The sequence below is a fragment of the Rhinatrema bivittatum genome, chromosome 1 (genome assembly GCF_901001135.1).
Source record: "Rhinatrema bivittatum chromosome 1, aRhiBiv1.1, whole genome shotgun sequence".
Taxonomy (NCBI): Eukaryota; Metazoa; Chordata; class Amphibia; order Gymnophiona; family Rhinatrematidae; genus Rhinatrema; species Rhinatrema bivittatum.
This window is the reverse complement of record NC_042615.1, coordinates 479336192-479408280: the sequence shown is the minus strand read 5'-3', so window position 1 is coordinate 479408280 and position 72089 is coordinate 479336192. Positions and strand designations below refer to the sequence as shown.

At 41.6% G+C, this 72089-nt stretch overlaps 1 long non-coding RNA gene across 2 annotated transcripts; it reads left to right on the top strand.

Annotated features, from left to right (window-relative positions):
- Positions 1-32908: 32908 nt before the first annotated feature.
- On the top strand, positions 32909-49244 carry LOC115081162. Of its 2 annotated transcripts, XR_003853740.1 has the most exons (4): positions 32909-33028; positions 33114-34034; positions 34462-34645; positions 48983-49244. It is a non-coding gene; the product is annotated as an uncharacterized LOC115081162 (long non-coding RNA). The 2 variants fall into 2 exon arrangements; XR_003853739.1 differs by having other exon boundaries at positions 32911-34034.
- Positions 49245-72089: the final 22845 nt, after the last annotated feature.

Sequence of the window (72089 nt, the reverse complement as noted above, 5' to 3'; positions counted from 1 at the left end):
CTCCTTTAGAGTATAAGAATCTAAACATGTTAGGTAAATGTGCATGCATTCATTTTGCTTAGATTATTCTTAATAGTAATATTTTGTGTTTTTAAATATTATTTCATTTTTTTCTCCGTCAGCCTCTATTCCCCATCCTTGGGAGAATCTTTACTTGGGTATGTGTTGCACATTCCCATTCTGAATCACAGAGCTGAGAAGTGGAGTTATTGGTCCCTTCCCTTAGGTGGGAGTTTCTTAACCAGTTTTACAAGGACACTTCCTGAATCATTTTTCTTTGAAAATTGGTAACAAGGCAGGTGGGTACACAAAACACCTCCTGTACGTCGCACCTTCTATTTCTGCAGATAGCAGAACAGTCAATGTGGATTTTCCCTTCTCCAAGCTATCCCCATCCCTGGGATAGTCATTGGGTAAATATACCTGCCTAGGGAGATTATTTTCTTCCAGAGCAATCTAGCTAACTCCTTTGGTACCCAGCTAAATCCTGTTAAATGTTGTCCTCGATTGCATTCATGCTTAAATGACTATGCTTTCTGCACATCCTAATTATTTAAAAAAATATTAGCAAGCCATACTTCACATGTTTATAGCATTCAGTGTACCTAATACTGACATATGGATAGCTTGGAAGTCAGGGGACTGCATACACACCCCTAAAAACATCCAGGGGGGGGGGGGGGGGGTTCAGTTTTTGTTGTGTTTCCTGCTCCATCAGAACTGGTCTCGAATGCGGCAACAATGAAACGCGCCTTCGTGCGCAACTAGCAATGGTTTTAACCCTCTGTCCTGTCTAAATCTAAGACAGCACCAGCCAGGTGCGCCAGTCAGGGGTCTGCTTCCGCATCCTGAACCTGGCGCTACTGTTGTGAGATGGCTGGGCCTCCTACCTCTCCTCCTCTTCATGGGGTTGTGAACGCTGCCTCTGCGCCATCCCAAAGCCCTGGCAGAGCTGACTGAGGAATCAAACTCAGATCTCATTGTAGTGATTACAGTGTGCCTGTTCCACAAATTCGGCCTTTGGGAATGATCATTTACTGCTTCTTTGAATACAATTCATGAAAAATAAATCCTGAAAAACTCCACAAATTTCAGCTTAGATTAATGACAGCAAACCTCTTTGGACAGTGCAGGTAATGACCTGTCCAAATGATTGCTTAATTATGTCTTGTACGTATCCGTCTACAGCAAAGCAAGGTCAGTGGGAACAGCTTGATGCCTAAATATAAAATGGTGCTGAGGAAGGACTAAAATAAGGGAGAAGATCTAATGTTTTTTTCGTGTTCCATGATTTACTATCATTTTGTCTTATCTTCCTGTATTAGCAATGACGTTTGCATAGGTTTTGACTGAAGCGAGTAAATTCATTCTGGAAGATTTGTGTAAATTTAAGTTTGTCCACAGAGTGGCAGTGCTGCTCTGAGATTACAGTGAAATCTAGTTGGCACCTTGGCTCCCTATGGTTTTTTTTTTCTTATAGAAGACAATAACTGGGAAAACCCTCATATGACTGAGACGAGGAAGATTCACTTTTTATTTATTTATATTTTTAATAAATGGGACATCAAGGACTGGCCAAACTGTACATGAGAAGAGATGCAGTCTGTGAACCAAACTGCAAGCTCCTGCCCAGAACTTGCATCTCATGGAAGGACTGAAGCAATCCACTTACTCAGCCTGGATGTCTTCAACTGGCCTTCAGACCTCAACATACAGCTATAATTAATCTGCATTTTTCCTGCCATTGCTAGCCTTAGCCGCACAAAAGAATGAAAGAAGGATGAGGGATAGGGAGGGCAGGCCCAGAGTACTGCCTCTCCATAGGTATTGGATAGCACGATCATTTTTTAATATTATCAGTTAACTTCTGAAGATATAGTTAAAATTACCTTTAGCTAGGTAACTGTAATGCACCTATGTCCATACTGTGGCAATGACTATTGAGGTCATTACTACTGAATTTAAAATACACAGTTGCAGTAACATTTTATGTGATTGTGTTTTTCTTTTGACCTAAGAGTTTCCTTTTGGGCCTCCAGCTCAGTCAGAAGAAGAGCTGGGATCCTGGCACCATTAGCCTTATATACTGTGTGCAGTTCTAGTTGCCCCATGTCAAAAAGGATAAAACAGAACTAGAAAAGGTACAGAGAAGGGCAACAGAAATGATAAAGGGGGGACAGAATAGGTCCCCTGAGAAGGAAGGCTTAACAGGTAAGGGCTTTTCAACTTGGAGAAAAGGCGACAGAGGGGATAGGGTAGAGGTGTGGGATAAGTTAATAGGGGACAATTATTTACACTTTCCAATAGCACTAGGACTAGGGGACACGCCATGAAACTTACTGGCAGCAGATTTAAAACTAAGAGAGTATTTTTTTCAGTCAATGCACAATTAACCTGTGAAATGTCTTGCTAGAGGATATGGTCAAGGACATTGGGGCATTAGTAGAGCTGGGTATACAAAAGACTTTGACAAGTTTTTGGAGGACAGGTGCATTAACAACTGTTAGCCAGTTAGGCCTGGGGATCACCACCTCTTACTGCCCGGAGCTGGGAGTGAAGAGAATCTGTTGGGTACTTCTGAGTGACCTGGCTTGGCCACTGTCAGAGAGAGTAGGCTGGGCTTGATGGAACATTGTTGTGTTCTTATGAACAATTATAAAAATATTTTTCTCCATTGGTGCAATCATTTACAATTAGAAATCCTCTGACCAGTGGCACATGCAGGTGTCTTCCATTACTGGGCAATAGATCTATAAACCACAGTCAGGGCCAATGTTAAAACTCCATTTGTATATTTGGCAATATGACTTCCTCTAATCACAGGAGATTTTTTTTGGACCATTATAGCATTCAGAGCTGTGGGTAATCATTGTATAATAGTGACACCTAGTGGTTAGATTTAAAGTCCATGACTGCAGGGTTCCGGAAGGAGCCATGACTCTCGGCCAAGAACTCTCACTGCAATGAGTGGACTAAAGTAAGTTGGGACAGGATATGAAACTGGGGGGGAAGACACGGACTCCCTAGGTAGCTAGTTGTGAATGAAGACTCGTGAGGAATATGTTTTTATTGGGTTGAGGCAGCAGCTATATATTTTGCATTGGTTGGGCTGTATGACCTAAAAAACTGGGGTTGGAAGAGGAGGAAGCGGGTAGGCTGTAGAAGGACTGAATTGCAAAGGGACAAGATAGAGGGGATTATTTTATGACACCAATAGGCTGGACACCCATAGACTGGACATATGGTCTATATTATTTGTATTGTTTTGTGTACAGCGCTTTGGTTTGGCCATTTGAAATATAAAAAGGTGGTTTTTAAATGAGCAAATTAAATGTAAAGATGCCCGCCCTGGGGCTGAAGACCCAAAGGAGCAGAAGAAAACTGCTAGGTCAAATCCCCTTCTCCCCCCAGCACATAGGTTAATTTCTTTTGCATGAAATATAATCTGCAAAGCAGCCAGAAGCTGGGATCACCCAAACCCAAATTTGGTTCACACATGATTATATTGCTTGTTTCTATTCTTAAATTCATTCTCAAGTCATGGTTCTGAAAAATTAGAGGCAAAAGGGGGAAAAGCAATATCTTCAGGGCATTCCTCATCACAGAATGGGCTATCTAGCAAAACAGAATTGCAATCATTTTAAAATCCCAAATGGCTACAGACTGACTTCATGTTATAAGAAACAGACTTGAGTCCGTCCTGGATTTTCCCCAATGCATCTGAAAGTGAAGCTACAAGTTCCTAAATACAAAAAGAGGTAAATCCGAGACTGACTCAGCCTATCCCTTCTGATATAGATGGAGCTCGACAGCAGCCCTAGAGGATTGGATGACAGCAGCAGGTCAAGGAGGAGGAAGGGGAAGAGCATTTAGATGGCACATTGTGGCAGTAGAGGAAATGTTCAGATTCAGGGCCTGATTGACTAAGATTGTTTTTTCACCATAGAGAATGGGAAAAAAATCCTCAGTAAACTTAGTCTTCTACAGAAATGCATTTGTGCACAGGTGTGAAACATGCATGCCACAAACATTCAAGGCATATGTAGCCTGTCTCATTCTGGTCCTGGGCATGGGAACACACAGGGAGGGCCATCACCTCCTTGGGTCTCCACATGGGGGGAGGGAAGTTGACCTTTTTCAGGCTCTTAGGGGTAGATTTTAAAAGGGTTACACGCGTAACCCTTTTAAAACGCCCTAGCTTGATGCACTCTGTATCAGGGTACTATCAAGCTAGGGCAAGAGAATAGTGCAGAAATCTCATCTTCGCGTGACTTTCCTCACTCAAAATCACGTCAAATCTTCACTGATGTGTACTGTGCTGTTCGTACGTCTCACTGTGCATGTAAAACTGGCCCCCAAACCCTGGACACCAAAACCTCACCTTGAGTTACTAGTTGGCCCTCCTACAGTGGTATAAATAGTTGACTCCTATACGTGCTATCCTAGAAGCTCTCTTCCCTCCTCAAAAATGCCTGAAACAATTCACAATGTTTCAGGCATGTCACACAGCTTAACACCAGGAAAAAAGGTATAGTTATTTCCAGCATTAAATGTGCACTACACTATTGCATGCTGTGTTAATATCCCTCATTTTCATGGATCCCACCCAACTCCTCTCCTTTGAATACATTTTGAAAATGTGCATTCGCATCACACATTGCAATAAATATTGCATGCTTTATCATGGGCATTATGGCTCCAATGCACGTGATAACGGCCTAACGCATTTTGATGAATGTCCCTGTCAGTTTGCACTTTGCAGATTTGTTCACAAGCTTAAGCATTCCCAATTCTTGAAAAATTGTTGAGAGTTTCAATACATTTTGTGACATCAAACTCCCTTGGAGAGGGGTTTTTTTTCCCACCGATACTTGCTTTCAGGATTTATTATATAGTGTGTTCTGCTCATACAAGTGTATGCACAGAGCCAGAAAAATAAAAAAATAAAAATCACCAATGCAAAGACTAATACACAGAAAATCTTTTGTATAAATGTAATCAGTCCATGCCTAGTCTCAGTCTCACGTATATCTGCTTTCTAATTGCCATGTATGTGCTCTCATTCTCTTCTCAGTCCATGACCTAGAAAACCCCCACCTCTATCAAGCTACCTCCATACCTTCTCTCTACTAGCCTCATGCCACTGGAACAACGCCTTACTGAAATGTAAAATGTCCCATCCTGGTCAGGATTTTGTTCTCTCCAGGGAACATGTCTGTTTAAGGAGGTGTATCCTAACTTTTAAGCCTGCATGTGAGCCTCCTGAAACTTATCCAATCTCTCTCCATCATCAGTGCCATTGACTGTGCATTCCTGCCTGTTGTGGAGTTGGGGTAAGGCACTCTGGTACACGGTGCCCTATTAATGCTGACGTGTGTAAAAAAAAATATACTTCCTTCAAGACGGAAGCTGCATTTGTTTTGGAATAGGTTGCCTCTTCAAGCACAAGACCTTTGCAGTCTTTGAAAAATGTTGAAAGAAAAATGAGTTGACGTCTAGAAACCTTTGCTCCATTTCGTGTTAAGCTTCTCACCTTTTTTTTTTTTTAAACTTGGTAGCAATTAAGTGACAGTTGACTAAAATCAATACCGGTTACTTTCTGTAAGCAGCAGAAATCAGTTAGGGAGATCAGCAGCAGACTGCGTGCAGAGGTTAATGAGTTTGCAGAGTGACAAAGTCTTCCCTGCCTCGCCTTGCGAGTCTAAATCCTAATCTGAAAGCTCTGTCAAGAAGCCAATGACAAGCGATCGATCGCCATGGCTCGGCCAAAGTGGGAAGAGGGGGGTGGCACTGAAAGGGCAAGAACTGATTTCCCTTGAGAAAAGGAAGGGTGAGGCTTTGGCAGAACCTGGGAAAATCTGGAATAACGTTCCATACTAGAGCATCTGTGGGTGCTCTGTGGTTCGGTTTTCGCACGTGCAACGGAGGTCACCTTTGCCTTGACATTCAGGGCCTGACGTATGGAGGCGGTAAGAGCATCCACCAGGCAAAATAAAATCCCCATAAAAACCCAAAAGACAGCCCAGTGCTGAGACAACCTGACTATCTTAGTAGATGAGGAATTGGATTGGATTTGATTTGATTTGAGATTTGGACCCCTCTTTTCCAATGCAAAGTGCTGCTCAAAGCAGCTAACAAATTATTTTAAGCAATTACAATTCAGCAAGAGAATTGCAAATATAAGCAACTAGCAGGCCTGATTTTCAAAAGGATTTACAGGCATATAAAATCATTTGAGAATTACCCATGGGACTCTGCATGGGAAAGCAGGCATGTAACTCACTTATGGACATAGTTTTACACACTCTAAAAAGAGGCGTTCTGGAAGGCAGAGAGGACAGGGAAATCATTTACGTACGTGCACTTTTGATTTTTTTTTCTCAGAAGCGTACATGGAATTGTAATTACAAATTACAGCTGCTCCAGCGCAGGTATAAATACGTAAGCATGTAAGTCTGCCCTAGTTTTAACAGCCCTAACTTACACATGTAAGTCCGCTTTGGAAAATTGGGCTACAGTCTGCAAATCCATTCTACTTGCAGACGTTAGCTCTGTGCGCACTGTTATAAAATGATCCTCGTAAAATTCAGCAATTACAGTTCAGTTTACATAGCAGAGATATAAGTGCACCAAGCTGTCAAAACCTAAGTCAGACTCACTAAACAAAAGCTGGGGATCAATATTAAGCAATGCAACTTACAGTGCTTTATTAGCTAGAGGGAAACTTTTTTTTTTTTTTTTTTTTTTTAATAGAAAGCTTGGATTTTTGCAAACATTGCATCTGTTTAGTCTCCTAAACCTAGAAAAGCATAGCCAGCTGCAGTATGAAAAAAACCTAATCCCAGAGAAGGTTACCCTGGCAGCCCCCTAGCATTATTGGCCTTATTTCAAAGCAAAAAACTCGAGGAAAGTTTCTGTCCTTTCCATGACTTTGCTAACAGCAGAGCAGCAAGTAATGCCACAGATTTTGTTTTAGACTTGAATCATGCAGCATGGCTGCAAAAGTTTACAAACAGGCAGATGGCCAAACCTAAGCTCCTTGTTTCAGAACCAAGTCAGATCTAGATGCTGAATTAGAGCCTTCTGGTTTTATTAATCTTATACATTTTATAAGATTGTTTCCATTTGACTTTTTTTTTAAAACTCTTTTTCTATTATAAAGAAATCCACTTTTTTCTTCTCAGTCTTGCTCCCATAATAGAATAAATTTGTGGTAAACCTAAACTAAGGCCTAGATTTATCATTTTGCTATAAGTTTCATGAAAATAGTGCCTGCGATAAATAATTTTTCAAATATTTTACTGCATCACATTGCATGCTGCTTTATGAGAGAGAGAGACTCTTTATAAGGCTCTTATATAAGTAAACTATTTATACCACCATAATAGGGGCAACTAGTAACTCTGAGTGAGGATTTGGGAGACAGGTTTACATGCACAGTCACAGGTACGAACAGCACAGCAGACATCAAGATTTTATGTGATTTGGAGTGATGAAAGATACATAAAGATGAAATGTGTACATTATACTCTCAACCTAGCTTGATGGCAGCTAGGTAGAGCATCGCTTCTCAACCGGTGTGTCACCAAGCAATGGCTGGTGTGTCGTGTGCTCCCTGTCTCTCCCGCAGCTCTTTCTTCCCTGCTGCCATTGCCGTCGGGCTATCAGCATATTCAAGCCCAGTGGGAACGGAAGCAGTGCTAAAAGAAGCTGTGGCAGCAGTGGCTGGCCTTTTCTTCTTCCCGTGCCTCCCCCCCCCCCCCCCCGTGACCCGGAACAGGAAGTGATACGCGGTGCGCGGGAAGAAGAAAGAGCCGTTCCGTGTGATAAAGTTACAGCGGCGGCTGCAGCATCGGCCCCCGAGCAATTGAAGCAGCTGGTAATCGAGAAAGGAGACAGCAGCATGAGCCTCCCGCGGCCGATGGGATTCTACTTTCTTGGCTTGCGGGGGCTGGAGGAGGAGGCTGCTGCAGCTTTGTGCTCGGGGGGGAGGGGGGGGGGAGAGGAAGTGAGTGAGAGAAAGAGAGAGAAGCAGCCAGCCAGCCAGTGTGTAAGTGAGAGAATGTATTTGATCGAGAGCATGTGTGTGATTGAGAGAAACTGGTCAGAGAGCTGATGTATGTGTGTATATGTGAGAGACAATGAAAGTGACTGCTCAAGGAGATGACTGATGTGTATGTGAGAGTGTGAGACAGTCAGGGATGTGACTGATGTGTGTGTCTGTGTGTGAAAAAGAGAGAAAAAGCATGGAAGTGAGAAATCTGGGTATGTGAGAAAGCATGGGAGTAAGAAGCCTGGTGTTGGGGTGTGTGTGAAAGAAAGCATGGGAGTGAGAAGCCTGATTATGTGAGAGAGAGCATGGGAGTGGGAAGCCTGTGTGTGTGTGCATGTATGAGAGAGAGACTGGTTGGTAAGGTGACTGTGTGAGAGAAAGAGACTGGTTTGTGTGAATGTGAGAGAAAGAATGTGATTCAGGGAATGAGAAGCCTGGGCAGTGGAGAGCGAGCATGGAAATGAGAGAGAGACTGGTGTGTGTGTGTGTGTAACAGAGAGAAAGTGATTATGGGAATGAGAAGCCTGTGCATGTGAAGAGAGTGAGCATGGGAGTGAGAAACCTGGGTGTGTGTGAGACACAGCATGGGAGTGAGAAGCCTGTATATTGAAAGAGAACATGGGAGTGGGAAGCCTGTGTGTGTGTATGCATGAGAGAGATCAGGTGACTGGTGTGTGTGTTTGTGTGTGTGTGTGAGAGAAAGAAAGTGATTATGGGAATGAGAAGCCTGTGCATGTGGAGAGAACAAGCATGAGAGTGAGAGACTGGTGAGTGTGTGTGAGACAGAGAAAGTGATTATGAGAGTGAGAAGCCCATATATGTAAGTGGAACACGGGAGTGGGAAGCCTGTTGTGTGTATGGCATGAGAGAAACTGTTCAGGAAGGTGACTGGTGTGTTTGTCAAAGCCTGGGAGATGATTTGTGTGTGAGAGACAGAAACTGGTCATGGGGGCATGACTGGTATGGAGTGTGTGTGTGTGAGAGACATGGGCACTAAGGAAGAGGACCATGAGTATAGAGCTTAGCCTCTACTGCTGCTTGCTACGGCCTGCATGGAAGAGGAGTAGGAGAGCTGCTGGAGGGGGTAAGTAAAGGTGGCTTTTTAAGTTTATTTTTTCTTGATTGACTGCCATTTTAATTATTTAATATTATGTGATGGGTCTGCTTTTTTTGAAATATTTTATTGGTGTTTGGAGAATTTTTAATAGTTTTTATGAGTTTTTAATTGTTGGATGTTATTCTGTTCATAGCTGTTCTGAAACATTTATTCTGCTTATTAGTATAGTTTTACAATTATTTCTGTGTAGGGATCTATAGCTGCTTGCTAGTTCTGTTTTCCTAATAAGAGGTGTATTGGTTTTTAGGGCCTGATTTAATATTTGTAGTGTTGCCTTTTCATAGATAGGGTTGCTCCTGTTTGAGTGTATTCCATAATACAGGTGTAACTGTGTGCGGATTAGTTTATGTGCATTACTACAGATCCTGGGAGTATGTTAGGTCGGTTCTGTGTCTGTTATGGAGATGAGATATTTTACTAGCATGTAAGCGTTTTATCAGTCTTACTTGTTGTGTTTTCTCAAGAGGACATGCATTGGTGGTAAACTGCTGTCTTTTCATAAGTAGGGCTATTGAGCCTGGAAGTAGAAGGAGTTTGAGTTGCTGTTACTGAGATGACACCAGAACCAGAATATCTTTTTTGTAGGGTGAGTTGTATGGGGAATGTCATAATTCTGCTTTACATCCATTATTGTGGGTCAGGGGGGGTTCCCGTGGATGCAAACTGTACTTTTACATCTAACCCCGTGACGATCATGGGTCAGTGTGTCACGCATGTGAGAACCATCAGATGTGTCCCGACAGAAAAAAGGTTGAGAACCACTGAGGTAGAGAGTGCATCCAGCTAGGTCGAGAGTACATTATACAAATCTCATTGTTTTATACCTTTCATCACTCCAAATCACAAAACATCTTTACTGATAACTCCCTCTGGCTGTGCATGTAAAACTGCATGCCACCACAACCTCACCCCGAGTTCAAATGCCCCCTCTTACAGTGGGATAAAAAGTTGACCAATAGGTGCGCCTCCCTAGAGGCTCTCTCCTCCCCCCGCCCCCCAAACAGATAACACACAGCTATTGCAGGCATAACCCTGGGGGGAAAAAAGTTTAGTTATTTCCAGCATTAAATCCATAATAGCATGCAAAATTAAGCACCACTCATTTTGATAAAGTCCTCTCACTTGTGTAAATTTTTCAAATTTGCATATGCATCTCAGGATATGTTATTTAATTGTATGCCTTATGGCATTATTGTGGGTGTTAGGGACCTAAAGCCCTAACACGATTTGATAAATGACCCCTAAGAAAGGTCAATTTAACAAGTATATCAAGATTGTTGTTTTTTTTTTTTTTTTTTTTTTTTTTTAATAGGGACAAACTAAAAATACTTCTTTTCCTGTCATGTTCTCTTTTTATATCTCTTTCATTTCTAGGGACCTTTGTTTTCAATTTCTATTTAATTTTTCTCAGGAATCTCTTACTGTTTATTACAAGAACAAAATGTATATTTACCTGGAAAAAGGAGTCATGGATTTCTCCCATTTTTGTTCTTACTGTAAAAACGCTGTTAAATTCCTGGGAAAAATTAAATAAAAACTGAAAACAAAGGTCCTTATCCATCTTAACTATCAAACATACAGGCCTGTTTACTAAGCTGTGATAATACTAAACACTAAGGGCTGGATTTTCAAAAAGTTACATGCGTAAATGGTCTTATGCACACCGGGCCTATTTTAAAAAGGCTTGGCGACACGCGTAAAGCCCCGGGATGCGTGTAAGTCATGGGGCTTTACTAAAGGGGCGGGGAGTGAGTGGGGTGGTCCAGGGGCGGGGCCAGAGGCTCCAGGCAAAGCGGCCATTTGCTGCCGTGCCAGGGATCGCGCGCCGGCAGTTGGCCGGCACGCGCAATTTACTTCAGCCCCAGGGCTGAAGTAAGTTGTGAAATAAAAAAAAAAAAAGCAGGGAAAATAGGTAGAGGGGAAAGGATGGGGGAGATAGGGAACGGGGGAAGGCAGCGAAGGCAGCGCGACTTGGTGCGGGCTCGGCTCACGCACTCCTTTTATAATCTACCCCTAAATTTGGTAGTTAAAACAGATTAAAAATGGGTTCCAGTGATGATGCAAGACTAGGCAGAGATCATGAGCTCCCAGGAGATCACTTGTAATCTGCAAGATAAAACTGGGAAAAAAAAAACAAAACAGATCCAGCTATGAATTTAGAAGTGTGGTGTCTGCCTCGCTTATACATGAGAATTTTGTGGTTAAAAAAGCTGTGGAAACATTAACTCGACCAAAAAGAACTGGGGCTGAGAAATTGACAATGCAGGAGGAAAAGATGGTGCCTGAGACTGGATCGCTAACAGAAGGCATTTACAAGCATATGTTGAGAGATCTTACCAAAGCAGTATCAATGACCACCTACAGAAATTGCAGTTTTTAGATGAGTTAAATGAAAACTTCACTAAGGGGTAGATTAAAACATTGTGCGTGCGCACTACCCAGCACGTGCACATGGACGCGTGATTTTATGACATTGTCAGTGTTTATAACATTTGTCATTGTGTTTGGGAAAAAAAAACAAAAAACCCACAAAACTTAAGGAGCTAAACGCTGCTATTCCTGACAATAAGGAGGCACAAGAGACATTTTTGCAAAGATTATGTTTACCACAATTATCAAAGGAGAAAAAAGTACTACCAGAAGCCCCTATTACTATAGCAGAGGTTCAACAGGTTATATCTGAACTGAAACTGGCGAAAGCTCCAGGTCCAGATGGACTAGAGGGGCTGGATTCTATAAAACTTACCAGATTTGGTATCTGTCCTTTTAGCCAATAACGGACAGGACCTTTGAGGAAGGGCATAACCTAGCCTTTATTATACTGCTTCAGAAGCCAGAGAAAGATCCATGTTTTCCAATGTTCTACAGGCCAATATATCTTTTAAATCAAGATATCGAGATAATTTCAGAAGTATTGGCTAATAGATTAAGCTTAGTTATGCAGGGGCTGCTTTCTTCAGATCAAACTGAATTTACAGGGAGACTTTTGTCTTCTAATCTAATAAATACCTTCCTAGCCATGAGAATGGCTGTTGATAATCATATAGGAGGCATTTTGGTTAGCTTGGATGCAGAAAAGGCATTTGATAGGGTCATGTGGGCTTACCTGCATTTGGGTATTGCGAGCCTACAATTTTGGACCCTATTTCTTAGAATGAGTATTGATCTTTTATAACCAGCCTAAAGCACAATGTTTGGTTAATGGCTCCTTATCTTTCCCATTTGAGCTGTGCAGGGGTACACGGCAGAGATGCCCCCTATCCCTGCTGTGTACCCCTACTGTTGGAGCTTTTGACAATTACACTGCGATCTTTGGCTAGATTTGAAGGAATAAAAGTGGGCAGAAGGATGGTGTGCTTTAGTATGTTTGCCGATGACCTTTTCCTGGGAAATCCCAATTGCTGCTTGGTTGAAATATTAGACTGTTATTTGGATCTTTTTTCTGGTCTAAAAATCAATCAGCTAAATCAATAGCTCTTCCCTTACAGGCTGCCATGTGTATGGCGTGGGAAGGCCCTTTTCCACTAACGTGGGCAGACTCCTCCATGTGATATTTGGGTCTCCAGGTGGCAACTTCATTACGAGATTTATATCGGTACAATTTTACTGCTCCTCTGGCACACACCCAAACATTGCTGAGTCGATGGAGGGAATTACCCTAGACCTTACTAGGCAGATGTGCCCTAGTTAAAATGGTGATTTTGCCAAAAATGTAGTATTGTTTACAGATGTTACCGCTATGGGTAAAACAGTCAGATCACTAAATTTCATTCCATAATCACATTTTTTTTTTTTATGGCAGGGCAGGAGAGCACGCTTGAGTTATAAAATACTGTGTTTTGATAAAAACAGAGGAGGACTTGAGCTGCCAGATGTCCGTTTGTATAATGGAGCATGCTTGTTGAGATATGTTCAAGAATGGTCTGCCTGAGGCAATAAATACAGTATGATCCCGAGTCTTTAATGCGAGAAGTAACACATTCATAGAGTCCTATTTATCTTAGGCTGGGCGATACGTTACCATAGCTTTTGGATGTCTGCTGTTCGTAAAGCTTGGCACTGGTGGAGAAAAGCTCTGAAACTCAGCATAACTAGATCAACCTTTTTAGCTTACTGGGGTAATGTGTATTTCCCTGCGGGGAACTTCTTCTGCAGCATTTGTTGATTGGGAAAACAGGAGCCTTTAATGTGTGGGGCAGTTGAACAATGCTGACAACAGTGCTCTGTATACTTTTTCAAAGCTAAAGGATACTTGATAGCTCCCAGAGGGACATTTTTTCCCTCATATCTCCAAGCCTGGCACTGTAGTCTGGCAATGGGAAAGGAGGAGCAGGTGCAGTTGGCTTTTAACGATGAGGAGAATACTTTGACACACTCCCTAAATTTAACAAAATCTCTATTTGGATGGTATGCCAAAAAATGATTTGGTTGCCATCCATATAAATGCATGGAGTATTGATTTAGGGGAGATAATGGAAGACACTGACATCCTTACAGCTTTTACGTCAATATAGCAGATGTTGCTGCCTGCCAGTATGCGGGAAATTCAAGTGAAACTGGTACATAGAGTGAATATAACCAGAGTGTTGGGGGCCCGGATGAAAATATGGGATTCTAATTTGTGTCTGAAGTGCAAGGTCCAGCAGGGCACTCTTTGACCCATGTTTACTGGGTATCAGATTACAGATCTTTTGGAAACAGGTATGTGCATTCTTGAAAAACATCCTGGACTGTATAGTGGCTTGGTCAGGGGAGTTGTTATATTTGCATCTTCATGATGATCTGCTTCTCTTCCCAAAGACACTGCCAAATATGTGTTAGTGGCATTGATGCTGGCAAAAAATGTTCTTCTTAGTGTCTGGAATTCAGACGAACGGCCTAAATATCAGAGATGGAAAGAATTTATGTTGCAAACAGCTGGAATGGAACTTTTTGGGAAGCAGAATCTTAAGAATATAAGAACATGCCATGCTGGGTCAGACCAAGGGTCCATCAAGCCCAGCATCCTGTTTCCAACAGAGGCCAAACCAGGCCACAAGAACCTGGCAATTACCCAAACACTAAGAAGATACCATGCTACTGATACAGTTAATGGACTTCTCCTCCAAGAACTTAGCCAAACCTTTTTTGAACCCAGCTACACTAACTGCACTAACCACATCCTCTGGCAACAAATTCAGAGCTTAATTGGGCATTGAGTGAAAATAATTTTATCCAATTAGTCTTAAATGTGCTACTTGCTAACTTCATGGAGTGCCCGCTAATCCATTATCCGGAAGTGTAAATAACTGATTCACATCTACTCGTTCAAAACCTCTCATGATTTTAAAGACCTCTATCATATCCCCCCTCAGCCGTCTCTTCTCCAAGCTGAACAGCCCTAACCTCTTCAGCCTTTCCTCATAGGGAAGCTGTTCCATCCCCTTTATCATTTTGGTAGCCTTTCTCTGTACATTCTCCATCACAACTATATCTTTTCTGAGTGTGGCGACCAGAATTGTAGACAGTATTCAAGGTGCGGTCTCACCATGGAGCGATATAGAGCCATTATGACATTTTCCATTCTATTAACCATTCCCTTCTTATTAATTCCTAACATTGTTTGCTTTCTTGACTACTGCAGCACACTGAGCCGATGATTTAAAAGTATTATCCACTATGAAGCCTAAATCTTTTTCCTGGGTGGTAGCTCCTAATATGAAACCTAACATTGTGTAAGTACAGCAAGGGTTATTTTTCCCTATATGCAACACCTTGCACTTGTCCACATTAAATTGCATCTGCCCTTTGGATGCCCAATCTTCCAGTCTCGCAAGGTCCTCCTGAAATGTATCACAATCCGTTTGTGATTTAACTACTCTGAATAATTTTGCATCATCCGCAAATTTGATAACCTCACTCGTTGTATTCCTTTCCAGATCATTTATAAATATATTGAAAAACATTGGTCCAAGTATAGATCCCTGAGGCACTCCACTGTTTACATCTTTTCCACTGAGAACATTGACCATTTAATCCTAGTCTCTGTTTCCTGTCTTTTAACCAGTTTGTAATCCACAAAAGGACTTCGCCTCCTATCCCATGATGTTTTAGTTTTCTTAGAAGCCTCTCATGAGGGACTTTGTCAAACACCTTCAGAAAATCCAAATAGGTACCATACTGCAATCCAATAGAAAGGCACGGGAAGGCTGGCACATAGTTAATAAAGACACAATCACACATATTTGTGTAGTCTGTTAGAAAATTCATCTGATGCATGACCAGCATCTTAATCCTGTAGACCACTGCAGACAGCATATTTAGTTTTCTCCATATTGTGTCTAACATCCGTTCACATGTCTCTCTAAAGCTTGGACTCACAATCAGTCATGCCAGTGCAGACCATAGAACCTCATGTTGGGAGTAAATTTACAGAAATTCCACACATCTTAAAGTCAAATAAAGAATGCCATCTGCCTTATGTAGTAGCACTATTTAAATGCCCATTAAAAATGACAGGATAATATTGCATGCAAACACGTAACCTCATTCCCCTAACCTATCCTCCTCGGTCTCAGTCAAGACCCCTCACTTGGTCTTCCCCCCCTCTAAGGTCATCCACCCCCACCATACGTCCAACGTCAACCCTTCCACTCACTTAGTCCTCCCCCACTGCACCCCACCCCTCAGTAACTCCTGTCACCTCTAAGACTCTTCACACCCCCATAAACATCCCCACTCAGCCCCCTCAAGCCAGTGAACCCCCCCCACACACACCACGAAAACTCCCCACACTAAAAGTCACCCTACGGGGCCCCCGTTCTATAATACATACCACCCTTGAAGCCTAGCTGCCACTTCCATGTCAGACATTTAGGGATCCTGTTGGGTGCCTTTAGTAGGGAGGCTAGAATGGGGGGGGGGGGGGGGGGGGTGCTTCAGGACTTGGGGGACTCTAGAATTGCTAACAATAAAAATGTCCATGTCTATGCCCCCATTTCTCCCTCCCCCCTACAATTAATACCCCCTAACCTAATCTCTCCTGTAACCCAAGGTAACCCCCCCCCCCCCCCTCACCAGATCACTGTGGACAAAAAAAAAAGGTCTGGCCCCTCATGTTCCCCTTACCCTCCACCCTGGCACCCCTCCCAGTAAGGTGGATGTCAGCCTTGTCCGCGTTTGATGTAAATTCTAGATTTCCCCCAGTAGCTGCTTCACATGGTTCCACTGAAAAGCAATGCAGTACACAGCACCCACTGCTCTGTCCCTTACAGATCCCTCAGTTACAGTCCGATGCTTACTCAGAGCCTACATATCTGCTGGTGTCAAGCCCTTTAAAGAGAGGCAGTTACATGGTCTCTGCAAAGTCCATAAAAAACATTTTCAGAACAGAAAGGAAAAAAAAATAAGGGAAAGAGGCAGAAATAGTATCAAACAGAATGAAACTGTTACACAAGGAAGGTAGGATCCACAGAACAGGAAAGAAACAATGTAAAACAAGTAGCAGCATTTGTAGCAACAGCAGAAACCAGACTTAACTCATTCAATAACGGCAGGTGCCTTTCCATTGCATGCAACAGCCAACCACACCCAAGACAAAGAGATATGGAATTGTGATACAGCACACACAGAATCGCACGGAGAACAAACAAGCAAGCAATGAACCTGTAATTTTGCAAATCCTGAACTAGATTAGAACACAGGTCCTGCCCCATACCACCATGCCTGACAGAAACAGAGACCATATCATGGCAGACCTGCCCGAACGCAGACATTGCCATGCAATTAAACAGACATGCTAGGGGAATATATTTGTGCTCTTCTGGTCCTGTGCACCCCACTGGGGCAAAAGTGAAAGGGATGATGTTGCCCAGTTTATAGCCTTGAGGGAGGTTGCTCCGATTGCCCCAGATCAGCAATTCTGATAGATCTTCCAAGTCACTCTGGAAAACACTCAAAAGAAAATACTTAGTGCAGACGGAACCAAACTTTTGATGTTGATCTAAGCCCAACATTCCTGGGTACTCTCAACCTCCCAGAAAACTGGCACATCAACAATGTTGGCTAACGTCAGAGCTCTGAGCGCTACAGCTAATTCTCTCTCTTATATGAATAGGAAGACAGACTCGGGACATACCAGTAGTTTCCCAGTAGATGGTCTAGATAGGAAGTATAAACCTAGTGGCTGTCTTGCTGGCCGATATCACCATTTTCATGGTCAGTCAGGCAATAGCCATGTGACATCTACATTTTTATGCCTTGCTGTGTATCCATAAAGGAAGGGCTGCTGAATCAATTTCAAAAGGTCCGCATCTGTTGTGGCTAAGGTCAGGATATAGGGTCACATCCTGATTATATAATTCCCCGATCAAGAATTGCTTTTGTAAAATAGGATAGTAAGAGTTAGTGGCAATTGTCACTCTTCTCAAAACGGACGTAGTATGGCTCTTGTACCCAGTCACTCTCCTCCATGCCCCCATCACCCCTCACTTCTCCCAACTATCCAATCATCCTTTCACATACAACATTCCCCATACTCCCTCTCTCCCCTGTTCCTCTTTCTGCCCTTCTCTCTCCCCTTCCCTACCCAGAATACCTCTGACCACCTCTTTCCTACCCCTTCCTGCTCAGCAGCCCCCACACCTCCATCTCTCTCTACTTCATCTCTCTTCCCTGCCCAGCGGCCCCCAACCTCCTTTCCCCACCCCTTCCTATCCAGCAGACTCCTGACTCTCTATCTTCCCATACCTTCCTGCCCAGCAGACTCTTGAACTCCTATCTTCCCATGCCTTCCAGCCCAGTACATTTTCCCTCCTCCTGGCTCCCAGCCAGCAGAAAAGACTTCGGTCTAATCCAGAGTCTCCCTGCCTCTTTATCAGCAGTAGATGAAGGCAGGAGGCAGTAGGAGTGGATCTACAGAGCACGCACCTTTCTCCCTTATGCTCCTGCTTTTCACATTCAGACCCTGTGGGGTGAAGAGAGCATCAGCAGCTTCACTGCCAGGCCAGGCAGGGGAAGATAAGGTTGGTGTCCTGCCGGGCCCATATGAACAGGAGTTGGTGACATCGTGTACTGATCTGACTGAAGAAGGAGGGAACAACCTCCCTCTGGCCAGGAAGAGGAGAAGGAAGCAAGAGCAGCTTCCTCCCATACCTAATTTATTTATTTATTTATTTAAAGGTTTTTATAGACCGGTATTCATGGGAACATCATATCAGTTTACATGGAACAGGGTGCGTGGTAACTTGGAGGGGGTTGAGAACCAGAACGTGATTAGAATAGAATAGATTATATATATACTTGGAGATTATAGTGGATGTTGTGGGTACAAATGTGAAGGGCCTAGATATACATAAAACAATTTGGTATGATTAGGGGGGGGGGGGGGGATACATGCACTAGTACAATACTGCATACAGTACAAATGCAGATCAATAATAAAAGAGAAGTCAGCCAACTCCTGCCCAGACTGAGGAGGAAAGATCAGTCTTCTGCTGGCTCTGTGACTCACCTCTTGGGACTTCACACTAGTGTAATCCCGACACACCTGTTGAAAACCACTGGTTTAGCAGGTGTATGAACGATTGGGTTTTCCCCCACTGAATCTTATTGAGCTGGAGTAAATAGGAACCAGGGTTCAAAAACCTTCTTCTATCAGTGACCATCCTCTTGACCTTGAACAAGGCTCTTGCTCTGATTTACAACATGGTGTTCAGTGATTTGTACAGTATTTGATGATTACACAGATATGAAAAAAAAAAGATAGGAATCAATTTGCAAACGCCTCTACAACTTTAAGCAAAATGAGAATTTACAGGGTCCTTTATCAAAATGCGTTAGGGCGTTAATCGCTCACGCTAAAGCCTTAAGACACACAATAAATATCACAATGTGAAATGTGTATGCAAATTTAAAATTAGTGTTAGAGTGGGAGGAGTAAATGGAAATGAGGGCCAGTTAACGAAGCAACACAGCAATGCAAGTTTTAACACTGGAAATAACTACACCTTTTTTCTGTGCATTATGCCTGTGGTATTTATTGCAAATCCTGGTTTGGGGGAGTGGGAGAGGAGAGATGAAGAACCTCTGTGGAGGGTCACTTATGATTGAACTTTTGATACCACTGTAAGAGGGGGCATTATGAACTCGGGATGAGGTTTGGGGGGGGGGGGCAGTTTTACATGCACAGTCATACGTATAAACAAACAGCACAGTTACCATCAATGAAGATTTAATGTGATTTGGAGGGATGAAAGCTGAAAGAAGAGCAGATTGATACCAGATTGGCCCTACCTAGCTTGATGCTCTTTCTGCCTAGCTGCAATCAAGGTAGGTAGAGAATAAAATATACAAATCTTCTCTTTTACCGTGCATCCCTCAAAATTTGACAGTTTTTCTAGACCATCGCTTGGAAGTACCATCATAACAGTTTACAAATCGAACAATAAAAGTATAAAATAACAGAATTATAATTCAAATTATTATTAAGTAATACTAAAAATTCAAATTAATAATCAAATAAATAACATAAAAAGTAAAACTTAACAGCATTACATAAATATGGGAAAAAAAGTGAAAGCTTGCTGGGCAGACTAGATGGACCGTTTGGTCTTTTTCTGCCATCATTTCTATGTTTCTATATAAAGTTACTAAAAGAGCATAAAATAAAATACAGAGTAAAATCATTAATACTAAGCAAATACCAACTATTTGCTCTGAGAATCACCTTCCATTTGTTTAAAAGCCTATGGGGTGGATTTTAAAAGGGCCGCACGCATAAATCCTTCCGGATTTACGCGCGCAGGGCCCTCGCGTGCCGGCGCGCCTAAAGCCCCGGGACGTGCGTAAGTCCCGGGGCTTTCGAAACGGGGAGGGAGGGGGCGTGTCCGAGGGCGTTCCCGAAATGACGCGGTGTTTCGGGGGCAGGCCCGGGGGCGTGGTCGAGGCCTCCGCACCACGCCCCCGGGACCGGAGGACGGAGCGGGGCTGCCGGTGACGCGCGCAAAGTTACGCCTGCTGAAAGCAGGCGTAACTTTGCCGACAAAGGTAAGGGGGGGGGGGGTTTAGATAGGGCCGGGGGGAGGTGGGTTAGGGAGGGGAAGGTGGGGGGAGGGCGAAGAAAAGTTCCCTCCGAGGCCGCTCTGAAATCGGAGCGGCCTCGGAGGGAACAGGCAGGCCGCGCTGGGCTCGGCGCGCGCAGGTTGCACAAATGTGCACCCCCTTGCGCGCGCCGACCCCGGTTTTTATAAGATACGCGCGTATCTTATAAAATCTGGTGTACTGGTGGCGCGAACAAACGTACCCGCGCGCGTAGTGTTTGAAAATCCGCCCCTATATGTATAACCAATTTTTCAGGTCCTTTTTAAATTGCCTGTAATCTTGTTGTAGTCTAAGGTTTACAGGCATTGCATTCCAAATTTTTTTTTGGTCCTGCAAGTGAAATAGCCCTATCCCTGACCTATGTGAGATGTGCTGTTTTTATTGATGGAATTGGTAGTAAGCCTTTGTTTGCTGATCGTAGCGCCCTTTGAGGAGTATGTAAACGTTTGTAGTGTTAAGACAACCTGCGTGCTCATCATATATCAGTTTATGTGTAATGTACTGAGAACTTTGTACTGTATGCGGTATTCAACTGGAAGCCAATGTAATTTAGCTAATACTGGAGTGATGGGGTCCTTTTTCCTGCTGCCGGTTAATGCTCTTGCCTCTGCGTTCTGTAGAATTTGCAATGGTCTAATGGTAGAAGCTAGTAAACCCAATAATAGTGCATTACAACAATCGGCACTGGCGAATATTAAGGACTGTACAATAGTTCTAAAATCCTTGTGACTAAGTAGTGGTTTAAGGCATTTTAATGTCATTAACTTCCTGTAGCCTTCTCTTACTTTCTGTGTGACATGTTTTAGACTGAGCTCATTATCGATTATTACTCCAAGATCATGTACCTTATCGGACAGTTTAATTGTTAAATTATCGTTGATCACTATTGGTGTTCGAATAATCTGAGAGGCCTTTCTAATTGAATACAGTTTTATCTTCACTGATGGTAACTGTGCTGTTCGTACGTATAACTGTGCATGTAAAAGTGCCCCCAAAACCCACCCCACCCCCATAAACCTCACCCCGAGTTACTTGTGGCCCCTCTTATAGTGATATAAATAGTTAGGTTTTTTTGTGAGCCCCTCCAGAGGCTCTCTCATAGCTACAATAAATTACTCAGTGTGCAATGTGAAAACATATTGCAAACAATGCTATGTAAATACCTATACAATGCAGTACCAGGACAATTAGCCTAACCAAACCCCATTTTTAATCACACACACTTTTTTTTTTTTGCTATATTTATAGCAAAATGATGAATCTAGGTCTTAGTTTGCAAAAGTTGTAGCTCCAATTTGAGAATAATTAGTTAAGTTTGATCTTTAGACAGAGGAACAAATATCCAAGCAACCATAAACTGCAGGTAGTTTGAAGAACAATTTTCTTTAAAGAATTAAAGTAATTGGATCAGATTTGGTAACATTTGTGCAATTCAGTGTGCAAAATGTATTTGCCTCTGTAGCTACACAGCGCAGTATTCAATTTTGGAAGTGGTTTGCAAAAAAAAAATACATACTAGAATAAATCTCTGGGCCAGAAAACCCAGAATCATCCCAAATGGCATTAAGAACATCTTTGAATCTCCAAGAAGAAAATACTGCATTTCAACAATTTTGCAGAAGTGAGGCCAGACGGCACCAGTTTCTCTGAAGAGACTCTAGAAGGCTTCTAATTTGGGTGATAACTAATCAGTGAGTCAACCTTCTTTCGCCCCAGGAAGAGGAACTGACTTTACTACTCAGTGTTGCTTAAACAAGTGCCAGTTTGCCTTGCTTTAGCGGTTTGTTGTTTTTTTTTTTTTTGCCACGTTTTATTTAAATTGGTAAACTTCAAATGAGCTCAAGCAAAGTAGCAAAGCGCAGTTCAGCTTTGCCAGTTATTAGAGGGGGCGGGGGAACATAGTGACTTTGCTTTTTTCTGCCTGAGTCATAATTCTGGGACTTCCTGTTGTACAGGGAATAACCAACCCTCTGCTAGCTTTTAAAAAAAACCATACCTCTGTTTGCCAACCCCCCCAGTACTTGGACCCAGGGTCCCTTGCCAAAGTTTTAGGAGGTGCGTGTGAGGCAGAGCAGTCTAGGAGCAGGGCAGGCGGATCGCTCCATTTCCACCCTGGCATGCGCTCTGCCCTCGCCCCCCCTGCCTGCCGGACAGAGCAGGATGACTCAGCTCAGACATTTTCCACTCCATGCCGAGGGTTTCCGGCAGGGACGTACGGAGCACGTGCAAAAAAAAAAAAAAAAGGCCAAATGGCAAACAATACAATACAATTCTGGTCCTGGTTCCTCTCTGAACAACACGATCTGGAGAAGATTTTAGGGCCGGTAGTGCGGCAACTGCTGCTACTCTATGCCTTCGTCCCCGGATTGTGCAACCGGCCTCGGGCTGGAGGCAGGAGACTTTCTGCCCCGTTCAAGGCTGAAAGGGAAATGAGAGATCGCGTTCATGTAAGCCACACGTTTGCTCCTACAGTTGTGACAGTGCTGGGAAAAGATCTCGCCAACATATTAATGAAACCAAATGCCTTCCTTACGTTATCAATGAGCAGAGTATTCTTCCAACCCAGGACTCGTCACAGACTCTACATGTTACAGAGATTACTTTTTTTGGTAGAATGTTTAAATGAAATTAGCTTTAAACGAATTTTTCCAAAATTGCTTGAATCTTTATTTTTTTTAAATGGATCAAAAAAATTTGTTTTCCTTCAAGACTAATTACTCTTAAGATGATTTTTTTTTTTTCTTTTAAAGAGGTAATTTGGTCTTTGGCCTCAAATGTATGCCTCCCCTCCTGCTACGCTCATAAAGAAAAATTAAGTCTTGGGCTAAGCCGCTCATTTCGCGTTTAGTTTGCAGAAGATAATTCAGAGTAAATATTAGCACGGGCTCTGCAGCGCCCCCCCCCCCCCCCCCCCCCCGTTTCCTTGCCGCCCTGTGCTGTATTTTGAGGAATGTTTGCCATCGGCCGGCAGCAGGGCTGGCATCTGCGACTGCGCAGGAACGTTCAGCACTCCACCCTCAGCACGGGAGGTTAACAAAAATATAAGGCAGGCCAAACGAAAGGCATTATTTTCTATCCTGTTTTCTGTTTGTTAACCTTTTCCACACATGGAAGAAGAAACAAATAAACTCCTTTCTGTGATGTTCGCCTTTATTCAGTAAATCTAGTATGTTTCTAAAAGACAGGCATGCCTTTGATGTACTTCTTTCATATCTATAGTATGTCACCAGTCAGACTTGTCCACATAGGTCCTCCTCCCACGTACCTCCAACAGACCCACCCGCCCTGCCCTGCAAGGAACCTTACGCACCCAACCCATCAAATCTTTCAAACTATCCTCCACCATAAGCAGAGCCTTCTCTCTCGCTGGCCCCACTATATGGAACTCCTTGCCCCATGACATACGCATGGAGTCCCACACTCCCAAATTCAAAAAAAAATTGAAAACCTGGCTTTTCCAGCAAGCCTACCCCTTAACACCGCCCAATTCATAAAATCTCCCCCTAAATGATTCAGTGACCTATGATTAAGTATGCTCTACGACTAAGGAATGCCTCATGACCAACAATTTATGCCTTTTGCTTTTATGACTACTGATGCTTTGTATATAGTTGTTATTGTACATTATATTTATAGTTCTCTCTATTTATTGATCTATTAATTTGCATTGCCTACTCCCCCGGTTATTTGTATTGTTATTGGTTATATGTAAGGGCGCTGCCCAAAAGTTTTTTGTTCTTTGTGAACCGATGCGATGTGCGAACGGCTATCGGTATATAAGAGACAATCAATAAATAAATAAATAAATAAATAGGTTAATCTCTAGATTTCTACACAGTACTGCCAAATATTGCCAAAAGGAGAACGACAGAAATCATTTGAAAGTAAATCGTATCCTGTATGGGGCATATCCAAAACAAATTCCAGCGACAGAGGAAAATTCCTGAGCCCTGTGAATGTTTGAGTTTCTGGAGATATTTATCTCAAGGCCTTTTTTTCCCCTCATGCTATATAAATAAAAGATAAATAAAAGATTTGATCCTACTCGGGGAGATAATTTTGTCTTGGGGAAATTTCTTACTGCATGTACTTGTTTGTGCATGGCTCCAAATTTCGCTGGCCCCAAGGGCATTCTTTGGAAGAGCCTGCTGCTCATTTTGCATTGAAAATTAGACAAGAAAAGGAAGAGAGTCTGTTAGCTTAACCTACAGCTCAGTGCTTAAATTCAAAACTTGAGGGTAACAGGTAATCCGCCATGAAAATATATCTCAAGGAATAAGGGTTTTAGGAAATGTTCGCTACACCTACATTCCCCTGGGCAGTATGAAGCACAGCAATTGATGAAATTGCAGGGAAGAGCATAGCTGAGGGCCATTCTTGGCCTTGCTGATATTATTGACGTCAACAGAATCCCCTGGCAACCCATCAGAGGCACTAGTCAACAACAGTACGTCAGCAAGATCAGTTCAGGGTAAGCACAACATTTGTCTAGGTCATAGGGGTGTGACTTGGGGAAAAAAATGCAGTTTCAGATAAGCATGCAAAGCACTATATATTAAGATCTTTTTTATTCAAGCAAAATGTAGAACTTTAAATACACACACAGTTTTTAAAAATCCAGGATTAAAAAGCATGTGAAATAATGCACTGTTTCTTTTTTTTTTTTTATTGTGTCTGCAGTGCTGTGGAAAAGGCCAAATATCAAACAATAAAAAATTGTGGTCTTGCTCTCTAAACACAGTTCAAAGACGATTTTGGTCTAGCAGTGCGGAAACTGCTGCTGCTCATCACCTAGGCCAACAGAAGACATCACATTGAATTATGTACTTTCACAAAGGTGAATTTTAAAAGCCCGACGTGCACCAAAGCCGGGAGATATGCGAATATGTTGGGCTGATGTGCGCAGAGTGGATTTTAAAATCCGCCTGAGTACTCGCGTGTCTCGTGCTGCGCGCACAAATGAAAAGTTCCAAACAGGGGCGGGGCATGGGCGTTCCTGGATTTAAACTTTAAAATTAGCACGTAAATACTGACGCACACAGGCAGGCACCGGGGGGTCACCCACTGCGTAACTTTACTCCCTCTATGGAGGACGCGCAAGTAATAAGATAAAGACAAAAATAGATTGGTGAAGTTTTAAGGGTCGGGGCGAGCAGGGGAGAAGGGAGGCTTTTCAACTAGGAGGTTTTGGAAGTCCTACCCTTACCTGTGTGATCTGAGAACGAACTGGGAAAACTGGTATTGGCATCAGCACGCATCTTAAAATCCCCCCCCCCCCTTACATGGTAGAAGTGGCATTTGTGTGCATCCACTTAAAATTGTGCACGCATGTGTGTGCGTTCAGGCTAGTGCATATACGTGTGTATGTTACAAAATGGCCACATGTCCACACGCCTGTTTAAAAGTTAGTCAGTTTGCATTTCATTTTTGATTGCTCATCTAAAAACATATTCTTTAAGAGTAGAAGTTTCTTCCATTGTGTTCATATGCATTATGGCCAGCTGTGGACTAGAAACTTGATGCCTACAATTATTCCTTTTTTTTTTTTACCTTATCACATTTTATATTCTGCACTTCGATACACACTCAAAACACGATTACATAATAAATAGTAAACATATGAAAGAGTATGCAAATTTTTATTTTTTTTTTTTGTGACCTGGCAATTTCCTTCTGCTCTTTTGTACATACATATCAAATCGGAAGCAGGGCTGGCATCTGGCACCACGAGTTTCATTCATGACTACCCAGGGATTATTTCCTCTATTTTAGATCGCCCTTCCAATTATGTTCACTCCAGACCTTGTAGTGATGGTCTAAGGCAGCAGCCATGCACCAGTGCACCTTCCAGAACCCTGTTATCATGGGCCCCCAAATCTGGTCACCAAGGGGGTGTCTTTTCAAAATGTTAAAAATCGACCTTTTAATACCCCCGGGCAGGCATCCATGGTCGCTGGCGCGCGCACATGGATGCTCCGATTTTATAACATGTGTCTTGTAAAATATGCATGGGTTATAAAATATTATTGTAGACCTCTGCGCAGCCATGTACACATGCGAACGTGGCTGCGTGGAGTTCTTTGAAAGTTATCCTTTCAGTGTTACCTTTCAACAATACTATCAACCACAACATTTTGCAAGTTTGGAACTCACTACTGCATCTCACTAATCAAACAAAACTTGCATTATTAAATTGTATTATGAAAGGACCTTGGTAAGACCCAGGCACTTTACATTTCATGTATTTGGATCGTAGCAGTTGTAATCATTGGTCCATTTTTTAGAAAAAGTTTAAGAAAAAAAAAAAAAGCTTGAAAGTGCAACACCACTGAGTGCCTCATTTTCCACGCCGTTCACACACGATAAGGAACCTTTCGCACGCGAAAAGTCCCTTATCGCGTGCGATATCAGGATGGGGGTGGAGTCGGGGCGGAGTCGGGGTGTCACCAGGGCCGACTTTGCGCAGACGCCGTGGACAGCGAAAAGGTAGGTGCCTTTTCGCAGCAGCTTTCGCTCCCAATAGCTACACCTCCTATGGTGGCGTTATTGGGTGTGAAACTGGCAGCGATTGCACTGCGACGGTGCGATCGCTGCCGGCTAGCACAGGCCCGCCCCCCATTTCGGCCCCCCGCCCCTCATCTTCTAAAGTATCGCAGGCCTGCGATACTTTAGAAAATGAGGCCCTGAGTGACTTCTATATATCCATATTAGGGGTGGGAATTTGTTTGCAACAAAATAGGAAATAGACACACTATTTTCTATTTCATTGCATTTTGGGACCACTAAAACAAAGTTTTGTGCTGCTTTTCCTATCATTTTTGGGAGAGGGGGAGCCAAATAAAGCAGGATTTAAAAACAAACAAAAAAAAACCAAAAGCCATATCAACCCTTCCCATTTGTGAAAGTATCAACACCCCCACCATCCTCTCCCCCCACCAGGACTTACCAAAAATCCCTGGTGGTCTAGTGTGGGGCCCCAGTCAAAATGGCACTGGCTGCCCTTTGTCCCTACTATGTGACAGGGGCAACCAGTGCCATTGGACAGCCCCTGTCACATGGTATAGACAATGGGCAGCCACCAGCCTGGGAGTGGGAGGTCACTCTCTCTCTCCCCACTAGACCACTAGGGATTTTTAGTGAGTCCTGGGGGGGTGGGGACCTTGATGTTTTCATAACTGGAAAGGGTGGTTTTTGGGGGTTTTTTTTTTTTTTTTAAATGAAATGGGGAAATGAAGCCTCCAAAAAAACAAGCTGGGGTGGACCCAAAAAGGCCCACCCCTGGATCAAAAATGAAAGAGGAAAAACCAGTTTTGGGGTACCACCCCTAATCCATATTATCTTTCAAATTTGCATTGCCATTACAGTTTTACTTCTCTCCACATATTGATATCCCAACATGAATTCGTGTTTCAAGGTACTGCATCTGGGGAACACATGAGGTCCGTAATCTGTAATGTCTCTCTTCATTTAATAGAACTGCTCAACAGCTCTGGGTCCCAGAAATGCGGAGAGAAATAACATTTTAACAGTGAAAATTTGAAAGTTAATATGGATATGTAGAAAAGTCCCTCAGTGGTGTTGTACATTTAAGCTTCTTTTTGTTAAGAAACATTTTTTTAGAAAAGGGACTGATGATTACAACTACTATGATCCAACCACGTGAAACTTAAAGTGCCTGGGTCTGGCTTATCAAGGTTCTTTTATAACACAAGTTTGGTTTGGTTAGTAAAGTTCCTTTATGCAATGACCATGGTGCTCTGCCCTGGGGGCTGTGAATGCTGCCTCTGCTGTATCCCCAGCTCCAGCCAACCAGGGAAAGGAAGACCCGACATGGGAATTGAATCAGGGACCTTCTGCGCGGCAGTGCACAGCTCCCGAGCCCCTGGGCCAGCTCACAATCCGTTTTTATAAATAAAGTACATGAAATATAATGCAATCTATTATTAAAATTGGCATTACTTTGTGACCTGGCAAAGTGTTTAGGCTTTCATTTAATTATAAGGGGATACCACAAAAGCTACCCCTTAGTTGCTGCCAGGTTAGCACCTCAGCACTGTAGTTTGGGGGTGCATTTCAAATTGGGGTGGATTTTTAATGCCTTGCGCGCGTAAATCCGGGCGAAATCGGAGTGGCCTTGGAGGGAACAGGCAGCGCGCGCTGGGCTTGCCGCGCACAGGTTGCACAAATGTGCACCCCCTTGTGTGCGCCGACCCCGGATTTTATAAGATACGCACAGCTACGCGCGTATCTTATAAAATCCAGCGTACTTTTGTTTGCGCCTGGTGCGCAAACAAAAGTACGCGATCGAGCAATTTTTTAAAATCTACCCGATTGTGTCTTGCACCCCCCCATTCCCCTGGGCACAAATGTAGTACTGGGCGAATGCAGAAATGCAGTCCTTAGTCCCCCTAGTACATATACTAGTCCTTTCTTGTATTCTGTAATGGTTATAACAGTTTTTGAATTTGTTTTACATCGACATGGCATATTTAATATGGTAGGCGTGCCTATCACCTAGGAATACGATTTCCAAACAGAAAGATGGTACCTTTTAAACAGGCACGTGGGCACCCATGTGCGTGCGTTTGCCGGCTCTCATCCAGAGACGCAGCCGTTTTCTAACGTGCACACGAATATGCGCGCACGTTATAGAATAGCATGGACGCATGTACGTGTGTGCACATTCTTAAATAGACGCGTTCACGTGCGTGCAAATGCCGCATAAGTGGAATTTTACAAGGGACGCGCCGACGCTATTTGGCATTTTTCCAGTTCATTCCAGTTTAGGGATAGGACTTGCCAAGCCCCCTAGATAAATAGCCTCCCTTCTCCCCGGCCCTTAAATCCCCACTGACCTGCTTAGATTATTTTTGTTTTAAAAAACAGTTACATGACATTCATAGCAGGGCAGGGGACCCTGGCACGGAAAAGGATAAGCAAGCATTTACGGGCACATTTCTTGACCAGGCCCAAACACGCCCAGGCCTCGCCCCTTTTCACAAACCTTTGCCTTGTGTGCACGTCGGGAGATACGCACGTCCATGGGCAGCTTATGAAATCCGCTTGGCGCATGCATCTCCTGCTTTTGGCCCGTGCAGGGCTTTTAAACCTCTCCTGAAAGGAAGGAAGACGTGAAGGTAGTTTCTATATCCGCTGATTCCGTATGGGATTATCTGGCATGAAAGTGTCTTTACAAGCTTGAAGTTCTGATCATGAACAATCCTTTCCACATGGGACTAAAAATGTTTGCTTTGTCTTCTTGGGATCAGCGATATCGGTTTCGTTAGCATGAAGGGCTGGATCTCAAAAGTCTCACACCAGTTAGGGCCGGGTGAAAAACCAAAGAGACAGTTTTCAACTCTTAGATCACAGAGAAAAACTGAAAAGGAATCCAGTTCTGCAAATCTTTTCACAAGGTCCTCCCCCCCCCCCCCCCCCCCCCATGAGATTCTGCCTTTGAGTGTTCGATTTGGAAAAACGGAGAGAAATCTTAGGAGTCAGAAAATATCCACCAGACGGTGTGGTCAAAGCAACTGGCACGGCAGAGTTTCAAAGCTTGGACCAAGTTCCTGGAGAAAAGCTCTGTAAAACATTAGCCAGGTAGACTAAAGAAAGCTACTGCTATCCCAGAGTTATAGGAAACAAATCTACTTTATGGGATCTGCCAGGTACTTAAGACCTCGACTGGCCACTGTCGGAGACAGGATTCTGGCCTTGATCCGACCTAGCCTAGCATTTCTTACGTTTTTGTGATAGGCGATTAATAAATTCTAATAAAATGAAATAAAGAAATGAAATAACACCCGAATCCCACCCCAGAAAGAGCTTAAGCTTCAGTAAATCGGATATAGAAAAAGTACAGAAGATAAAACGCTAAATCAGGTTCCATGCTGAAAGTTAAAATTCCTAGTTTTAATGAAGGTCTTTCAACAGAGTCGGAATAAATAACATGATCTCCCTTTCCTCAAGGGCAGCTTCAAAATTATCTGTTGCAATTTTGTGTTGGGTTTTTTCTTGGTAATGCTAATTCTTGTAAAAATGTTGTCCGTTTTGTAAGATGACAGCGAGTCCCTCAAATTGAATAAGGAATTTTTTGCCACAGCTGGTAGTAGACAAGAAAGATGGCAATATATCAGCATAGCAGGTTCTTAGCACAACAGCTATGCCAACATCTTGCCTCCTCTCTAGCTCTGAATAAAAGAATCAATCCGATCTTTAATCGATTCCATACAATCATACTCTCGGCAGCATCTTGCACTGAAAGGAAAGTAAATAAATCAACCCAATAAACGTAATGACTGACCAAAATCAGAACCAAGAAAAGCATTAACAAGTTTGATTATTGCATTATTGCTATAAACACAAAAGTATATGCTTGATTGCATTCATCAACTGTAGCTGAAATAAAAAAAAAAAAAAATTACTCTTTGGCAGAAACATCTTATTAATTAGAGACACAGGAAGCAGTGATAGGATAATAAGACACGATTACATAGTCTTCCCATTAATGTTCAAATGGCTACTAATAGGCACAATATCTAGATTAGAGCTGCATTATTTAAAAATATAACATGACAGAGAAATATTGACAATCACATTTTAACCAACCCCTCCTCCCCCCAAAAGTTCATATTCATTTGAAGTTGGAAAAATCAGTGGGTTCTATTTTGCAAAATGTCAGCCAATACAAAAAACAAAACAAAAAAAATATACCTAGAGATTTCTTCATCCTGCATTTTTAATCAAAAACTTCAGACAGACGAGTGGATATTCCATTCTGTCCTAAGGAAAGCCTTGTGCATAATGTTTTGCACACTAGGGAATTTTGCAGAATGGAGGCCATATTCCTAAACGCAATGGGGTAGACTTTTAAAAACTATGCGTGCGCGTCCATGAGTGCGTGCTACCTGGCACACACACACACACAGACGCACGATTTTATAACCTGTGCAGGTTACAAAATCAGAGGGAACGCACGCAATGCGTGCGTTCCCTCTGATGCATGCAATGCGTCCCTGCTATATTCGCGCAGGGACGCATTGGGGCCTTCCTCAGTTCCCTCCCAGTCTGCTCCAGTTTAGGAGCAAATTCCTACCCCCTACCCTAACCTCCCTTCCCCATCCCCTCTCCTCCCCACCCTTTAAAAACTCAATTTTTAAATTTTTACTTTTTTTTTTTTTTTTAAAACAAGTTACTTGAAGGAACTTGCGTGCGCTAGCAGCTGGGACAGTGAACAATGGCGTTGTCCCAGCCTTCCCCCCGCCCAAAACATGCCCTCCGGCCCACCCCTTCCAAGAGGCCCAGCACTTAATCGCATCCCGGCCAGGCCTCTTGGAAGATTCGCCCAGCGCACACAAGTCCCGGCCACGCGCATAAAGGCCGGAATTTACATGCACAGGGCTTTAAAAATCTACCTTGAGTTAGTCATCCACGTAAAAACAAACAAGGTGCAGGTGAGACCTTTTTACTGTACTGACTCACACATTTGTGGCTAGCTTTCAAGAGTTTTAATTCCTTAATCAAATCAGTGTAACTATTGGGGAAGAGAGTATAACCCTCAAAAGTTAAACTGTGTTAAATTCATCCAAAATAAATGCATCAATTTCTTTGTTGACCTTTATTTCTACATATCCAGGTGGACTAACACAGCAACCACAACACTAAGGGCCTGACTTTAAAACGCACGGAGGAAAACTGGGTTTTACTCAAGTAAGTGAGCTTTTGAAAATTGCTCCAATAATTCCTTTTGAAAATTGCCCCCTATCTGTATAGTCAAGAACTGGGACTCATTCAGGTGACTTTTCAAAGGAGTTATACTTATAAATGTAACGTACTATTGTAGCAATTTTAAAAAGCCCACTTACAAATGCAAAACCCAGTTTTACATGTGTAAATGCTTTTAAAAATCAGGACCTAAGCCTTTATCCCGAGGTGTCCTCCCCTTCGTCAGCAAAACCTGCCAAGGCATCCCTTGCTATAATATAGAGTAAAGGGTGTAGCTGCTTATTTTCGCTCCTACAACACAAGACTGCACAGTTCTAAGACTAAAGTCTGTAATAGATAAAATAAAATTCCATAAGACAAAAAATGTTCCTTCAATTTCAGTTTCTTATGCAACTAATGATCTACTAAATGCTAGCTGCTATCCGCACATTACTGAGGTGTCAATGTACAGACTAATTGCTTATAAATCCATCTCTGCAGCTGGCTGGGCTACGGTCTTCATGGATTACAAAATGAAACTAAACTAGATGATTCATGGAACAAATTCATGTTACTGAAACAGTCTGGATAAACTGAAACGGAAAATGTTCTTATTGCTCTACAGGCGTACACACGAGAGGAATCTGTTGGATACGAAGCTCGCAGGCTTTCCTTTCCAAATCCAAGAAAAAAAGAGGCAAATTACTGCAAAATGATGGCAAAACTTGAGCCCAGCAGTAAAGGAAATGATAAATATGAAACATTTTTTAAATATGACTCTAAAAAGCTTTAATATACAAGTTAGATAAAACAGTGTAATACACAAATATAGCATTTTTGTGTATATTTATATTTAATAAAACTTTGGATTATATTTAATATTTTAAGATATTTTGAGTTTTAGGATGTTTTGTTTTCTAAGATTGTTTTTTTTTCTTTTAGAAAATGTCTTACATGCTTTAGGGGCCATAGTGCTCTGCATATCAGTTTCTGATAATCAATACCAGATTTACAGTTGAATTATGCTAGCTGTTCATGCACTATCATCCACACGCTCTGGCTTTATGGCTTTTGAGGTGAGTGGGTGCTAATGAGACCTCTTGGTTATCAGTTCTATGTATGTATTTGAAGAGTTTATAGTGTGTTTCTTCTGTTTCACAGGGGTTCCAGCTAAACAGACCTCATGTTATGTTTGTGGGTTCAATGTAGTTTACCCCTGAGGCAGGCATTTTTGCAAAAACATGGCTATGTCAGGTTGTATATTTTAATGTTATATATATGTTTTGTGTTAAACTGTTTTATGTAATTTGTATATTAAAGATTTTTATATTGCTCTCCTGCCATATTTATTTTTAAACTTTTTTTCATATTTATAATTGTTATAATAACTACAATTATTTTCTTTCCAAATTCTATTTATCTAAAACAGGGTATCTGAAAAACGCATTACTAATGAGATCATTGGTTTTATGAAGCAGTCAATGCCACTCGTGCACCTTTCAGATGTGTGAACATTTCACTTCTCTGCACACAATGGCCAGCTCCCAATTTACATTGCACCCTATTCATTCAGTAGCAGTAGATTCAATTGCATACACATGCTGTTCTCCATGTGCACCTTTTTTCTTTGGATTATATGCAGCTTAAAACAGCATTGCAGCTGGTAAACTGTAACGTCATAAAAACTGCTGCACGTCTTGGGGTGAATTTTAAAAGCCCCATGCACGCCAAGGCCGGGAGATACGTGCAGAAGTTGGGCTGATGCACGTCGATTAGATTTTAAAAGGCGCACAACTATGTACTTATCTCCTGGTGTGCACCCAAACATGCGTGCACATGTGCACCCACCCAGCTGTTTCAAAGTTATTATCCCTACTTCAGTATTAGTAAAATATTTAAATGTAAATAATATGCATGATCATCACGTCTATTATATACTTATTTCACTTTTTAGCTTACAAGACTGCTGTAGGTCTGTATTAATCCCAATTTTTTGTTTTGTGTTCTACCCACATGAAAGTTTCAGGCCCTGTCAGGAGCAACATGAGGACCGATAGGGGTGATTTTTCTGGATCCAGGCATGTAAGTGGACTGTAAACATGTGTGCACATGTGTCCCAGAAGATAGGCTTCTTTAGCTCTGGATGGAGCTTCTTGTTCAATACGAGAGATGTTTGCAAAAATGAATACCACCTGAAGTCTAACTAGGATTGTAATTCTGGGCGATTGCAGTTTCACTTCTGTGCACATAGATTTCAGTGCTTGATCATGTACACCTAACCAAAATTTACTTTTTCTCAAATTTCCCATCTGCTTTTTTTCACTTTTGTTTCTTGAAATGCAAAATTTCAATATTTCTTTATTTTATGCAATTTTGTTTGAATTGAAACCTGCTTTTTTCCCCCCAAATATTTCTTTTTTTGGGGGTTATTATCATGTGGCTATTTGTGTACAAGAATCATTATAAGTATTTCCTAACACACACAAGTTTTGCTTTTTTCTCTTTTCAGGACTGGCCGTCACTGAACAATCCTCGTCCCTTCTTGCCATTCTAACTGATCCCAGCTCAGGCTATACATGTTTGCACGAAGGGGGCCAAGCATGCCAGGAGAATGATATACAGAGCTGAACGAATATGGGCTTTCACTGTGCATTAGATGGCTCCCATTAACAACTCATGTTAATCATATGCAAGTGAGTTCTGGGGTAAAATGTGTGTATTCAAGTTAGCCTGATAATGCCAACAACGCAAAAACAAGAAATACAACTCTATGAAGTGTCGTAAAGTTTCTTGCAGTAATGGGTCAGCATGAACTATTTCCCAGTTTAATGCATGAAATTTTACAATTCTTTCATCGGTGATGAGTTAATTTACATGACACTTCAGCTCATTATAGATTTTGTATAGATTTTGCACTGCACTTCACAAATGTTAAATAATGTGCACTTAAATTGGTTAATATGCATTACACCAATAAGTCATGCTACCACTGCATTTATGTATTTAAAAAAAAATTCCATGCACATCCTTTGTTCGTGGCAAAGTACAAGATCAACAGACATAAAACAGAAACAAGCCTTAGAGATAACACACAAATTACAATGCCCCACACAAATTAAACTAAAATCTGCCACACCTAGGTCTAAAAATATCAAATGGAGGGATCACATTTCATAAAAATCTCATATTGAGATGATTTAATTAAAACATAAGTGCAAAAACATGATTATGTTTTAATTAGCGTGCATCATCACATTTCTGAATCATGGCACACCTTGGTATGTTGGCCTCCACCTAGTCGTATTTCCGATGTCATCTACATTTATACAGAAAGTAATATGCCTGAGTAAGCATAACCCTTCTGCAATAACTTCCTTCAGTAACGCACCTCCATGCCAAAGAGATGGGCGCAGACCGCTTCACATTTCAGTGCCAGCTGTATTTTTCTGTATTTCATGGGATGCCAAATAATCTGAAAGCACCCGAAGAATACTATGTAAACACCAAACAAAAAGGATGCAAAGGTTTTTGTTGCTATAAAGTTTGTTCGGTATCTAAATAGAGAGACAAATGCCACCTATGTCTTCACTCAAGATGTGTAGGGTCCTTAATTTTTTTTTTTAGTGAATTTTTGATGCAATTTATAAAAGTAGTTTTATAGAGATGCAAATACATTCTTAAGCTTTCTTCCACTTTGTGAAGCAACTTAAAGTCTGATTAAAAGTACAGAAAAGTTCTTAAAACCCTCTCCAAGATCTGTATTACTGACGGCTAGGGTGCATTAAACAAAGAATTTAGCTTAAAGGCAGCCCAAGCAGCTTGAAATGATGTAAAAGTTCCCTGCCGATCACAATTTCATGCAACTAAAACATTTGCAGCCTTTTTGTTGGTTTGGTGTTTTTTCTGTATTTCTCCATACGAAAAATAAATCCTGGAGTCCTAATCAGAAAGACTACAAGCACTCATCACTGCTAAAGATTAAAAATGATATTTGTTTGATAGCATTAAATAAAGTCACCACCTAACTATCCCTTTCCACTATTTCCTCATAGCTGTAACTGATAATTTACCTTGGAAAGAGTCTAGGCAGGGCAGTCACTTGACAAAAAAAAGTTGCCCAGAGCAAAGGTTGCTTTTGGTGCCTCCCTGTGCTTTTGGGCCCATGTGCTTGCAGACTCAGACTGACTCAGAAGGGCACTGTGGCACCTCCTCACACCAGTTGGTGCCCAGAGCAGCTGTCCTGCTTGTCCACCCCTTGCAACAGTCCACGAGTCTAGGCATCTGGTTTCCCTGTGACGCCTCTGCCGATGTCACGTCTGATGTGCTGGCAGAGGGGCTGGAATGAGCTCATTGGTGTTGCCCCATCTCCCACAAATACATGGATTTCCCAAACTTCAGTGGGTTTCTCTCCAGTATTCAGGCAACTCACCAAAAAAAAAATCAACACCTGTAATTATTTTATCTGGCTCTATTAAACTATTAAGCATGTCTGAAAAATACAAAAGCTAAAACTAGATACAATTATATTTGCCTATAATGGTGGTTAATTATTTTGTCACTAAAAATGTGTCTTTTTAAAAATAATTTTTGTGAGGGAGGAATTGAAATCCAGTCAGTAGCAGAAAAATAAATATGCTGAAGTATTTTTGGTCTGGGTAAGCATGTAAATAACTTTTTAGAAATGTTTCTTATAAAAGGACATTTCCAGAAGGTCTTTACACGGAATTCAGCATTAAAGGTGTAACCTTTTATCAGGATTTCATGTTTCAAAGGTCACAATAAAACATTTTGTGGCGAGCAAACAAACCTGACTAGTTATCTTCAAACAAACATTTATCAGCATCCTTAATGGCTTTTCTCCAAAATTATGATTTATTGGTCCAATTCTTAACCCACCTTCCCAAGTGAACGTGATGTAAAATTAAAACCAAGCACACAGGGATGGTAACTTTGAAACAGCTGCACGGGTGCACATGTACACGCGGATGCTAGCTCGTGCCAAAGGATGCGACCACATTGTAACATATGCGTGCCTTTTAAAATCCGCATGCCAGCCTGACTCCTATGCCTATCTCCCAGCTTTGGTGCGCATAAGGCTTTTAAAATTCATCCCTAAGGGGGTAATTTACACACTTAAAATGTGGGTTGTACATGTGTAAATGCACTTTACAAGTGTAAGTGGGCTTTTGAAAATTGCTACAATAGGTTACGTTTACACACTTAACTTCTTTGAAAATTACCTCTCAAATGCATTGAACGTAAATATATGAGATGCTTCCCCCAGAACACTAAGGTCGGCTCAGTGGGGTTTATTATTAATAGCCCCATCTCATTATGCAATTAGGATGGGGAAAATTTAAAGAGTTTCTTTTTTTTTTTTTTGACAGTGGCTCCTATGTTATAGAAGCCTTTACTAAATTAAATTTGCTGATGGAGTTTTCATCCTTCAAGAAAGTATTAATGACCTGTTTTTTTCTTCAGCAATTCTTTTTCGCAGTAGCACTCTGAGGGAGCTTGTAAATTTGAACTGGATATCTATATTTTAGCTCTTTGTTACAGCACTGGATCGCTGATTGCATATTTTATTGGGATAGGTTTTTATTCTTATATACTTACTGTATTTATCTTCTAGATTCTTGATGGTGAATTTTCAAAATGTTATGGACATAAAAATTAGTATATATATGCATATAAGTAGCCTCTATTTATGTTCCGTATTTCGTAAAAGTTACAAAAAAAAATGCACATTTTCACTTTTGTGTGCATATAAATTGCTATTTTAAAGAGACACACACGTAGGTTTGCCAGCTTGTGTACTTTTATATCTACTAATTATCTGACATAAATTATATTAAACATTTTTATTGTGCAGTACTGACTGGATGAAATAGGGGGAGTTCAGGCTGAAGAACTAGGAGGCTCTTGAAGTCCTGGAGGACTGAGCAAACCAGTGGACTAATTGTTAAAAATAGTAATTTCCTCGATGTATGCATGTTTTAAAATACAACTATTTACTCAAGTCCTACTTTATTTTTGCATGTGAAATATACATGCATATATTTTTACAATATGTTCTTGCAATGCATTGCATGTATTCAGGTTTAAGTTAACATAAGTATATGTTACAGATAGAGATAAGTGTACGTTATAATGTGCATATATCATACATCTGTGTTAAAAAATACTAGCGTAGATCTGCTTGGGGCCATATATGTGCACATATTTGCTTGAAATTATCCTCCCTTCGTCAACTGGTTGATTCTGTTCCGATTTGTGCTGTATTGATTATTTCAGTATGTCCTTACTTAATTGAAATTCTCTGAATTCAGTTTCCCAGAAAGAAAACCTAAAACTAAACACATTAAAAATAATTTTCTCTGGTATCCCACCAAGTTGCAAAGATTGCTCAGAATATCCTTTTCACAAGACATTTTATTTTTACATTAACTGCATTTGCTTTCATTTTATTCTGTAATTTAAAAATTTAGTACCGTATCATCACTAAGAGTGAATGAAGAGAGTCAAGAGGTTTATTTAGATGTAGGGCTGTGTGAACAATTTGAGTTCAACTCAAACCAGGCAAATGTCAGCCTGGTTTGAATTCCATGGAAGATTTGGGTTTTCCACAGATGTGTTAAAAAAAAAAAAAAAATCCATCCAGTTTTCCTAACTAGTGACCAGGGAAATTTTGAAAGGTATTCAAAACATTTTAAGCAGGTTCAAAGAACCTAAGCAGAAGTTTAAAATAATTTTGAGTGGATCCACGGGTCAAAATTTGTTTTAAGGCTTTTGAAAATCCCAAACAGGTTTTTCAAATTGGCTTCGGATTCAGTAAAAAAAAAAAAAAGGGGTTTGACAAACTTTCAAAAACAGCAGTAATGAATACATTTCCTGAAACCTCCTTTATCTTGCCTGTATGTCTTCACTAGACTAAGCTCTACAGAGTAGGGACTGACTCTTATGTGTATCTGTAGTGCTGTGTATGTCTAATAGCACTTAATCTTTGTGAACAGTATTACAGAAGGGACAGAAGAAAGCTTGCTTGTTGCACATTTTAGTTTCATCCTTAAAAAAAAAAAAAAGAGGAAACATTTGAGGGAGTAGATAGACTTGAGGAGTGGTCAAAAGCTTGGCAGTTAAGATTCGATGCAGAAAAAGTGCAAGGTTGTGCACAAATCCATAGGAATTGTAGACAGTGGTGGGGAGGGGGAGATACAGATGTGCACTGATCAGGAGAGAGACCTTGGGGGTCCTAATATCCGCTGATCCCAAGGTGGTGAAACAGTATGATGAGACGATGGCTAGAGCCAGAGAGACGCTGGGTTGTACAGATAGAGGCATAACCAGTAGAAAAAGGGAAGGTGATAATAGCCCTGTACATCGGTGAGGCCTCACTTAGAATACGGTGTTCAATTCTGGCTAGAGATGGGCTGGAGTCAGGCCAGAGAAAGGCAACCAAAATGGTGTGGGGGATTTCACCAAAAGGCATATTAGATGAGATTTCAGGGCCTGAACATGTATACTCTGGAGTGTAATAAGCGACGGGGAGACATAATACAGACATCTAAATACCTGAAAGGTATTAACCCATAAATGCACCTTTTCCAATGGAAAGGAAGCTGTAGAATTAGGGATCAGAGTTTAAAGCTACAAGCAGGTAGACTACAAACAATATCTGAAAATATGTTTTCACAGAAAGGGTGGTGCAGGCATGGAAGGTAGTGGAGACAAAGATGGGAGCCGAATTCAAGAAAGCAATTTACTTACATGCAGAGGACTCCTTATTGACAAGAAAATGGAAACAAAAACGTGGGTAATGTGCATGCAGCCCCAAACCACGCTGGAATAATTGTACTATGCTTCCAGGAAAAGCAACGGAGTAACCGCACGGAGCAGCAGTTACAACCCTAAACATCTTGCTGCCCAGGCTGGATGGGCCATTTCAGCCTTTCTAGCACCATTTGCTATAAACAGTAGGCACTGCAAGCAGGATCTAAGTCACCTAAATATGTAAAACGTACTGAAGCCAGCCCATGATATTACCCCAGGCTTGGAAAAGGACCCACCTGAGGATGCACCAGACATGCTAGATCAGAAAGTTAAGGGTCTGAGGTATCCTCGGGGAACTGGAAGTGAAGGCAAAACAAAGATCCAGCTGTGGTGTGGCTCAGAGGCAGGCATTAGGAGCGCCAATTCCCCGCACGGAAGCACAGATCCTGCCTTCAATGGCTCTTGTAGTCTTAATTTGACCTTTAAGATTATGGAACAGCATCCCAGGAGAGGTGGTGGAGGCAAAAAAACCAGAGCCCAGCTCAAGAGGAGAATGGGATAAATGCAGCCATGAAGAAACGAAGAGGAAGTCAGTGGGGGGGGGGGGGGGGGCGGGGGGAGGTCAGTGCTCTCTGGCATTGCAGCAGGATGTGATCTGCGCAGCTCATTTGGGCCCTCATGTGCCCATTGATTCTTCTGTTTGCTGACAATTCCTCTTCCTTCGGCTTCAAGTGCTGGTGTGCCTGCTGCAGGCGGAGTGCATCAAGATTTAGTAGCCATCACATTTGACACAGGTTTATTTTTCTTGGATGCAAACAAGAGAGAATGGATAGGGAAAAACTGGCATCTTGTTTTAGGGACATTGCCCTGACTTGAAACCATTGATGTTTATATCTCATGGTTTAGTAAATGAACACGTACAGAAACAAATATGGTTGTCCCCATTTGGCGTCCCCTCAAAATGTGCCCAGAGCGGGTGCTCCTGTGGCTCTGCTTACAACCCTTGCCTCGCTTACGTTCTCCAATACCCTTACCATCTCTTCCTACTACTGCTTTACCCTCCTTTTCTCCTTATTCCTTTTAAGATATATATATTTTTAATGAAAATATTTTTTGAAGCACAGGCCGGAAAAGCATGAAGACAGAAGCAGATCAGTATCACCTTGCTAAAGACCCATAGTGCATATAGATCATCGTGATTAGACGTTCAAGGGTGCTGTTGACTTGGACGGGCGCACTTTGATTTGGGGTGAGCTTTTGGGAGGTGGGTTGGAGTTTTGGGGGTGGTGTTACAGAAACATTCAGAGGTGTTCATTGTAAAACTGACATCAGTAAAGAATTTTAGACCTTATAAGCGATGAAAAGGAGTTGATTTGTACAATACAGCCAGCAGATTGCAGTGTACAAATCAACTCCTCGTTAGAATTTTCATCTCTTATAAGGTCTAAAATTCTTTACTGATGTCAGTGTTACAATGAATACCTCTGAATGTTTCTGTAACACCAACTCCCAAACCCCTACCCACCTCCCGAAAGCTCACCCCGAATCAAAGTGCGCCCGTCCAATGGTGCAGATATTGAGTGTCAGGCTGAGCTTTATAAAAAGAGTCTCTCCCTCTCCCCATAAGATAAAGGCTGCAGACATACACGTGGGAACAGTATGTTAAAATTTCTGCATATACTTTATAAAGGTTTATGGGCCCATGCAGGCCCCTTTTTAAAATCTACCCGATAGTTTCTATTTTAAGAGGGACTGCCGTCTCCATAATGGATGTAATATAATTACATGTCCAAAAAGTACAGGAGCGCAATCTGCACTAGTAACATATGATAATGGACACCAGAGTGCAGGAAAAAATTAGTCATATAGTCCGTTTATAATTTTCACACTGAATGTAAAAATGCTATAAGATTTCATGCATTGTTAACAAGTGTCCCTCCCGACACAGCTTCGGCAAAACACAGATCCGTGTCGGGGGACCCTGTGAACATTACCATATGTACAGTTGCAGTGGAGTTGCCACGACCAAAATAAAGAAGAATTTGTATATTTTGAAAATTATAAACGGATTATATGACTAATTTTTTCCTGCACTCTGGTGTCCATATAATTACATGTAAAATTTGGCAGTTGAAGATGCAGCAGTTAAGGCCCTGGAGTGAATGTGAGTAGCCTCACTCAGCGAACATTAGTTTTGTGCATTTATTGGCAGTGGGGGGGAACTTACAGTGAATGAAGCTTTAGCTTAAGATCTTTTCTTCACGCTAAGAATTTGAGCATCAAACTTCAGGAGATTACACACAGGGATCTTAGCCCAAATTTTCAAGGCAAACTTTAAGGGAGTAATTTTCAAAAGGAATTACACGTGTAAATATAACTACTATTGCGGCAATTTGAAAAGCCATTTACTCGAGTGAAGTGCTAGTAGATCCTATGGACAATTCAAGGGCATATATTGTAGCAGTTTTCGAGAGCCCACTTGCTTGAATGAAGTGCAGTTACTCTAGTAAAACCCAGTTTTACTCAAGTAAATGCTTTTCTAAAACCAGGCCCTATGTGCATAAATCCACTTTTACAAAATTCCCAGGTACTGCCGGCACATGTCCTCTGCAGGTGTAACTCTCTGCATATACATTCGAAAATCCTTCCCTCTCCCCAACACTTATTGCGAGTGCAGGGCTATGTACACACGTGCTTTTCTTTGCACAGCTCCCACCAGATGATTTTCAAATGCTGATTTGTGCGAATAAACCAGGGTATTGTTTTGCTCGGTTTACAGATCCGTAAAATAGGGCTGCAGAGTGCAGCTGGGCCTTGATCGGAGTCTTGTGCTGCTGAGGTGTGTTATTATGCAGACAGCAGCAGGAGTACAGGATAATATTTTGATTTTCCACTTTCTTTCCAGTAGGAGACCTCAAGAGAGTTTCTTTAATGGCAAGATTTACACCTGGTGACATGTAAAGTGTATCCCTGCATGAAGGGGATTTTATGCGCTGTACCAGGTTGAAAAGCAACCTTTTCTAGTTCATAAATCTCTATATGCTGGGGATACAGCATGCACCAACAATTTCCAAGTGAACTTTCAAAAGAGTTGCAAGCGTAAATGTAATATATTACTGTAGCAATTTAAAAAAAACAAAAACAAACCCACTTACATGGGAAAGTGCATTTGCACGGGTAAATCTCAGATTTGTGTGTGTAAATGCTTTTGAAAACCAGGTTTCCATTTCTGTCTTTATAAAACCCAATTTAGAGAGAGGTTTCTGAGAGCCACCTTCACAAGGTCAACAGTGGTTCAAGGGAGCCGTAATGATTTAATTCCTTCTTTAAATATATATTTTGCCCTTGTATAGTATAATGCAGTTAGCTGACAGATTTTAACGCAAATCCTCATGCTTTCCACAAATAGACACCCCCCCCCCCCTTACACTGGAATTAAGTCACGAGGTGCCTTTAAGCATGTCTAAAATCTCGTTATTAATGTTAACATTTCAAAGTGTCTAACGGTTTGTTTTCATCGTGCAAACTACTCACAGAAGAATATTCCTTCCTGTCTTAGGGCCAGACGCACTCATTTGGGGGGCTATTTACTAAGCTGCAGTACTCAGTAGCTTGCATCATTAGTGCTTAGCCTCCTTTAGAAATAATGGGAACCTAGGTAAATAATTCACTTTGTGCCTATGGAAATAATTTAGTACATCTGGCCCTTAATTTATTTTACCCCCAAACTCAGACATACATTTTAAATAAACAAATGTTTTGCTCAGTTTCCCTATTTCACCTAGAGATTAGAGTCGCTAGGGTTTTGACTTGTTGGTGAAACCCATCACCAGATTTTCACTCTTTTTGGGGAAAGACTGTGCATTCCATTCTATGAAAGGAATCAAGTGAGAAATGTACTTTCCCTATAATTCTTATCCTGCCCTCGGAAAAGTCTGGTCCAAATACTTTTAGCCGGCATCACTAAAATGCATTAGCAGCATTTCCCAGTATCTCTCAAAATAGTAAACTCAACAAAGCAAAAGACAAAAGTAAAATCGCCTACAGAAAATCCAGTCATAACAAACTAAAGGGACTGATCAAAATGTCACACAAATTAAACTTTACTGCAGTGAAAGGATGTGGGGTTGGCACTGTCTGAACAAGTTCTTATTAAGATTAGTCGAAGCAGGCAGAGTGGGGAATTAATAGGCCTCCGATCCATTATACACTTTCTGACATTTTCTAAATAAAGGCAACTTGGGAGGGATGGGGTAAACCCTTTTTCTAGCCATAAACAGGGTTTTTTTGTTTGGTTTTTTTTTAGTTTATAAAACTTTTATTTTTTTTTAGTTAAACCTGCTGAAGTTACCATTCTTGAAAATTAGTTTTTGGTTATAATAGAACTCCAGCCAGGAACAAATGGGTCCTAATCATTGCAGTGCAAATATCTCCCAACAGAGATCTCTAATCTTCATTTAGCCAAGTCAATCAATTTAATACTGTTTGATTGGCACAATATTTTCTAAGGTAAGGTTTAGGTTGGTATTAAAGATTTATTAGCCTTCAACGATGTTTGAATTCCCTGCCTAATTTGAAGAAAGCACCCATAGGTTAGGCTTTCACTACCGCACTGTCCCACACAATTCTAGGAGCCATTCCAGCTTCGTGTGATCTAGGGGGAAAATATTCAAAATAAGCCTGCTACAGTTATCTTTTAAACGTTTATTTTAGTAATAATGGATTTATCATTCAGGCCAGCTACTTCAAATGATCACATTCAGGAAATCCCATTTTCCAAAGTTTCTAACAGACTACATTGGAAAGAAGCTCAGTTCCACACAAACGCTTTCCTCCTTCATCTCAGTGCCACACTCTTCATGAGGGGATACATACATGTATTCCCCCATCCAGAATATAAATCGTTTTAGAAGGGGGAGAGGTGGTGAAAGAAACCCAGGAGCTATCAGAGAAGCTTTTTCAGGGGCCTGGGGAGGGCAAGGGTTGGATTCTAAGCCAGCTGGTGGGTGCACATGTTCCCAGCAGAGAGGACATTCCCAGGGGGAAAAACTGAACTGGCCGACTAGATACCCTGCCTAAATACCCGCTGTTTGCTCCACACAGAGTTATATGTGCAGGGAAAAAACGTTTCTATCAGCTCTGTACTGTACAGCACAGCAAGACAATCAGACATGGAGCAAATTACATACCTGAAGTAAGAAAAGACTTGCAGAGGAATTAGTAGCAATTTTTTTTTCAGTTTAATGGGAATTTTTTTTTTTTTAATTTAGTCTAGCGCCATATTTTTTTGCAAGGCTTTTTTGTTTTGTTTTTTTTATCAATTTCTAGAATTTATATAGCTTTACTTATCTTGAAAATTTGGTTGTGGTGGGTTGAGTTGTTTGGCCAACTAATGTGCAGACCATGGGCAGACAAAGTCAATACATAAGCAATTTTTTTTTATTAGGAAAAAAAGTGCTAAATTATGAAATCCTATCACACCAGTAAACGCCGATGAAAAGAGAAGCGTAGGTGACTAAGCCTCACTTACCAAAAATTCAGAATACAATCCTTGATGGCAATTTTGAAGAGACAGGCGTTTCATAAACGTGCAGGTTCCTTATTTTGTTTTGCATGAAGCCATGCAGTCACTCTGTCAGCTGCAGGTGACACCTTGTAAGCAGCATAACCCGAATACATTTGTGACTAGCTTTCAAGGATTGCACAGTGCCGGGAGAGGGGAGTGCAACGTAAAAGCTATATATAAAAAAAAAAAAAAGTTAATCCCATTGAAAAAGGATCACCTGCAATTTATTTGCTAAGCTGTATTTCTGCGTATTTTATTTAGTAACGTAATGCCAATATTTAAGTCCAGGCTGGATATCACTTTTGGTCAGCTAAATCACGGATTCTGATTTGTACCTGAGTATTACATTTGGATTCCTTTACTTAGGCAACGATTTTTATTTATGTTTTTATTTTTTTTACTCAGGGATATAAAGTGTTTTAAATCTAACACCATTAAAAAATCATTGTGCCAAGTTTTCCAATGCTTAAAATATCCCTGTGTCAAATTAAATATTTAACTATTTTCTAACTAAATACAACTGGGTTGACAAATACAGTTTTAAGCTTCCAAAGGAGTAATAAGAGACAGCCCAGACACTCACTGGAGACGCCTTATAGACAAACAGATTTATTGAGATTTAAACTTTGGAGGACCAGTGGGCCCATCTTCAGAGGCAAAAGAGAAGTTAATTAGCTTTTTAAAATAACCAAAGCATACTGCTCCCAATTGAAACAACCAAATGGGAAAAAAAAACAAAGAACAAAACAACGAAAGGTATAAAAAATGTATCAATCTTTATAAGTTTCTGAACGTTGGTTAAATGCATTTTCAAAACGTGTAATTCCTTTTGAAAATTACTCCCCTAAAGTTTGCTTTGAATATGTGGGCTAAAGTCCCTTTGTGTAATCTCCTGAATTTTGATACTCAAATTCTTCGGGTGCAGAAAAGATCTTAAGCTAAAGCTTCATTCACTGTAAGTTCCCCCCCATTGCCAATAAATGCACAAAACTAATGTTCGCTGAGTGAGGCTACTCGCATTCACTCCAGGGCCTTAACTGCTGCATCTTCATCTGCTGCATTTTACATGTAATTATATTACATCCATTATGGAGACGGCAGGCCCTCTTAAAATAGAAACTATCAGGTAGATTTTAAAAAGGGGCCTGCGCGGGCCCATACATTTGTATAAAATATATGCAGAGATAGAGATTTTAAAATGCTGTTCCCACGTGTATGTCTGCAGCCTTTATCGTATGGGGAGAGAGAGGGAGTCTCTTTATAAAGCTCAGCCTGACACTCAATATCTGCACCAGTGGACGGGCGCACTTTGATTTGGGGTGAGTTTTCGTCTCGGCAGCAAATAAAATGTCTGGTTTACAGAAATATATATATATATGTAAAGACCTGACAATCCAGGAGACAAATCCACAAGATATCTGAATATTCCAGCACCTGCCCAAGAGCTAAGGCGAGCGCATATTCCGCGGGAGGACCTCCACTGCTTTCTCGCCGGCTCTCCCGCAGTTTTTTTTTTGTGTGTTTGTTTTTGTTTTTTTTAATCGGCCTGAGAGAAAACAGGAGAAGGAAGCTCCACTGCCAGCCGCAGCCTGCCGAGTCCCGACCTTATCACCCATCCTCCCTGCACACTGGCAGGTCAGATCAGCTCCAGTCTGAAAGAGGCAGACGTTGGGTGATCTGTTTTGACTGCAGATTAAATCAGCGAATGCTATTCATTTTTTGCATCCAAAACTAAAATAAAATAAATAGCCGCTAACTTGTGTCAGAACGCAACAAAGATGTATCGTTTTATAGCATATTTTCAGCAACCCAGATCACCTGCAATGCAAAATTACCTAAAGGCGCTGTGGTGAGGGTATAAAGCGGATTTCCCCACGCCCCACTCGCAAAGTTGCGCCCCGAATTCCGCAGCCGCCGGTGAAGGCTGGAAGAGATCCCAGGTGCCGGAGCGGAGCAGATCTTTAGCACAGCGAGAGCCGGTGGGCGAGGCTACACTCAGTACTACTTACTCTCTTCATCGCCTTTTCCACCCCCATGGGAAACTGACTGCCAAAGAACACACCTACGAGTAAGAGTAAAATCGCAGGAGAACAAATATTTGGAAGCCAAAGAAGCAAAAGAACGTTGCAACTCGGTACAGCACTCCCGGGGGATCAAAGGTCAGCTCCTTCTCTGACCCCGCCTTCCGGCCAGTAGTGTAACAAGAAACGAAATGCCCGTTCAAAAAGAGAAGCAGGAATCAAAAGCGGTACGTCCGATGCACAGGAGGAGGGGGCACTGAAAGGAAGGAATTACTTACGTCTTTTTTTCTTTAGGTTGTTTGGGTCCTAGGTGGGCTGAGAAGAGCAAGCTCAGGTGCTCCACGGTCAGCTCTCCGCAGAGAAACCTGAGGAGCAGAGCGGTCTGCAGGGCCCAGGGCTGCTCTGTCACCCCTGTGAATGTTACCTCCATCTCTTAGAAGATCTGCTGCAGGAATCAAAACTTTTTTTTTCCCAATTTAAACATCTAAAAAAAAACAAAAAAAAAAAAACAGAATATAGTCGAAGGGTTTGCCATCTGTGTGCATGACGAAGATACCAGGAAGTTTTTTTGTCCCCCAGGCAGAAAGAAAAGCCAACACACAGGTAACCCTTACAAACTGCTTATAAAGCTTTGCTAACGTGAAGGAATCAGGTGACTTAGCAGTGACCATAACTTCTCGTATTAACCTTATACAGGTTCATGTGGGCAACCAACAGCTAAGTAAAATGTTAAACTGTGTGATAGCAGCCGGTCCCTAAACAGTAGCAACTAAATCTGTATCTGTGCTACCCAGCCACAGGATATATTTTTCTCTCTCTAGAGCAAGGGTTCTCAACCCAGTCTTTGGGACACACCTAGCCAATCAGGTTCACAGGATTTCTACAATGAATACGCATGAGATGGATTTGCATGTAGTGTTTCCATTGTATGCAAATCCATCTCATGCATATACATTATGGATGGCCTGTAAACCTGACTGTCTAGATGTGACCCGAGGACTGGGTTGAGAACCCTTGCTCTAGAGAGAAAACATTGGCTGTTGTTACTGTTCCCAGTGATACAAAAAGCTAAAACAAATGAAAGCACTTATGGCTAGAGTTAAGGTTTGAGCCAAAATAGGGCATAAAAAGTGCAATTTTTTTTTAAAGCTTAATGCATCTTTGGGCCAACAGTTTAATTTCCTGCAATTGTGAAAAGGGGAAAATCTCTGCAGAGAAACTCATGCAAGCAAAATCTTTGGTAAAAAGAGCTGCAGGATTTCTTCCTGATTCTTACTTTTAGCACTTTCCGCCAAAGTATTATTTGAAGACATTCTTGGGTGTCCAGTTTTTTCTGTGGACTTCTTTTCCCTTTTAGAAGTTCATGAAATTAAATCCTTGGGCAAAATGTGTTATTTATTGTAAATGTTTTAAAACCTTTTTTTTTAAACTCTACTTTTTCCCAATCCTTTGATTTGGCTCTTTATTAGTTAGAAATCACTTTCATACAGTCTGCCTGGGTGAGCAGTGACCATTTTTATTTTTATTTTTTTAGCTCAAAATGGTATTCTTCCTGGAAATTGAAGCTGCCACCATCCTAAGTCCCATGTCTCACAGTTGAAATCATATATGGGAAGCTCATTGGCTATGATTCATAATTTAGCATAACTGAGATGTTTGCTTTCTGCTGGCAGGTTATTCTTCTGACTCAGGCAGAGATACATTGAGTGTGATTGACATTGAAGGCCAAGAAGGGAATGATGGATGTGCAGCACATACCAATCGTCCACTTGCTGAGATACATCCCGGGATACCAAAAGAACTTAAGAATGTGTTGACTTCGCCCCTCAGAACTTTGTTCAACATAAGAACATAAGAAAATGCTATACTGGGTCAGACCAAGGGTCCATCAAGCCCAGCATCCTGTTTCCAACAGTGGCCAATCCAGGCCATAAGAACCTGGCAAGTACCCCAAAACTAAGTCTATTCCATGTTACCATTGCTAATGGCAGTGGCTATTCTCTAAGTGAAAATAGCAGGTAATGGACTTCTCCTCCAAGAACTTATCCAATCCTTTTTTAAACACAGCTATACTAACTGCACTAACAACATCCTCTGGCAACAAATTCCAGAGTTTAATTGTGCGTTGAGTAAAAAAGAACTTTCTCCGATTAGTTTTAAATGTGCCACATGCTAACTTCATGGAGTGCCCCCTAGTCTTTCTATTATCCGAAAGAGTAAATAACCGATTCACATCTACCCATTCTAGACCTCTCATGATTTTAAACATCTCTATCATATCCCCCCTTAGCCATCTCTTCTCCAAGCTGAAAAGTCCTAACCTCTTTAGTCTTTCCTCATAGGGGAGCTGTTCCATTCCCTTATCATTTTGGTAGCCCTTCTCTGTACGTTCTCCATCGCAATTATGTCTTTTTTGAAATGCGGCAACCAGAATTGTACACAGTATTCAAGGTGCGGTCTCACCATGGAGCGATACAGAGGCATTATGACATTTTCCGTTTTATTCACCATTCCCTTTCTAATAATTCTCAACATTCTGTTTGCTTTTTTGACTGCCGCAGCACACTGAACCGACGATTTCAATGTGTTATCCACTATGATGCCTAGATCTCTTTCTTGGGTTGTAGCACCTAATATGGAACCCAACATTGTGTAATTATAGCATGGGTTATTTTTCCCTATATGCATTACCTTGCACTTATCCACATTAAATTTCATCTGCCATTTGGATGCCCAATTTTCCAGTCTCAAAAGGTCTTCCTGCAATTTATCACAATCTGCTTGTGATTTAACTACTCTGAACAATTTTGTGTCATCTGCAAATTTGATTATCTCACTCGTCGTATTTCTTTCCAGTCATTTATAAATATATTGAAGAGTAAGGGTCCCAATACAGATCCCTGAGGCACTCCACTGTCCACGCTCTTCCACTGAGAAAATTGTCCATTTAATCCTACTCTCTGTTTCCTGTCTTTTAGCCAGTTTGCAATCCATGAAAGGACATCACCTCCTATCCCATGACTTTTTACTTTTCCTAGAAGCCTCTCATGAGGAACTTTGTCAAACGCCTTCTGAAAATCCAAGTATACTACATCTACCGGTTCACCTTTATCCACATGTTTATTAACTCCTTCAAAAAAGTGAAGCAGATTTGTGAGGCAAGATTTGCCTTGGGTAAAGCCATGCTGACTTTGTTCCATTAAACCATGTCTTTCTATATGTTCTGTGATTTTGATGTTTAGAACACTTTCCACTATTTTTCCTGGCACTGAAGTCAGGCTAACCGATCTGTAGTTTCCCGGATCGCCCCTAGAACCCTTTTTAAATATTGGGGTTACATTTTCTATCCTCCAGTCTTCAGGTACAATGGATGATTTTAATGATAGGTTACAAATTTTTACTAATAGGTCTGAAACTTAATTTTTTAGTTCCTTCAGAACTCTGGGGTGTATACCATCCGGTCCAGGTGATTTACTACTTTTCAGTTTGTCAATCAGGTCTACCACATCTTCTAGGTTCACTGTGATTTGATTCAGTCCATCTGAATCATTACCCATGAAAACCTTCTCCATTACGGATACCTCCCCAACATCCTCTTCAGTAAACACCGAAGCAAAGAAATCAATTAATCTTTCCGCGATGGCCTTATCTTCTCTAAGTGCCCCTTTAACCCCTCGATCATCTAGTGGTCCAACTGACTCCCTCACAGGCTTTCTGCTTCGGATATATTTAAAAAAGTTTTTACTGTGAGTTTTTGCCTCTACAGCCAACTTCTTTTCAAATTCTCTCTTAGCCTGTCTTATCAATGTCTTATATTTAACTTGCCAACGTATATGCTTTATCCTATTTTCTTCTGTTGGATCCTTCTTCCAATTTTTGAATGAAGATCTTTTGGCTAAAATAGCTTCTTTCACCTCCCCTTTTAACCATGCCGGTAATCGTTTTGCCTTCTTTCCACCTTTCTTAATGTGTGAAATACATTTGGACTGTGCTTCTAGAATGGTATTTTTTAACAATGACATTTTTTAATTTTGTAGCTGCTCCTTTCAGGTTTTTTCTAGCAATTTTTCTCATATTATCAAAGTTTCCCTTTTGAAAGTTTAGCACGAGAGCTGTGGATTTGCACACTGTTCCTCTTCCAGTCATTAAATCAAATTTGATCATATTATGATCACTGTTACCTCTCTCACCAAGTCGTATAAGTATGGACCATCACAACGGTTTACAATAAGGCACCCAATAATCATAATATAGAAGTTAACAGTGCCATTTCTAAAACATCCGGTATAAAGTAAAAATTTAAAAAACAAACTAATGTCTTAAATTATGCCTATACTTAAAATCGAAGTCATCTATAAAATAATAATACCATATATCTTATAATAATAAAAATACTATTAAAACTAAATTTTCAAAGTATCAATGCAAATTCTCACCTAAAAGCTAGATAATCAGAATACTATACTAAACTTTTTAATTCACAGCCATTCTTATCTTTCCTGTTCATTACAAAATGCTTGCTTAAACAGCCATGTTTTTAGCAATCCTTTGAATGTTTTATAATTTCGTTGAGTTCTTAATTCTAATGGCATTCCATTAGATATTTTGGGACGGCTAATGACAATACTCGTTCCCTAACTTGTGTCAAACATGCTGATTTTAATGATGGTATTGGTAGTAATGCTTTGTTCGCAGAACGAAGATTTTTTTTGGGATATATGCAACCGTAACACAGTATTAAGCCAGTCCACCTTTTCATCATAAATTAATTTATATATAATGCATAGTACTTTGAAATGAATTCTCTGTTCCACTGGTAACCAGTGCAATTCTGCCAGTGTTGATGTAATATGGTCCCTTTTCTTTTTTCCTATAAGGATTCTAGCCACAGAGTTCATTAAAATTTATAACGGTCTAATCGTAGAATATGGTAACCCTAATAGCAAAGAATTACAATAAACAGTACTTGTAAATATGAGAGTTTGTACACTGTTCTGAAACTGGCAAATACTAATAAAGGTTTCAATTTTCTGAGTACCATCAATTTTGCATATCCTTCTTTTACTTTTTGTGAAATATGATACTTAAAATTTAATTCGGGGTCTAACATTATTCCTAAGTTCCGCACTTTTTTTCTGAAATGATCAATGTTTGATTATTTTGTATATTGGACAGGGGTGCGTTTGAGTTTGTAATTTTGCATTCTAAGTGAAGAAATTCTGTTTTCTCAATATTTATAACTAATTCCATCTAGTTTAACAATTGTTTAATGATATCCAGATAAATGTTTGCCACTTTCATTGTTTTCTCTAGAGCAGAGCTTTCCAAACTGTGTGTCGGGACACGTTAGTGTGTCGCCTGCAGTGTGCAGGTGTGTCGCGCAAGACCGGTCAACTCTGATGCGAGTTTGGGCTTTTTTTTTTCTAGAGATTCATTTTTTTTTTCAGTTTATGGGTTGCCTATTATTGGGTGATTTTTGCTGTCAATCGCGTTTTTTGGGGGGGCTTGGTGGGTGGAACGAGCCCAGCCATCCTTGCATTGGCTGCTGCTGCCGATGAGGCCTGGCCTTGAGGAGTACTGACTGCAAGCAGCAGTGTCTGGTGATCATGGAAGGGAGTGAAGCACTTAACTGGCAACAATCAAAAAGACGAGGTACATGAGTGTGGGGGCCAGACATGTGCTGGGGGGAGAGAGATGAGTGAGTGGGGGGCAAACGTGCTGGGGGGACAGACATGTGCTGGGGGGAGAGAGATGAGTGAGTGGGGGGCAAACGTGCTGGGGGGACAGACATGTGCTTGAGGGGGAGAGATATGAGTGTGTGGGGGCCAGACATGTGCTGGGGGGAGGAGAAAGATGAGTGTGTGGGGGACAGACAATTTGTTTTATTATTGTTTCTCATAAATTATAACAATAACATGAATCTTGGAATATATATTTTTAATATAAATTTAAGGTTTTCATGAGATAGGTTGTGTTGTGAAACATTTTATTTATGTATATATTTAAGGAAACATACATAAATTGTCGAAATATGTTTCGTTCGTTTAACCTTTAACCTCTGGTTTACTAGTAGACTGAATTACCGTGTCGTGAAATTATGTTTGTCTAAAAAGTGTGTCACCAACATGAAAAGTTTGGAAAGCTCTGCTCTAGAGTATCGTCAATTGGAAGAATTATGTGTAGGTCATCTGCATATATATAATATGTGATCCCTATCTTAAAGATAGGGGATGCTCCAAGAGACTGGAGGAGCCCTGTTATACAAAACTGGGGAGGCAGGCAACTAAAGAGCAGTTAGTCTAACTTTAGTATTTACCTATGTGATGTTGGCTTTGCACCCTCTTCAAACTTTTCCCGAGTGACACCTTTTGGGGGAGTTTTGCATATTTGATTCCTCTTCCATTTTGGGATGGATCTTGCCCTTTATATACTGGCTGAGCATGCTCAGTTCAAGCACTCAGAGACTATCTTGAAGCAAGGGAGGGCTCTTTTGAGGAGTTGGAGTGAGTAGAGCTGGGGAAGGTGCTTTGGGAGTTGGAGTTCCTGATAGGCCTCATGGCTTGCTAATTGAAGAGTTCTGTGGATAGACTTAAAAGAGTTTTTGGTGATTTGTGACCAGTTCCCAACAGTAGGGCCAGTACATCCTTGCTGGAAAGACTGGATTCTCCAGTTACCTAGCCCCTGTGCCCTGTTTTGAAGTAAGGAGAGTTTTTTACCTCTTTTTTTTCCCCTCCTGCTTAAGATTGTGAGAAGATCCATTTCCTACCCTTTAAGGGGAGGGCATATTGGACATTGATTCAGATCAGAGGAGGAGAGGTAAGAGTAGGAGGACCACTGTGGACAAAGAAACTGCAGCCCTAAGAGTATTTATTCTGCTTTTTATGTTAATGATTTATTTTCCATTTTGGACAGGATTCTTTTCCTTAAGTTGAAGTAAACCTATTTGTGTTGAACAGCACTTCTGGGCTGCTGGCTGTGTTTCTCCAAGTGATTCAATCCATTGAGACCTCTTCCTGATGTGAGTACCCTCTGAACTGTGGTTGGAAGGGGGTTTGAGAGTGATCAACTGTATATTTTAAAATCCCCCCCCCCCCACCACCACACTGAGGACCCCAGAAATGTATGTCTCCTCCCCACTGATGGAGCCCCGACACCCAGTGGCTAACGATATTTGAGAAGAAAAACGAATAAGAGATCTGGGACGTTGGGATTGGCCCTGGGGACTGTGTGGCCCCTGAATTTGATCCTCAAACCATGAGGAGGTTGTACTTATTTATTATTTATTCTTCAGGTTGAATTAGCTGCAATACTAGGGAAGTGCTCATAGAGGCCAATATTCAGAAACCTAGAAAACGGATAAATTAGCCGCTAAAATTAGCCGGAGACGTTTGCTGGAATATCTGGTGGGAAAAAACATCCCACTGAATATCCCTGATTAAAGTTATCCAGTTAACCATGGCAGAATACCTTTAAACGGAACCAGAGATTTTTGAATGGATGTAAAGTTATTCGGCTACGATTAGTCAGATAACTTTAGCCTTAACCGCCTATATTCAAAAGGATATAGCCGGTTAAGTGCCGAGCTGCGAGGTTTAAAAAGCAAAAAAAGATTGCGGGCCTACTGGCTTCCCATGCAGCTATCTAGCAATGACAGGATCACCGTGCCCAGGCCACAGGAGGCTGCTAATGCGGTCCAGGCTGAAGAAAGTTCAGACTGAAAGGACTGGGAGGGTGGGCAGCCCTGGAGAGTACTATTTGTTACAAATTTGATGGAACCTGGGATCGGGGGGGTGGGGATTGGCACCTCCTGGTCATTTTATTTTTGTTTGTTTAAGATGGCAGGGGTTTGCGAGGCCTACCACGGAGACATCGTGCCGTTCGGCGTCCGGGTGAGAGGACTGAGTGATCAGCTGCAGAGAATCCCTCCCCCTTCCTTTTTTGGGAAACCGGAAGTGAAGGACTGTTCGATAAAAGCTGCGAGCAGCAAGAGAACATCGGAGGCCTACCGCGGAGACATCGCGCCGTTCGGCGTCCGGGTGAGAGGACTGAGTGATCAGCTGCAGAGAATCCCTCCACCTTCCTTTTTTGGGAAACCGGAAGTGAAGGGCTACTCGATAAAAGCTGCGAGCGGTGGCGCGCAGCCGCCGGCGCGCCAAAGCCGCACGCCAAAGGGGCGCGCCCCTGGGAGATTTTTTCAACCTCAGTTCCCGAGCCTGTGATGGGGAAAAAACGAAAATTAAAGATCGTAGCCTCCACACCGGTACCGAAAGAGGTGAGAGGACCGATGGACTCGCATGTAAGAAGGGTGAATCCAGTCTCTAAGGAGACAATGTTTGATTTGTCATCTTCATCGGGTGCATCTGCTAGTCCTGCCCACGATCCAGCTCCAAATGAATCTCTAGGAAGTGATGGGTATAGCAGGATTCAAGCTAACCCGTGCTTAACAGAGACAATAATATCAGGTGCATCAGCAGTAAATATGACAGGAGATAAGGTGGAAGAAGGAGAGATCCCAGGGGAAAGTGACCAGGGATTAACATCAGAACCTGAAAATATTACTCTGCTGGATGTTTGGAGGGTTGTGAAAAACATGGAAGGGAAATTATCCCAATCCATAGCTCAATCCACTATTAATCTTACAAATGTTAAGGAGATGTTGGAGGAACAAGGTAAACGAATTGAAGTACTAGAAGCTACAAATGTTACCTCAATATCTCAAATTTCATCTCTTCAAAGTGCTGGGGCCACATTTATGAAGGACTCTATGATTATTTACAAACAAATGGAAAATTTAGAAAATAGTTTGAGAGTTAAGAATTTACGTCTTCTGAACTTTCCAATTACAAGACTCTTGTCGGCAGAAGAACTATTTAAGAAATATATTAGAGAGATTTTAGGAATAACTAAAGATCTGTTAATCTCTAAAATTTATTATCTCTCAACTCAAAAAAGAGTTGTTGTGGCACCAGAGGGGGGGTATAGACATGTTATCTGAACAGAGCCCTAACCTAACATCTTTCCTAGAGGCGTCAGTTGATGACATACAAACCAGAGCAACATTGATTGTTGCTTTTGGCTTGGAGCAAGAAAAAAATTTAGTCCTATAAAAGTACTTTAGAAATAAGGTATTTAAGTTTTGTGGGCAGACTATTCAGGTCTTCCCTGACGTCTCTAAGAATACACAGATGAGAAGAAAAATGTTTCTTGCTTTAAAAGAGAGAGTATTGGCTCTTGGAGCTACATTTTTTCTCAAGTTTCCTTGTCGTTGTATAGTAATGTTTAATAAAAATAAATTTGTATTCCTTGAGCCAACACACCTAGAAACTTTCCTGAATGATAAAGAAAGATAAGATGTTATCACAATAGATTTAAAAAAAATCCTGGTCATTTAGATAATTACTCCGCATTATTTCATAACTGAATGAAAAAATTTCTTATTTGTTATTGCTATAGCCTCCCATAATGTGGACTTTATTTAGGAGTACATGTAAATCATTTTTCTTTGAACTTATATGTATATTGATAATACGATTGTAACTTAAATTTTCTTTTTTCTCTAATCATTGTAAAATGTTTAAGAAATCTAATAAAATATAAATTAAGAAAAAAAAAAAAAGAATGGCAGGGGTTTGGTGGTGGGGAAGCTGCAGGCTTGGCCCAGCAGAACCGAGCATTTGGCACTTGTGTGGGAGGGAGAGGCTGGCTAGGAGAGGGCCAGTAGGCCCCAATCTTTTTTTTTTTTTAAACCCTGCAGCTTTGCATTTCACTGGCTATATATTTTTTTAATATAGCTGATTAAGGCTAAAGTTTCTTGGGAAAACATGCCTGGATAAATCTAGACCTGCTCTCAGGCACAACCAAATAACTTATTCGGCTAGCTCTACCCTACCTTGGAATGCCTCCAACACAGCCCTTTCTTATTTGCCTAAATCTTAGTTGGATAATGACTTATAATGACTTATCCAGCTAACTTTTACCTGGATAAGCAAGGAAAATATTCAAATGATATTTAACCGGATAACTTGTGAGTTATGGCTTTGAATATTGACCTCATGGTGCTTTAGAGCAGACTAAAAATTACAAAAGCAATAACAATATAAAAACAAAGAATTGTTCCTGGTTCCGGCTGTCATGCAGCCTCCCCTCCACCAGGGGATTCTGGCAAGCTCCACCCAGGACTGTTTCCATCAAGTGTCCCTGGTCTCCTGCCTTTGTCTGACGGCTTCTGCTCCACCAGGGAACCTCTATGAGCACCCTCTCCAGGCTGGCCAAGCACCTCCTCCCTGCCTTCACCACAGCCAGACTCCAGCACTACTTAACCCTGTCTGTCTCTTGCCTCAGTGCTTCTGCATCGAGTCTCTTTTAGCTTCCTGCCTTAGCCATCTTTGCCTTGTAGCTTCCTCGGGCCTTTCCTCACTTATTTATTTATTTATTTATTTATTTATTTATTTATTTATTTATTTATTTTAAATTTTTATATACCGGAATTCCTGTATGCAATACAAATCAGTCCGGTTTACAAGTAACGAAAGAGGTTGCCCTGGTCTGGGAAGTTAGACCTGAGTTTTTTTACATAGAACATGGAACAATAACAATAAACCATTGAACATTATTACAAGTAACATAGAATGTAACAATAGCATTTAACAGATTTAACCTTTTTTTACAAAGAACTTTAGAAGCGAATATGGTCTGCAGTAGACGGTTATATAAAGGTGAATAATGACTTTTAGAATTGCGAATAAGCAAGTACGGTATGAAAATTAAGTGGCAAGGTGTTGGTGACACCCTGCAATGGTTGGATCTGAAAGTCAGGAGGAGGTGCCTATTGGAAAGCTTGCCTGAAGAGCCAGGTTTTTAACCTTTTTTTGAACTCTAGTAGATTGGGTTCGAGTCGAAGGTCTGGTGGGAGCGCATTCCATTGGTGTGGTCCCGCAGTGGAGAGTGCTCTTTTTCTTAGTGTTGATTTGGCAGGAGCTGCGGCTAACGTGCCTTTGTAGGCGCTTCTGATGGGTCTGGAAGATAAGTGTGGACGAAGTTGGGTTTGTAGAGATATAGGTGCGACGTTGTGAATTGCTTTATGAATGATGGTTAATGTTTTATATAGGATTCTCTGTTTGATGGGTAGCCAGTGGAGGTTGCTCAAGATGGGGGTAATATGGTCTCTTCTCTTCGTGTTGGTTAGGATTCTGGCTGCGGCATTTTGTACTATTTGTAGGGGTTTGATGCTGTTGGAGGGGAGGCCAAGTAAGATTGAGTTGCAGTAATCAAGTTTCGAAAAAATAATGGATTGAAGAACGAGGCGAAAGTCATTAAAGTGAAGGAGTGGCTTTAGTTTCTTTAGGACCTGTAGTTTAAAGAAGCAGTCCCTGGTGGTTGTGTTTATGAATTTTTTTAGGTTAAGTTGATTGTCCAGCCATGCTCCAAGATTCCTGACGTCAGCAGAGAGCTCAATGTTTAAAGATGTGGTTTGTGTCAGGTTAGGTGTGTGGGTGTTCGGGTTGTGTGAAATCAGTAGCAACTCTGTTTTGCTGGAATTTAGAATCAGGTTCAGGCTGGAGAGTACTTGTTTAATTGGTTGAAGGCAATTCTCCCAGTAGGCGAAGGTTTTTTGAATAGATTCTGTGATAGGGATGAGGATCTGGATGTCGTCTGCATAGAGGTAACTTTGCCTCATGGCTTCCGGGCCTTCTGATCCCAGCTTTGCCTTGCCATGTCTCATGGACTCTAGGCCTTCTGACCTCAGCCTTGCTCCGGTCCAAGCCTTGACTCCAGCCTTACCTGCACTCTGTTCCAGCCAAGCCTTGCTCCAACCTTGCCCACCATCCTACACCATTCTGGAGGTGGTGTCCCCCAAGCTCTTCCTGAATGAGAGCCACAACAAGAATCTAACAATAAGCAGCAAACAAAAAAACATAGCATTGAATTAACATCATCCTCAGTTTTATTTGTCACCTGCCTTACCTTAGACACTCAAAATGATTCACAGCAATAAAACATTAACATAATAACATCCATAACATAATAAAAATGTACAATTATATAAAATGACATTTCAAGATCAATAAATATCCCCCCACTGCATCAACATCTTTAAAAGAGTATTGTGCAAAATCTACTCAGTAAATGCCTGTCTAAATAGCCAAGTTTTCAACCATTGCTTAAAAATAGATAATACAGAAATCAGATGAATTTCTCTTGGCAAAGAGTTCTATAACATTGGTCATGTAAACAAGAAAGCCTGTTTTCTCCGAGTTAAATGTGCCTCTTTCTCTGACAGTATAAAGAGCAACCAATCAGACTGAGCGCACCTTTAGCCCCAGTTTGGCTGCACATTTTCGACGCGCTATTTTTACCCCTTATACAGTAAGGGGTAATAGTGCGTCGAAAACGCGCGGCCAACCCCCTAAAACTAATAGCGCCTGCAACATGCAAATCCATGTTGATGGCCCTGTTAGTTATTCCCGAGCGATTCAGTAAGCAAAATGTGCAGCCAAGCCACATATTTTACTTTCAGAAATTAACGCCTGCCCAAAGGCAGAAGTTAATTTTGGCCGGCACAGGGAAAGTGTACAGAAAAGCAGAAAAAACTGCTTTTCTGTACACCCTCAGACTTAATATCATAGCGATATTAAGTCAGAGGCCCCAAAATTTAAAAAAATTTAAAAATTAAAAAAAAAATTAAAAATCTGCCTGCGGGTTGGAAGACAACGCTCAATTTAGCCGGTGTCCGTTTTCCGAACCCGTGGCTCTCAGCGGGTTTGAGAACCGACGCCATTAAAATTGAGCGTCGGTTGTCAAACCCGCTGACAGCCGCCGCTTCTGTCAAAAAGGAGGCGTTAGGGACGCGCTAGTGTCCCTAGCGCCTCCTTTTACCGCAGGCCCTCATTTAAATACTCAATTGCATGCCCAGGATAGTGGCCTGGGCGCGCTCGCCTCGGAGCACTGGCTCTCCCGCGGTTTTTACTATATCGGCCCATTAGGTAGTAGGGACCGGGAGGGCTTCTATCTTGTTAACTGAGAGCTCAAATATTCAGGCAGTAGGATCATGTAAAGCCCAAAGGACCAAGACCAAAATTTTAAATTGAATTTGGAAAACACAATGCAGTTCTTTCCAATTCAAGGAACTAGGATTAAACTTTCTTACCCCTGAGGTCACGCTAGCTGCTGAATTGTGAATCAGCTGAATTTTATGACACAGATTTACAAGTAAACCCACCAAAACACTATTACAATAGTCAATCCTCGGAGTGATGATCAGTGCCTGAACTACTGATTCTAAAGCCGGTGGTCTTGCTAGGAACCCACAAAGTTTCTAAAGAGCTCTCAAAGTCGCATACAAACTTCTACAAATCTTATCAATATGCAAAGCTGTAGACAGAACTTCATCAAAGACAACTCCCACACTAGTAACAGATTGTTTCGATGATAACATCTCTCTAATCAACATTAAAGAAAGCTCCATGTTTTTGCCTTCAGTCTTTGAAGGATTCAAACACAATCTATTGTGGGACATCCGCGTAAAAATCAGTTCTAAACTCCTATTAATCCAGTTCTCCTGGTTCATTTCCTTTGACTCCAGGGGGATAAGTAACTGTTTATCATCTGCATAAATAAAAAATTGAAAGCCATAATTATTCAACACTTCAGCTAAAAGTTTTATGTAAATACTGAACAAAAGGGGAGATAAAACGGAGCCCTGTGGTACTCCACATTCAATCTTCTGCAAAAAAAAGAACAAACGCTCCCTTAACACCACCTTCTGAGAATGCTGACAAAGATGATTTACACCGGCTTAACATGATATCCATTAAGCCTAAATTTCCCAGCCTACTTAATAAAATATCATGATCAACTGTATCAAATGCAGCACTGAGATCTAATTGTAACCCTTGGGCAAGTAGTCCCAGATAAAGATCCCAAAGGCCTGTATTGCAAACACAGTCTCTGATGTTAAACCTTCGCATAGGGTTGATTGTTTGTTACTCTCCAGGATTCCCTGAGCTGGGGAGGAAGACATATTTTCTAGGCCCCATGAATTGTTCATGTGCTCAAACTCTTCTCTCACTCTGGTAAATAGCACCGATGAGCACCCATTTCTCAACAGCATTGATAAGCTCTCAGTGTCCAACTATCAACAATAAAACTCTGAGGCTGAAATGGTTTTCAATTCCTCTTTACTGAAACATTATTTAGTAGGTGGAATGTTCTTTATAGCTCGATTTATGCATTAAGAGGAGGAATAGCCTAGTGGTTAGAGCAGTGGGCTATGAACCAGGAGACCAGGGTTCATGTCCTGCTGTTGCTCCTTGTGACCTTGGGCAAGTCACTTTACCCTCCATTGCCTCAGGAACAAACTTAGATTGTAAGCCCTCTGGGGACAGGGAAAATACCTACAGTACCTGAATGTAAACTGATGTGATATCTCAGATAAAATGTCGGTATGTAATAAATACATAGATATTTCTTAATAAATTTGTCGTTCCTCAAAGTCTTGTAAATCAGATGTTAAAGCCAAATTCTCCGTCTTTATATTTGGTATTCTTCCCTGTCCCCACTGTGTAGGGGAGCTTCCTTCCCATGTAGTTGGAGTGTTTGGGATATAAGGAGTTGGCAGGGTCCCGCAAAATGGGGGTCTCAGTCCCCTGACTTTCTTGCTTCTGAAGCTAGGTCTGGCACCGGAACAGAGGGCAGGCCCTCGAGGAGCGAGTACCTGGTTCCAGGGAAGCAGTACTGTGGAATAGATGGTAGTTGTACTCACAAATGGAAACTGTTAGTGAAGTCTTCCAAGTGAAGTCTTCCAGGGAACATGGGCCCTCGAGGAGCGAGTACCGGTTTCCTGATAGCACCTGAAAGAAGCAGAAGAGGCCCCCGAGGAGCAGGTACCCAGTTAGCAGTAAGAGTTCCAGATAGCGCTGGAAAGGCAGAGCAGTTTCGGTACAGAGAGCGAATCCCATCTGTAGAGTTACCGTTGCTAACTCGATGAGCTCGCAAATACTGTAGGCTTAAATATCTGGGCAGCGTGACGTCATCTCAGGGGGACGCCTCTGAGGTTCGCGCCAACGTGGAAATAAAGATGAGGGCGGAGTGCGTGCACCCTATGGTACCTTGGAGGAGCACGACGGGAAGCAGCACCAAAGCCGGTCCGGGGACGCCGGAGAGGACGGCATACAGATGCCGCGGCAGCCAGTAGTCCGAGGTGAGTGGGAGGAGCCGCAAACAGAGTGAGGTAGGCGGGGCGAAGCCATCGTAGACCGATGGTCGCAACAAGCAGTTTATGGATTTTTCCTCTAGGAATTTATCCAAACCTTCTTAAAACCCAGTTACACTAACTGCTGTAACCACATCCTCTGGCTATGAATTCCAGAGCGTAACATGCGCTGAGTGAAAAATAATTTTTTCAATTTGTTTTAAATGAGCTATTTGCTAACTTCATGGAGTGCCCCCTAGTCCTATTATCTGAGAGAATAAATAACAGATTTGCATTAACCTGTTCAAGTCCTTTCATGATTTTGTAGACCTCTATCATATTCCCCCTTAGTCATCTCTTCTCCAAATGGAACAGCCCTAACTTCTTTAGCTTTTCCTCATAAGGGAGCCATTCCACATCACTGCACCTACTACAGCGAAGATTCTCCCTCAACACTCTGTTAAAATGGATCAGTTTTGTAGAAGGAACATTAAGCAAACATCTGCAGGTTTCGTATTCATAGGTAAATTTTAAGAAGGGAGCTCATACAAAATGATGCATCAAGGCTAAAAGCATGATGTATTGATGCCAGGATCATGAACCTTATCCTCCAGTGAACTGGCAGCCAGTGAAGTGATGGCTAAAATAGGAGTGATATGCTGGCTTTGAGACGAGCCAGTGAGTATTTTTGCTGCTGAGTTTTGTACCATTTGCAAGGCTCTCAGAACTGATACTGGGAAGCCTAGATAGGCAGAATTACAATAGTCCAGTTTCATTTGAAAAACAGCCTGCAATACTGTCCTGAAATCAATAGGCCTGAGATACGACTTCAGACTAAGTAAAATATGGAGTTTTAAATATGCTGCTCTAACCACAGTATTAGTGGCTGATGCAATAATGTTCACAGAAAGTGGGCGCTGACTTTATCAGCGGCCATTTTCATTACTGGCAGTTGGCTGGTTATGAAAACCGAGGCTGAGTTTACCGGCGTTGGTCTTCATAACTCGGCGCTCTGCCGAGTTATTTTATTTTATTTTTTTTACTTTAAAAAAACAAGTACAGAAAAGCAGTTTTTTCTGCTTTTCTGTACTTCTTTTACCTGTGCTCAGCTATTAATGCCTGCTCTGAGACGCACATTTATCTTTTTGCATGCGGAGTGAATGAGTAGCAGGCTCATTCACATGCATTTGCATGTGATGAGCGCTCTCTCATTCACTCCACGTTGGACGTGTGTTAAATAGGTGCTAATCCCCCTATTGCATTAGGGGGTGTATTAGCGCCTATTTATCCCGTGTCCGACTGCGGGTTATATAGTGCGCTCATCCGAGCACACTGTACTGAATCGGCCCCTTAGTTTGTGGGCGGAATGATAAAGTAGTGTCAAAGATGACTCCAAGGTTTGTGGTCTGGTTAGTAAGTGGAATATTTTAGATTAGCAAAATGTAAGGGATATAAGGGAAAGCAGTAGAGATTTGCTTAATATATTTGTATTTAACAGCATTTCATGCTAATTTATTGTTTGTTAACCAATATTACAAAGAAACATAGAAATGACGGCAGAAGAAGACCAATAGGCCCATCCAATCTGCCCAGCAAGCTTTCACACTTATTTTCTCATACTTATCTGTTACTCTGACCACTGAGTTCAGGGTCCTTATTGGTAGCTTTTTTATTCTAATTTCCTTCCACCCCCACCACTGATGCAGAGAGCATTGTTGGAGCTGTATCAAAGTGAAGTATAAGGCTTAATGTTTGAGGGTAATAACCGTCATATCGAGCAAGTTACCCCGATGTTTGTATAATCATAGGGGCAGATTTTTCAAAAGTACGCTGGATTTTATAAGATACGTGCGTAGCCGCGCGTATCTTATAAAATCCAGGGTCGGCGCGCGCAAGGGGGTGCACATTTGTGCAACCTGCACGCGCCGAGCCCAGTGCGAGCTGCATGTTCCCTCCGAGGCCGCTCCGATTTCGGAGCGGCCTCGGAGGGAACTTTTCTTCGCCCTCCCCCCACCTTCCCCTCCCTTCCCCTACCTAACCCACCCCCCCTTACCTTTGTTGGCAAAGTTACGCCTGCTGAAAGCAGGCGTAACTTTGCGCGCGTCGCCGGCAGCCCCGCTCCGTCCTCCGGTCCCGGGGGCTGGTCTGGAGGCCTCGACCACGCCCCCGGGCCGGCGCCACGCCCCCGGGCCCCCCCCCGAAACGCCGGGGCACGCCCCCGAAACGCCACGTCGTTTCGGGAACGCCCCCGGACACGCCCCCTCCCTCCCCTTTTCGAAAGCCCCGGGACTTACGCGCGTCGCGGGGCTTTACGCGCGCCGGCGGCCTATGCAAAATAGGCGCGCCGGCGTGCGCGGGCCTTTTAAAATCCGCCCCATACTGCTTAGATCAATGCCTTGTTAGATGTTGGCTGGATGTAAATCTTATTTCTTCATTCCCCCTGCTGTTGAAGCAGTGAGCTGCGCTGAATATGCATTCAAAGTGAAGTATCAGGCTTAATTTATTAGGGGTAGTAACCGCCGCAACAAGCAAGCTACTGCCATGCTTATTTGTTTACCCAGACTGTGCTACCTTGTTGGTTGTTGCCTGAATGAAATCCTCTTTTTCACATTTCCTCTTGCCGTTGAAGCATAGAGCAATTTGGTTGTTGAAGCATAGAGCAATGTTGGTTGTTGCCTGAATGCAAATCCTCTTTTCCACATTTCCTCTTGCTGTTGAAGCATAGAGCAATGTTAGAGTCTCATTAACCGTGTGAATGTTTATTAAATATTTAAAATTCTACATCTGTAAATAATAACTTTTTTCTTTATTAATTTAAAATGTAATTAGTTAAAGACTGTCATGTAAATTGTGTTATTTTGACCAATATAAAGTTTGCAGAATTGTAGAAATTACTTACTTGATAATTTCATTTTCCTTAGTGTAGATAGATGGACTCAGGACCAATGGGTATAGTGTGCTCCTGATAGCAGCCGGAGACGGAGCCAGACCCCAATCCGACATCAGCACCACACACACTCGAAAAGCAATTATAGATATATGTGTGTTTGGATAATTTTGATTAATTTGGTTAACTTGATTAACTTGCATTGTTGAACTCCACTCTCCCCATGGCATAAACCATAGAAGTCATCCCGTGGGCAAGGGCCCACATGCGGCTGCAGTTGGCTCTTGGGTGTGTTGACGACCCACCCGAGGTTCTGCAGTAGTTCCCTGACTCTGGTGGTTCCTCTTGTTTCTGTCCTCCAGTAGATGGGGTACTGGGGGCTTGCCCCATTTATCGGCTAATTTGTCCAGTTCACTTCCGAACAGGAGTGTTCCCTCTAAAGGGCATCCTCGTGAGCCTCGTCTTAGAGGTCATGTCGGCTGACCAGCTTCGGAGCCAGAGCTGTCTTCTGGCCTCCACTATGGACGAGAGGCTCCTGGCTGAGGTGTGTACCAGGTCTGAGGTCGCATTCCGTGAGGAAGGATATCGCCGGGTCTAATGCCTCGATTGGCATAGTTGCGTCCCTGGCCATGGCCAGGCAAGCGCGTGATACCACGGCGCAGCAGGCAGCGATCTGTAAGGTCATAGCTGATGCTTCGTAAGACTGCTTGAGGATGGATTCCTGCCGTCTGTCATTGGCATTCTGGAGTGAAGCTCCTCCCTCGACTGGGCCTCTTGCTCACACCACACGGAAAACTTCCTGCACTTCAGTGCATGTGTGTTTTTGCAGCCGTGGCATCTTCTGGAGGAAGATGCTGCAAAAGAACAGGCAGGACCAGGAACTAGGTGTTAAATAATGATTTGCTGATTAGTTTAAGGCAAAATAAAGTCCTTTATGCAGATGTGTGAAATTATATCTGACTGATGGTACAGGAATGTCTTTTGAGTAGGTAGGGGTCCTTTGTTACTGACATCTGGATAGAGCCCACGGTGATTTTAAATGCACATACTTTCCCAACAGCTGTAAGGGATTTCTATGGAAGGGAGCCACTTGCATTGCCAAAATCCTACCTTTAGACCTCTTCTTCCCCTTAGACAGCCAGCCTGTCTTATTTCCTTGATGTGCAGAGATCCAGATGGGGTCTCCTCTGCTTGTTCTTTCTTCCTTTGACTCAGATGTTCCTTTTCCTTAGCTGTTACTTCAGGGATTTCTCTTGTGGGAAAATTAGGGGATCAGGTTATTTCTCAGCACTGCCATCCCAGTGGGGAAGGAGGATCCAAAAACCTCCCCACTTAACTCAAAGTCCGAATCATACTTTCAAAAGTTAAAATGAATATCTTCTCTTCCCTCGCTGTCTCGCAGCAGGATCCATCACTGGTGCCTGCCTACCTAGGCAGTAGCTTAGGCTCACAGGTCTTTGGACCCCTCAAGAGAGCCCCTTGCCCCAGAGGGGTATCAGGCTTAAAAGTCTATCTCACTGTAAATTAGAAGAAGGACCCTCAGGCAAAGAGTTCACTGGGAGGTGTCTGTTTCTTTGGGTGAGACTGGGAGGCCTCACCAGAGTGTGGAAAAAATACACCTTTCTCTCTGACTTCTCTCTAACTGAATCCCACGGTATCTTAAAATGGCAGGGCTAAATAGCATTGAGTCATCCAGTCAGAACCTCCAGGTGGAAGAGACTGAAGGGTATGGATGGCTCCCTATCTAAGTGTATTATAAAGACAGGGACAGTGGCTTCTAGTGGCCAGACCAGGAGGGCCTGCCACATACAGACATAAGCAGGGTTTATAATGTGATATAAAATATGGAAATGTTTGTCAATATACTTCAGAATTTCCACTTTTTTTTGCCACAGAGCCTACTCGGAGCTGCCACAGGGAACTGTTGTCTGACCATACCAGGGGAAAGATGGAAGAGGGGTGGTGGTGGAGGGGGGGGGGAACAGTACCATCAGTGCCTAGGAACAGCAGACTCATACATCAGTCACTGGATCTTACTGCAGTTACTAGTTTGTTACTAGCTTGATTAAAGGAGGAAGAGACTATTGGGAAGGTTTGGCAGTAGTGTGAATCTTTTTTGCAAGCTTGTATTCAACAGGTATGCTGAGATAAAGTTTATTTCACCCCATGGGCCCTAAATTACAGTGTTCCCAAAGATATCTTGTCCCCATACTTGATGAATATATAAATTTGACCCCCTTACGTATTAAGATCCTTGGGACTGACATTTCATCTTTTTGCGGATGATATTCAGACCTCCTGCCCAGTTTCTCAGGATGTATTGACTGATTTGGGACATCTGAAAGCAGAGTTAGAGGTTGTAGCTAGGTTGTTATAGACCTAAAAATTAAAGCTTATCTGAGCAAATCAAATGGACTATGGATTGGAAAGAAAGAAGTTCCTAAGTACTTTTGCCTCACTGTAGACGGACAAAGCATGAGGAGGTCCATTTTCAGCCACTATCTGACTAAACAAGGTAGCCAGATTAACATATCTGGCTAATTTGGCCAGGGCTGTTGAATATTCCCAGTTATCTGAAAATAAGCTGTTTTACCCATATTGTAGTTCAGTAAATGACCCCCCTTAGCCAGATAAGTGTTGATTTCCTACTGTTGTTGAGGAGGTCTAAAGTGTCAAGTGGCCTCCCCATCCCCAAACCCCACCCTTAAGTAAAAATAAGTACCTGATAGTGTATTGCCCACGCCCCCCCTTGGAATCTCCCCTATATCTGGAGAAGACATGGTGTCTAGTGGCTGCCTGGAGCACCACCTAGGCCCCAGGCTGGTCGACGCCATTTTCCAAAATGGCACCAACCAACCTTTGCCCTTATCACATGCTAAAAATAATAGTAAACAAATTAATAAATACTATTTATAAGCAATGTGAATGTTTTTCACCAAAAATCTGACTACAGGTAACTGGAATATAACTGTATATTTGTATAAATCCTACTCTCAAGAGGGAGAGTAATTTTCAGACAAAATGTGAACACCTACAGATGTCTGGGTCATTGCGAGTTTTCTTTTCTTTTCTGATACCAAGGCTACAGGAATATCTGTGTTATTGTTCTCTTTATTTATAGTGCATACCAGATGAATGCAGGGCTGTACAGAGACAGAGAGAGCTGACAATTCAAAGCCATTTATGTAGAGGTCACGTGATGTCGTGAGCCTGGGAAGACAGACTTCTTGGAGCTCTGAGTACCACCCCTTCATACTGGAAGCAATCTCACCTCATAAGGATCAGGAACTGCTATTGAATCATCCTAGGTGAGAGTATACATGTCAATAGACAGATTTATGCAAAAATCGCCTGGAATTATACCCATCAAAGGGGCGAAAAAAGACAAAAATCCAGCAAGGGTGGAGGAAAAATGGCTGCCACAACAGGAAATGTTTCACATTTGAATCTCTCACATGAAATGATAACTGAATTATCATTTAAAGTGGACACGACTGCATTTGCTATTTCGGAACAAATAGCAGACCTAAAGTCAACCATCACAAAGTATGGTTCAAGAATAGATAATGTGGAGGAGAGGATTGTAGTTGTTGAGGACGAGATGCTAGTGTTTGAAGGTAGAATTAACAAACTTGAGAAATAGCTAAGCTCACAGGTAGGGAAGATTGATGATTTGGAAAATCATTCCCACAGAAATAATATAAGGATAATTGGCCTCCTGGAGGAAATCACTGAACTCAACCTGGCAACTGTCCTGGAGAAATGGCTCCCTGAGGCCTTAAATATGCCCGAGTTGCTATGCGAATTGAGTGGGTGCATCATCTGGGCACCAAACGGGAGGAAGAAACTAGGCCAAGGATTACATTGGCAAAGATCCTAAATTACGCCCACAAACAGGCAGTGATGCAGAAATTTTGCAAGGTGAGCGAAGTGAAATATAAGGATATAAATATTCAGCTGTTTCAAGACTATTCCCCCACCGTATCAATGAAGAGGTGGGCATGTAATCCTCTGTGTCCTGCTTGTGCAGTAGAAAATTACATTTGCTTTGCAATACCCTGCGCGACTTCGAATTTAGCATGATGGAAAAATTCAAATGTTTGATGTAAGATGATATACAAGGCTGGCCACACTTATAAAGATGATTGATTTATGTGGTTTGAAGTTCTACAATTCTGATCACAATAAAGTTGAAGAATTCAAAATGGTGTTTTGTTACAAATGACATTATGGAAATAAGATTTTGCTTCCAAATTAAGGGCTCTGTATCTGTCCGACTAGGTGAGTGGTGCCGGCCTGATTACCTGGATTGTTTGTTCACGTTGATCTGCTATCTGATTTAAAGAAGGAGCTCGGTTTAGCAGGCCCATGGAGAAGATCGCGTGAAAGCAAAAGAAAAGGTGGGTCATCCACCCGAAAAGGAGATGAAGTGTGGCAATCAAAGCAAAAGCATTTTTCTTAGTTTAGATACAGTGGAATGCATAACGATCATACTGAAGATGATCTTCTGTGAAGGTTAGATCGAACAAAATCTTGGAAATGGAGTTTGAGAAGACATTGTCGAATGAAGGAGGGCAGTCACCACAGCAGTAAAGGTCAAACCGGAATCGGCTTTGTTAAAAAAAACAAACTATATCCGGACGATGAGACTGCTGTTTGGTAAACGTAGAGGCTATACTCTCAAAAGTCTATGTAGAAACCATTGGAGATTTGAGGTTGAAAGTTACCACTACTACCTAATATACACTCTCTTGATTCTGCTGAGGAACGGCTGAGGACAATACGGACAACTTTAAGACTTGGAGTTCTTTGTTACAATGTTAATTGAATTCTGATTGCTCTCTTTCAAAATTAGAGCTCACAACAGAGAATGGTCTTTCCTGGCAATAGAGGGCTCACAAGCATTGTTGTGCTTTAATTATTGGCTTACCCGCCATGACATTAAAACCTCTGCAACATCTGCTTAATGCCACTGCTCATCTTATTTCCAGATGTAAAAGAAGTGACCACATTACTCCTGTGCTTACAGACCTTCACTGGCTTCTGATCAGTGAACATATCAAATATAAAATTGCTATTATTGCTTTCAAACTGATCTCTTCTTCTGCAACACCATGGGGCAATGCTGCTCTCAAAGAGGCCTGATGGACGTATCGTCAGTGCACCACGCAAGACTGTGCAGCACCAGAGACTGTGCCTTCTCTGTCGCAGCTGCTATCCACTGAAATTCTTTTCCAGAGGCTTTGCGCCTGGCTGAATGATTGAAAACTTTTAAAACCTTGTTGAAAACATGGCTGTTTAAACTCTGATTCAGACACTTCCTTACTGTTATTTTTGACACCTATGGATGTACTTTTATGTATTTGTGACTGTTTGTAATCTATTTTACACTTGTTTTATTTGTACATTTCCTAGTGTATTGTTTTAGGTGATTAATAAATCTGAATAAAAGATAAAGGGATATTCATAAGAGAAAGGGGGTACTCATACACAAAACTCATGAACCTCATGTTCTCTGTTAAGAGAACGGATACCATTACGATTTGGGAGAAATAGAAGGAATGGGAAGGGGTGGGAGAGTGGGTTGGGAGGGGAAAATGAGACAGAGATATACCAACATTCTGGGGTGTAGAACTGTATTTTAAGTTACTGAGTCAAGGACGTAAGATAAAACATAGGGGGCAAAAGATATGTGGCTATAGAAAGAACTGGAAGTGGATGTTTTGAAAAGGGGGGAGGTATGGCTGGAGACCTCCCACTCTGGAACACCAGTACTAGTTAGTTTTTAACAGAATGCTAAGTTGACTGTATCTCCTTTGAATGTATGTTAAGATTTAGAGTGTTTTTGGTTTCTAGTAAAATTCTTTTTTGTGTTTTCCAAATACCATTAATATTTTGAAATCAATTTTGAACAAAAAGAAAAAGATGTCATTTTCTTCGATTGAGTATAAATCATTATGGATGCAGTGACACCCCCAAAAAATTTTCTTTCTAAAAATTTTCTTAGTGTAACAATACATATATTAGGCAATACATCATCATAACACAAATATTATAAACATTTTTTAATATCAGTTATGGTTTAAGGATATATTTAATAAAATTTTCTATTTTATCATATATAAGAATTTATAATATGTGATTATTAGTTTGCTTAAATAACTTTCAATTGTGTTTTTTGTCTAGTTTTATTGCAACAACCAATTTACAGATTGGTATATTGACTCTTACTGTGGTGAGAGTATGTTTACAACATAAAGGTAATTATCCCCGTTCTCTACATATATATATGTGTTGCTGTTTCGTATAAGTATGAGAGATTGACAATTATATCTTTAAGATCTTGCTATACAATATAAAAATGTTAGGATATGTAGGTTACGAATGGATTTTTTACATCTTTATGATGAGTATTTGATATAGAAATAAGTATTTTTCCATGTTTTTGGTATATTGTATAAAATGTTTTTTATGATAGAGTTTTTTTGGGTTACCAGAAGTGTTTTTTAAAAGATCTTTCTCTGCATAAAATGATTTATTGTTTTTTAACATTTTAGCCCCTGATGCAGCCTTGTTGGCGAAACTCAGTTCGAGTCGGGCATCTCTAATAAAATCTTCCACGGTGTAAGGTAGTCCCTTTGTTGTTTTTTGCGTTGGCTACGTGGGACCGCCTTCCGATTTGTTTTATTGGAGAGTCCTTAAC